General features: G+C 38.2%; 1 protein-coding gene and 1 pseudogene across 1 annotated transcript; one reads left to right on the forward strand and one right to left on the reverse strand.

Moving 5' to 3' along the window:
• Nucleotides 1-16,582: 16,582 nt before the first annotated feature.
• Nucleotides 16,583-47,659, reverse strand: LOC130887796 (solute carrier family 7 member 13-like). The gene is made up of 4 exons (XM_057790393.1): nucleotides 46,993-47,659; nucleotides 35,916-36,047; nucleotides 31,266-31,627; nucleotides 16,583-16,837 (listed from the first exon to the last, which is right to left on the reverse strand). Exons 1-4 carry the CDS (start codon nucleotides 47,657-47,659, stop codon nucleotides 16,583-16,585), a joined length of 1,416 nt encoding a protein of 471 aa, XP_057646376.1.
• Nucleotides 47,660-57,738: 10,079 nt separating this feature from the next.
• On the forward strand, nucleotides 57,739-58,757 carry LOC130888087 (NAD-dependent protein deacylase sirtuin-5, mitochondrial-like; annotated as a pseudogene).
• The last annotated feature ends 13,332 nt before the right edge of the window (nucleotides 58,758-72,089 follow it).

Raw genomic sequence — 72,089 nt, forward strand, 5'->3', positions numbered from 1 at the left:
GACCCTTCTGTTTCTATTATGTGGAACACTTTGAGGAGTATAGGTATTAGCTCTTCCTGGAAGTTCTGGTAGAATTCTACACTAAAGCCATCTGGCCCTGCACTTTTTTTGGGGGGGGGGATTGATGACAGCTTCTCTTTCCTTGCAGTTTTTAGGTCTATGTAAATTGCTCACGTGGTCTTGATTTAATTTTGGTATATAGCATCCATCTAAAAAAATGTCAATTTCTTTTACATTTTCCAAATTGCGGAGTACAGGTTTTTGTAGTAAGACCTAATAATTTTCTGAATTTCCTCAGTGTTTGTTTTGTCTTCTTTTTTGTTTGTTTGTTTCTGATTTTGTTAATCTGGGTGTTCTCTCTCTACCTTTTGATTAGTTTGGATAAGGGTTTGTCTATATTCTTGGCTTTCTCAAAGAACCAGCTCTTTGCTTCATTGATCCTTTGTATGGTTTTCTTTATTTCTGTTTTGTTTGTTTCATCCTTCAATTTGATTTATTTCCTGTCTTCTACTTTTCCTGGGTGAGTCTGCTTATATTTGCTCTAGAGTTTTCAGGTGTGCTGTTAAGTCACTAATGTGAGCTTTCTCTGTATCTTTTATGTGGGCACTTTGTGATGATAATTTTCCTGTTAGCACTGCCTTCATAGTGCCCCATACATTTGGATATGTTGTGCCTTAAATTTCACTGAATTCAAGGAAGTATTTAATTTCTTTCTTGATTTCTTCTTTGACCCAGAGGTGGTTTGATTGTTCACTGTTCAATTTACATGAGTTTTTAGGCTTTCTGAGAGTAGTGTTGTTAAATTCTAACTTTAAACCATGGTGATCTGATAAGACACAGGGGGTTACTCCAATTTTTTGTATCTATAGAGGTTTGTTTTATTACCAAGTATGTGATCAATTTTAGAGAAAGTTCCACGAGGTGCTGAGAAGGTAAATTCATTTGTGTTTGGGTGGAATGTTCTATATTAATAATATATGATATTATTATATGATGCATATAATTTATAAAATATATGATATTATATAATATAACATATAAATATATAATATTGTCATATTATATATAATATATAAAATAATATAAATAATATAATAAATGGACTGTTAAGTCCTTTTGATTCATAATGTCTGTTAGTTCTCTTATTTCTCTGTTAAGTTTCTGTCTGGTTAACCTGTCCATTGGTGAAGGTGGAGTGTGGAAGTCTCCTACACTTAGTGTGTGGGGTTTGATGTGTGATTTAAGTTTTAATACTGTTTCTTTTACATACGAGGTTGCTTCTGTATTAGGGGCATAGACGTGCAGGATTGAGAGTGCATATTGATGGATTGTTCCTGTTATGAGTATAAAATGTCCTTCTTCATCTCTTCTGATTGATTTTAGTTTAATATCTATTTTATTCAATATTAGGCTAGCTACACCTGCTTGTTTCTTTGATCCATTTGATTGAAAACTTTTTCCAAACCTTTTACTCTAAGGTAGTGTCTGTCTTTGAGGTTGGGGCATGTGTCTTGTATGTAGCAGAAAGTTGAATTTTGTTTTCATATCCATTCTCTGTGCCTGTGTCTTTTTATAAGTGCATTGTGCCCATTGATATTCAGTGATATTAATGATCAGTAGTGGTTTATTTCAGTCATTTTTCAGTAGTAGTGTTTGTGTGTTTCCCTTCTTTGTGTTATGCTGGTTGGGGGTTATTAGGTGTCTGGTTTTTTTTTGGGGGGGTGGGGTGTAGTTAGCTTCCTTTGTTTGGGGTTTCCTTCTAGTACTTTCTGTAGGGCTGGGTTGTGGATATGTATTGTTTAAATCTGTTTTTGTCATGGAATATCTTGGTCTCTCCATCAGTGATGACTGAATGCTTTGATCACTATAGTAGTTTGGGCATGCATCCATGGTCTCTAGAGTCTACAGCTCATCTGCCCAGGAATTTCTGGCTTTCAGGATTTCCATTGAGAACTTGGGTGTAATTCTGATAGGCTTACGTTTATATGTTACTTGACCTTTTTCCTTTGCAGGTCTTAATATTATTTCTTTATTCTGTATGTTTTATGTTTTGGTTTTTAAATGGCAAGGAGAGGTTTTCTTTTGATCCAGTCTATTTGGTGTTCTGTAAGGTTCTTGTACCTTCATAGTGATAGCCTTCTTTAGCTTGGGAAAGTTTTCTTCTATGATTGTGTTGAAAATATTTTATGTGCCTTTGAGCTGAATTTCTTCTCCTTCCTCTACTACTATTATTATTATGTTCAGTCTTTTCATATGTCCCAGATTTCCTGAATGTTTTGTATTAAGAATTTGTTGTATTTAAAATTTTCTTTGTTAAATAAGTCTATGTCCTCTATAGTATATTCAACACCTGAGATTCTTTCTTCTGTCTCTTTATTTTGTTGGTTATAACTGTCCCTGTAGTTCCTGTTTATTTGCCCAGATTTTCCATGTCCAAAATTTCCTTGGTTTTTGTTTTCTTTATTACCTCTTTTTCAGACTTCAAGTCTTGAACTGTTTGCTTCACCTGTTTGATTGTTTTTTTTCTTGGAGATCTTTGAGGGATTTATTAATTTCTTCTATTTTTTTTTTTGTTTTCTCCTCCATTTCTTTAAGGGAAATTTTCATTTCCTCTTTAAAGGTCTTGATTACTTTCATAGAGTAACATTTAAAGTCATTTTCTTCTATTCACGGATAGGATGATGAAATCTTTCTATTTTCTGACCACTGAGTTCTGGTGTAACTGATGTAGGAGTTCCATCCATCTATGTGTTGCTTTCATTGGTTAATAGAGTACTGTTTTAAGTCTATGACAGGGAAGAACAGAACTAGGTGGGGAAAGCTAGGCTGTATGCTGGGAAGAAGGGCAGAGTGCGGAAGGTGCCATGGAGCTGCCACCAGAGTAAGACACACTGAAACTTAGCTGGTAAGCCACTGCCACATGGAGATAAACAGATTAATAGAAATGGGTTAAATTAAGATGTAAGAGTTAGCCAACAAGAAGCTAGAGCTAATGGACCAAACAGTTATTTAATTAATGCAATTTCTGTGATTATTTTGGTTCTAAGCTAGCTGGGCAGTGGGGAAACAAACAAGCAGCCTGCTCTTACAGTGTTACCATGTTGCTTTTTAAGTTGTTGAATGAATTCTTGCACCTGGTGCCTAATCATCTCTTCCTTCAAATGAAGTCAGCTATGTTTGTGTCTTGCTCCAATCCTTTCTGTGCTGAGTGTTTGGAAGTTTTTCTTGTTCTGTTCTGTACTGTCAATGTCTGTCTCAGAAGCCTCTGAGGTCTCTATATGCCTGCTCTCTTGGTCTTCTCACCTGTTTTGTTCTCTTGGTGCTCTCTGTTAGTCCCCTCAGTGTTGTAGCAACTCTTGGTCCCTTCAATATTGTAGCAAGCTCTAAGATCTTAGGCAGAGTGTCACTAGTAGCTTTGGAGGTCCGGTGGATGGGTTTAGATTTTTGGGGGAGTCTACCCACAGGAAAATCCTTGCTGGCTGGCTAGAAAAACCACAGGAGTTGAGGGAGAGGCCTGGGATTTTGCTGTGGAGGTCTTAGAGAGTGAGGTGTTTCTCCATGTGGCTGTTAACACACATCTTAACTTTTCTCAGTATAGGAGCAAGCTGAGTTTCAGAGTTCCACCAAGGTTGCAGGAGGATAGGTGGGTTTGGGGACTGTGTGTGTCTAGTCATTTGGTCAGGCTTCTGGATGAGGTTGGGTTTGGGGGAGCCTATGCACAGACTACTCCCTGCTGGCTGGCTAGAGAAGCCTAGGGAGTTCAGGTAGGGACCTGAAGTTAGGGTCTACTGTGGACGCAGCTAGAGCCAAGTCCAAGTGAAAGACGTCAGGATTAATGGAACACACACTTTGGATGTTGCAGAATCAGAAGCCTTTATTGTACATCACCAAGGGAATTTATACCTTACCCAGACAGGTGGGTCAGCAGGATGGAGACCTCATCGCAGGATCCTTGGGTTAGGGCCAAGGCAATGCGTACTCAGGAAGCAGGGTTGGTAAACAACTCTGAGAGCATGGAACTTGCAAGTTTCTCAGAAACCCAGAACAACAATGGCAAGAAAGGTCTCCAACAGGGGAGGTGAATAGGAAGGCCAGGACTGCATTAGGTCCCAACATCTCCCCCCTAATTATTTTATAAAAGGAAGCTCCTCCTGTCTTAGGTCATCTAAGGAGAGCAGTCCCTTGCCTGTCCTTGGGAGGCCTCTTCCCTGTCTTAGACGGGCCCTCCCCTGTAGAAGTTGCTTATCTATGGATGTATCCTCAAAGTTTTTGCATTTGTAGCCAGACTTGTGGCACATCTGGATTCCCAGATGATAGACTTAAAAGAACTTGCTGAGTGACCATGTTTTGTGATCTCATGGATTGTATAAGTTTACACAGAATCCAGAGACAAATGCTCATGGCTACAAAACCCAGAGTAGCAAGTGAGAGATTCCAACCATTGCTGGACCCAGCCTCCCAACTAGGCCATAGCATTCCACCACCCCTTGTCTGAATCAAAAAGCACCCGAGTATTATTTCAAAGATTTGATGTGACAATTGCAAAGTAAAATTAAGGGAAGTAGAATTCCAGGGACCCTGCAAATATGCATTAAATTATTTTACAATTTCAGAAGCATTGGTCACAACAGAGGATGTAACACAAGCCATATGATAAAAATGTGAGCAAGACATTTGTTGAATTATCCATAATGAGTCCACCTGCTCTTACAATAAGGCAGTTTGCTGATTTAAATTTAAAAGTCCAAATTTGATGTGAGAAATTCAAGGCATTATGTGCTTAAAGTACCTCACAAATTTGTCCTGCCAATCTGTCCTCAGTGTCCACCAAAAGAGATGTTTGGGCCATTGCCAGTCTAGCAACTGTTACAGCAGCAGCAGAGACCGTAATGACAACACCCACAGGAACTGTTATTCCAAAATCACATTTTTCTCGATATAGAGTCACTTCTGCTCGAATGGCCTCCTCTCAGACTGACAAAGGAATGATGACTAGTACACAAACTAACAGGGCAGCCAAGGAGCTTCCATCCCAGCAACTGCTCAGGCTGCAATCTCTGGAAGAACAATCAATAACAACATTTCCCTCCCCAAAAGTACTAAGTCAGCATGCCCATGGCCATACCAATATGTTAATACTATCTCTTAACAAATCTGAACTTTGGCTGATACACTCTCCACAAAGCAAAGTTCCTTGCATATCAAAGTTGGCTGCTGTAGGCCAGCAACAGGTAGCTGAGGTAGGTCCATGATCATGTGTCCTTATTCATGGACTACCAAATATTTCTTAGTCCCACAACGTTGCTAGATGTAGAATTTGGAGTAAAATCAGCCATGGAAGCATTACTAAGTGATGTAAAAATGAAGAATTTTAACAGTGATTTTGTACCTTAACAAAACATAATGTATCCTGAAGAGAAAAAGTGACGTTAACAGGAGCTTGTTCTAACAATTGATGGAATAAAAAGATGGATATAAAGAACTAGTCTGGCTCACTGGCACTAATACTGGGGGAGGGAGGGTTCCTTACCAGGCTCCATACAATTTCCTCAGCTTAGTGAGACTCACCAGGTTGCTGACCATCATCATTCCATCCATAGCTTCATTACTACTTCCTTTGAAGGTGCTATCCACCAGTCATGTATTGTTCTGGGATCCAAATAGGTTTGTCCTCACCTGGGGGAAAAACATATACAGCCACCCTCACCCTAGCCAACAGAGGTGTGGGCTCCTTCCACTGTCCTGGAATAAGATCTTTCCATCATACCCATCCCAAGGACTTAGAAATTTTTCTTCCAATTTCTAACCATGGCTGATTGGCACTCACAATCCACAGTTAATAAATTTAAAATAGGTAAGGAAGAAGCCAATTGTGTACTGGGAAAGTGAATATACTCCCCCTATTTATTTTTGTGAAATACTGTTTTAGAACCATATGCATTCTTTCCACTATAGCTTTTCCAGTGGGGTTGTATGGAATACCTGTAATATGTTTAATATCATTATCTACACAAAAGGTTCGAAATTTCCCACTAGTATTTGCAGGACCATTTTCTGTTTTAGTACCATTAGGTAAGCCCATATAAGCAAAAGCCAGCAGGCCATGAGCTATTCCATCCTTAATTTTCTCCCCACTATGCAACAAAGCAAAAGCTACTTTTAGAGCAAGTATCTACCGAAACGTGCATGTATTTCAGTTTTCTAGCCGAAGGTAGGTGGGTTACATCCATCTGCCAAATGTCATTCGGTTAAAGTCCACAGGACTTAACTCCTGCAATGGGTGCATTATAAAAAGGGGCACAAGTGGAACATTGGTGGTAATTTGTAAGGCAGTAGCTTTAGCGCAACCAGTATGGTGCTGCAGGGACTGAGCATTAAGGTGATACTTCTTATTAAGTTTAGAAACCTTTTCTTTGGGGCTGGCAAGTAATATTCAGGTATGTGCATCTGCAAGCTGATTGCCCTCAGCCAGGGTTCCAAATAATTGTGTATGACCTCTAATATGACTCATAAAAAGAGGACCACAATAAATGTTGCAAATAGCATAATTGTTGTTGTATATGGGACACAGGGGAAATACAAGGAGCAGTCTCCAAGGGAGCAATAATTTGAGACAAGTAAATACTTTCAGTATATAAATTAATCAGCTTATCAGAAAACATTTGCAATGCTAGAATACAGGCTGTTATTTTAGCTGCCTGAGTAGAGACATTGCCAACAGGTGTTTGGGATATTAGATATTGAGAAACTACCACATTCTCTTTTGGGGATACATCCATAAAAACTGTTCGAGCTCCTAGCGGGGACCTAGGTTTTACTACCCATGGAAAAATAACAGGATGATTCTTAAAGAAATTTAACAATGAATGCTGGGGATAATGATTATCAATAATTGCACCAGTTGCTAATAAATATAAAAAGTACAATCATCATTATATTGCTGTAAGTGTAACAATTGATCTTTATCATAAGGGAGTACAATTTTGTCTGGAAATTTGCCAAATGTATAATCATTCTCCTAGCTTTCCAGAGCAACTGCAGGACTAAATCATAATATGACATAATAACACGGGAAGAATCAGGCATATGTACCCGCATAATAGGTCCAGTTTGCCAAAAAACTCCAGTTGGTGCAAAATGAGATGTTAACACTAATAATTGTATGGGCTTACCATAATCTACCCTTTGTAAATGTACCTGTTCTATACTTCTCATAAGCAATTTTAGAGCTCCTTTGGCTTCATAAGTAAGCATTCAGGAGGTATGAGGGGTAAGTATCCTGGATCAAATATCATATAACAGTTTAAGAGCTCCAGACGTAATAGATAAAGGATGTATCCAATACGCATCACTCAAAAAGTGTTGTCAATCATGTAAGATCTTAAGATGAGCACAACCAAACTGCAACTTCTGTGGTTTAATTCCTCCTTTTTGCAAAATGTGTCCAAAATGAAAATATAGGGGCATGGCTTGAAACTTTTCTGGTGCAATAATCAATACAGAAGCTGCTAGGGCTTGTTGCATATCAGCGAATGCATCATGCACTTCTGCTAAACATTTAATATCATCCAATAAAATATCATCCATATAATGAATCATATAAAGATCATAATATGTCTGTCTAATGGGATGTAATGCTGCTGCAACCTAAGATTGGCATATAGTGGGGCTATTTGACATGATCTGAAGTAAATGACCCAATGGAAGAATAATGGAGGTTCTTTAAAATTAATAGAGGGTATGCTGAAAGGAAATTGAAAGCAATCATCAGGATGCTAAGGAATAGTAAAGAAACAATCCTTTAGATCAACTACAATAAGATGCCAATCTTTGGGAATACCTATGGGAGAGGGGAGCCCTTGCTGCAGTGGCCCCATAATTTGCATGGTTCTATTTACTGCATGAAGGTCCTGAAGCAACCTCAATTTACCAGATTTTTTCTTTATTACAAACATAGGAGTATTCCAGGGGGACATGTATGGCACTATATGCCCAGCAAATAATTGTTCTTGTACTACAGTATGGGTGGCCCATAATTTTTCTTCAGTTAGGGGTCACTTTTCCACCCATATGGGATCATCTGACAACCATGTGATAGATATGGGTGTGGGCGGTGGGACAGTGACCCATACTAAAAATGTCCCAGCCCAGTATAGTCCCCTGGAAGGTGAGTAACCTGGTCATCAAGTGTTAAAGGTGATGTCTGGCCCTGATGCAAAGTGACTAGGCCCTGGCCAGCTCACCATCCCACAGCTTTCCTCAAGGAGGTGGCTTTTCCTGAGGACACCTTTATAGGTTCTTCCTTTTACCACTGTTCCTTGTTGCTCTAACAATCCTTTTATCTGAAATTGCAATTCTTTTTTGCTGCCAGTGAAGAAAACATGTTTTTGCAAACTAGAGAAAACATGTTTTTGTGAACTAGTCATGACCCCACCCTGCCTGTTGACTAGATCGTTAGGTGTTTTCCAACAGCTGGCAGGTGCCTGACACAGCAACCATTTATCCTGCCTTTGACATAACCAATCATAGTAAATGCCCTTAAAATGAGCCAATCTCTGTGTTTGACAAAAAACCCACTGTACCCCCTCCTTGAGTATGTGGGTTTTTGCCTTTAAAAGTAGCCTCTAATAGCTAGCCGGGGCTTCTCTCCCTCGCATGACTGAGGAGCCCTTTTGCGCAAATGACAATAAACTTCCTTTTGCTTTTGCATCAACTGGACTAGTGAGTGGTTTCATGGGGCAACCCTCCTGAGGAGTTAGCATCCCATAGTTGGAGAGTCTAACATTTGGGGGCTCATCCGGGATCAGGTATGCCCCCAGACCCATTATCAGGACCTGGTTGGAGGTATGAGTGAGCTCACCGTTTTATTGTCTTGTATGTGTCTATGTCTTATATGTTGTTTTTGTAGTCTGTCCACTTCGTATTTGTACCTGTACAGGACTTGTATTAGAACTGGACTAGCAGGGGAGGCAGAAGTGCTCTGAGACCCCTGGTTCCTCTCTGGAGTATGCTCCAAGAGTTGTCTGGGGAAGGAGAGAGACCTCTCTCTCCTCCCCAGGGAGTCTGATTTTAGTCAGCCAACTTCCTCTTGGTTTGTTACTTCCAATTTTAGATCAATTTGTTGTGGCGCAGCTTGGGATTTTTATTGTGTCTGTGTGTCTGGTTTTTGTCTGTTATTTTGTTCAGATTGAGATATCACTAGTTATGGGACATCGAGTTACCACCCCTTTGACTTTAACTTTAGACCATTGGACTCAGCCCAGAACCAGCCAGTCGAGGTCTGAAAGAAGAAATGGAAAATTTTCTGCTCCTCAGAATGGCCCACCTTCAAGGTTGGCTGGATAAGGAATAGAACTTTTAATCTCAATACTATCTTGCAGATTAAAAAAAACATTTTCCAGACAGGACCCATGTATACCCAAACCAAGTGCCCTACATCGTTACTTGGGAAAGTCTCTTCCAGGATTCCCCATCTTGGGTTAAGCCATTTCTCCCTCCATCAGGGGCACAAGCCCCAAAACTGGCCCCCTGGCCATCCTCAAAGCCCCTCACACCTCTTCCCTTGGTGCCATATTCCCTCTCTTCCCTTCTTCCCTTGAATGAACCTCCAAAACAGAAACTCAAGACTCTGGCTGTCCTCCCAAATGACCAGGAAGATTTATTACTCCTAGATTCTCCTCTTCCCTATCTCCAACCCTTGCAACCTCCTCCCCAGGGAGTTCAGCCACCAGCATAGGGCCCCCGAGAACCTTAATCCCCATCCCCTGATTCTACAGAGATGGAAGCCTCAGAACTGGCCCCTCCTCCTCCTTCCAGCTAACTGCACCTCAGGAGGGAGCAGGGAGTATCATTGTCAGAAGGCATTTGGACGTCGCAGGCTTTCCCCCTCCATTCTGTGGCAGGGCATCTCCAATACTGATCATTCTCAGCCTCTGACCTTTACAATTGGAAGACCCATAACCCTTCCTTTTCCCAGGACCCCCAGGCACTGACAGGGCTGATCGAGTCCATCTTACTCACACATCAGCCTACCTGGGATGATTGCCAACAACTTTTACAGGTTCTCCTCACTACCGAGGAGAAGCAGCAAGTCTTCTTTGAGGCTCACAAGTACGTCCTTGGAGCAGATGGCAGACCCACCCAGCTGCCAAATGAGATTGAGGATGCCTTCCCCCTCACCTGACCAGACTGGAATTACAACACCATGGCTGGTAGGGAGCAACTTTGTTTCTATCACCAAATTCTCCTAGCGGGTCTCAAATAGACAGGAAGATGCCCCACCAATTTGGCCTAGGTACGTGCAATAGTTCAGGGTATGGAGGAGACTCCTGCATGGTTTCTAGAGCATCTGAAGGAAGCATACCATATTATACCCCCTTTGACCCACTGGCCACTGATCACCAATCAGACATGATTATGTCCTTCATAGGGCAGTCTGCACCAGATATCAGTAGTAAGCTCCAATGACTGGAAGGGTTTCAGGGGTATACTCCCCATGATTTAGTCAAAGAGGCAGAAAGGATTTTCAATAAAATAGAGACTCTTGAATAGAAAGAGGAAAGTTGTGTAAGGAACAGGATGAGAGGGAAGACAAGACGGACAAAAAGTGTAGCCAAGAATTAACTAAGATCTTGGCCACTGTAGTACATAACTCAGGGCAAACTAGAACAGGTCAGAATAGGAACCTGGGAGACAGGAGAAAGACATGAGTGGACTGGGAGCAATGTGCCTACTGTAAGGAAAAAGGACACTGGGTTAAAGACTACCCAAAGAGACCTTGTGAACCGAGGAAGAAATCAGTTCCCATTCTGTCAAGGCCAGGAGTCCCCCTCAAGCCCCAGATAACTCTTGATGTAGGGAGACAACTAACAACCTTTTTAGTGGACACTGGAGCCCAATACTCTGTCCTAACCCAGATAAAGGGGCCGTTAAGCTTCAAAAGCTCCTGAGTCCAGGGAGCCACTGGGGAAAACCTGTATCAGTGGACTACCAAGAGGAAAACCTATCTACCTAGGCACTGGACAGGAATGACACACCCATACCCCACCCATACCCCTATTGGGTAGAGCCCTACTGTCAAAAGTTGGAGCCCATAATCATTTTCACAAGGAAGAGGCCACAATTACTGGCTCGGATATACAGACCCTCCAGGTGCTAACCTTATGCCTGGGGGATGAACACCAGCTGCATGAAAAGCCCTCAGCTGACACCCCTTCCCTGGATCCCATATGGTTAAAAAATTTTCCCCAAGCATAGGCAGAAACACCTGGAATAGGACTGGCTGTTAACCAACTGCCACTGGTCATAGACCTAAAACCTTCTGCCACTCCTGTCTCTATCTGGCAATATTCCATGAGCAAGGAGGTTAGAGAGGACATATAGGCCCCAAAGTTCAGGTCATGGTAGAAACAATGAACAGGACAAACAAAGAGAGTTTAACTAAATTAGCAATGGAGATTGGCACTAGAGACTGGGTACAGCTCCTTCCCCTAGCCCTGTTCCGAGTTTGGAACACGCCTTCCCGGCATGGGCTCATACAAGATCCTATATGGAGGGCCTTCCCCCAATCCCCCCTCCCGCTTTGGACTTGATCACTCCTGCAATTGACTCTTGTGAGTGCTCCCGACTTGCAGGCATGGCTGAGGGTGTTCCAGATCATACAAGTTCGGTCTGGAAGCCCCTTGCAGTGGCCTACCAAACGGAGGGTACAGAGACTCCTCACCCCCATATTGGCAACTCCATCTATGTCTGGGGGCAGCAATCTAACACCCTCGAGCCCCGCTAGAAGGGTCCTTACACCATGCTGCTAACCACCCCAACTGCACTTAAAGTGGACAGTATTGCCGCCTGGGTTCATGCATCCCACGTCAAGAGGGCACCACCAGAGGACAACAGAACCCAGAAGGATCAAGCTGGATGGAAGCTTCAGCACACTCAAAATCCACTCAAGCTAATACTTTTACAAACTGTGTTATAACTTTGAGTCTCCTAGCCTTGGTTAAAGGAAACCCACATGCCCCTCCACAGCTCACCTGGCAAGTCTCCTCCGAGACTGGGGAGGTCATTTGGCCCCTCACAAATGTAGAAATCCATGGGACCTGATGGCCTGCCCTCACACCTGACTTCTGTCAGCTGGCTGCAGGATTAGATAACTGGGACATACCCATGTATTATGCTAATAACCTACCCTTCAATACAGGAGGAAAAATTAATGCAGCTGAGGAATTCGGATGTAGTATTCCCCAGAGGAGATGCTGACTGGCCTAGCAGGATTTCTATGTCTGTTTCCAAGATGGTAGAAATTGGGCCATGGCTCAGGGATGCGGGGGCCTTAACCATTTTTACTGTGCTGCCTGGGGATGTAAGACTGTCAGGAGCCATTTTTCCCCAAAAAAATTATTATAGGGATCATCGCCCTGAGGAGTTTGCAGAGGGCTCCACTTCCCAATTGTATTGAGAATTGTTTTATTGGCAGAGCCTATCCCGCACCCAATTAACTGTCAATAGAGAGCTAGCTGTTAGCTGAACCCGCCTCACACTCTAATTATCCAGAGAACTAGGTGTGTCAACCTGTGAACTCCTGGCCGAGGAATCGTGACCTGACCGATCATAACCTCTTGGCCTACGTGACCCGCGTGGACCATGAGGCAAGATCCCTGCCCCCATCCCAAGCCAAACTCCTCATCCAGAGGCTATATAAGCTGCAACCATGACTCTAGTAAACGGATGCTTTGACAAGAACTCTGCTTGGCCTTCTTCCTGTCTCCCGCCCATGTCTTTTCAGGTAGTGTCTCTCTGTGACCCTGGAATTACTGGACCTGCCAGGTGGGTTACGCCTCTAGACTAAGTAACCCACCAAGGCGGTCGACATAAGACCACAGGAGATGTGTACTGGTGACCTACGTCCTCCTGGGACTGGATCCAAGCACACAGAAACTATACCAAGCTGTCCGGCTGCTTAATTGATGATACGGGAAAACTCCCGGGGGCCTGTGGGGAAAAATCAACTTGCCTACCCCTCAATATCACCTTCACTCAGAAGGGGAGACAAAAATACCAAAACTGAATAAAAGGAAGAACCTGGGACATTAGATGGTATCTTTTGGGTACTGACCAGGTAGCCACTTATAAGATCAACCTCAAAATAGAGTCACCCCCTAGTAAACAGGTGGGGCCAAATATAGTATTGTCCAGCCAGGGTGGTCCCTTGGCTGGCCAGCCAGGCAACCAAGAACCAGCATCTGAGACTCCCATTCCAACCCCTACCACAGCTTTAGACGTCACCTCCTCCCCCGAATTTCCCCCTACTGGGAAAAGACTGCTCAACCTAATTACAGGAGCATACTCGGTCGTCAACCAAACTAGCCTCAACTTGACCAGTTCTTGTTGGCTCTGCCTGGCCTTCAGCCCCCCTTATTATAAGGGTATTGCTGTCTCGGGAGCCTATAATAACACCAATGATGCAAACCAATGTCTTTGGGACACACACCATCAGTAACTTTGGCTGAGGTCTTGGGACAAGGAATCTGCCTAGGACACCTGCCCAAGTCCGATCAAGGGCTCTGTAACACCACCATACCAACCGAAGGAACAGAGGCTAATTTTTACCTGGTCCCTAGCCATGGAATATGGTGGATCTGCAATAAGGAACTCACCACCTGCTGCTGTATTTTGAGATCTGCATTTTGGTTACAGCCATCTTAAGCTGACAAATTAAGGAAAATAGTTACCTCTATCCCCTCTGTAGTGTCTAGGAAATCAACCTGGTATCTTTTTTTTTTTTTTTTTTTTTTTTTTTGGTTTTTCGAGACAGGGTTTCTCTGTGGTTTTGGAGCCTGTCCTGGAACTAGCTCTTGGAGAGCAGGCTGGTCTCAAACTCACAGAGATCCACCTGCCTATGCCTCCCGAGTGCTGGGATCTGGTATCTTATCTCCTAGCAGAGACCTGCAGGCACCAGGCTCCGGAACCTATTAGCATTTCCATGGTTAGTCAACAATTACAGACCCTCAGTATTTACTTATCAGCTAGGGATGTCTCCGGACCTGAGTTCCAGCAGACCTGAGCTTCCTGATACCCTTCCCTTCCCCCTCACACCTCTCCCCCCGCCCTTTGCCCGTTTGCTATATAACAGCTTCTGGGGAAATAATAAACGGAACGGCTTGATCAGAAATCCTGTCTTGCGGTCATTTCTCGTGTCTCTTGTCTCCTTTCATTCCTCTCCACTAGGTTTATCGGGGACCCCCGTTGGTATCCCGCCGGTCGGGATACCCTGCATCTCTACTCAGATCCTTAACACTACCAAAGATTTTTGTGTCGTGGTGCAACTGGTACCTCGGGTGTTCTATCATCCGACTAACACCATGGAAGATTTCTATGACAAGTGTTCCACACGCTTTCGGAGAGAGCCTTAACCCTGGCAATCTTACTGGGATTTGGGGTTGCCACTGGGGTCGGTACGGGAACAGCAGCCCTGATCCAGGGCCCCAAATATTATAATGAGCTATGGGTTGCCATTGATGAAGATATACGAGCCTTAGAACAGTCCATCTCTAAATTAGATGTTGTGTTACAAAATAAGAGGGCATTAGATTTACTCTTCCTAAAGGAAGGAGATCTATGCACAGCCCTAGGTAAAGAATGTTGTTTCTATGTCGACCATTCAGGAGTCATCAAGGACTCCATGACAAAATTAAGAAATAGGCTAGATAAGCCAAAGGGACTGGGAGGCCCAGCAATGCTGGTTTGAAGGATGGTTTGACAGATCACCCTGGTTAACCACCCTCATTTCAACAATTATGGGACCCTAATCATTCTCCTCCTGGTTCTCACTTGGTCTCTGCATTCTCAATAGACACGGAAATCACCCGAGCCTTCCTGCTCACCCAACAATACCAGGCACTAAAAGGGGACCTCTGATATTCCAGGATTGGAATATTCCCAAAATAAGAGGAGGGAATGAAGAAAACATGTTTTTATGAACTAGTCATGACCCCACCCTGCCTGTTGACTAGAATGTTAGGTGTTTTCCAACAGCCGGCAGGTGCTTCCCTGTCCTTCACCTGATCCAGCAACTGCCCATCCCGCCTGTGACATAACCAATCATAGTAAATGCCCTTAAAACGAGGCAATCCCTGCATTTGACAAACAACCCACTGTACTCCCTACCTGAGTATGTGGTTTTTTTGCATTTAAAAGCAGCCTCTAATAGCTAGTCAGGGCTTCTCTCCCTCACCTCTCTGAGGAGCCCTATTGCGCAAACGAGAATAAACTTCTTCTTGCTTTTGCATCAACAGGACTAATGAGTGGTTTCTTGGGGTGTCCCTCCTGAGGAATTAGCATTCCAGAGTTGGGGTCTAACACTAGCAGTTATCTTGATTTCCCAATATGTCCCTGCCTGCCTGGGACGACCCTGTCTGCTTACCCTGCTTTCTCGGACCTTGGTGGGACTTCCACTTGCCGTGCCAGTGCAGCTAGAGACAAGTCCTAGTGAAGGACATCAGGATTTGTGAAACATGCACCCTGAATGTTGCAGAATAAGAAGCCTTTATTGTACATCACCAAGGGATGGAGACCTCATCACCAGATCCACAGATTAGGGCCAAGGCAATGCATACTCAGAAAGCAGAATTGGTAAACAAATCTGAGATCATGAAACTTGCAAGTTTCTTAGAAACCCAGAACAACAAGGACAAAAAAGGTCACCAACAGGGGAGGTGAGTAGGAAGGGCAGGACTCCATTAGGTCCCAAAAGGGAACAAGAGGATGGGCAGGAGGGTAACTGTAGTTGATATGTAAAAGGAATTTTAAAAAAAGAGAAAAAATAAATAAACAAAAAAGTCAAAATTATAAATATATGAAAGTATTTATCAAATAATTTAGATATGATTTATTTATTGAGTCATTGACAGAATAATTTTCAGTCTTCATAGAGATGAAGAATGAATAAAGAACACATATGATTTTTAAACAGTTTGAATATTGTGTACATGTATTTATACTTAAAGTATTTTTGACCTGCAAAGCAGTAGTGGAAAAGATATTGAATTAAGTTCTCAATAATACACAAGTTCTTAAATAATAAACATTTTTATATTTTGTATCACTTATTTGCGTATTTAATTTTTTAACCATTGAAATTAGTGAGTGAAATGCCATAGCTGTGATTACATATGTGTTATTATCATTTTATTATACTTAAATATCTAAACATATTGAATATATATGATATATAAACTGATATAGATAAATTTTAATATCAATATATCACAATGTGTATCAAGTGATAGGTTACATTTTGATATAGATAAATGATACATTGTATATTATAAAATAAAAGAATTTAGCATTGCAGTGTCATTTAATTTTGTGTTTGCAGACTTTGTGCTCCCTTCTGTCTTTGTTCTACATAAAGTAGGTGAATCTTTGAGGAAATATTGACTCTGCCTCATAGATGATGTACAAGAGATGTGGAATTTTGTGTTTAAAATTATATGCATTTATAAATAAAGGATTATATAAACAATTGCATCAATTCATAGAAAATTTACTTGTCAAAATTTACTCTTTTCAGAAATCGCTGTAGTCAGTTTTTCTTTGTAGAAAAGCATGTATCATGATCTTCAGCTGGGGAAACATTGAATAGTAATTGTAAATAACATGTGATTTTATCAAAAGCACCAGCATATTTCTTTAGAAGAAGATGAATCCAGTAGAGTGGAAGTCCACTGCAAAAAATTGTGACCTCATAGAAACGATCTAATGTTGGAGACTTAATAATTGGTGTTAGGAGTAGAAACAAGCTTAAAACTATTGATCCAAATACAAGTGGCAGCCACACCTAAAAGTAAAAAGAAAGTCAAAATTAGCAGTGACTATGTTATCAAATTTACTATGACAAACAAAAATATACTTTGATTGTTCTTAGGTCTGAGACTTTTATGTTACTAATTTCAATCTTTAGTATAAATAAAACATTTTAGTGACCAATAAGTTAGATTTTTTCATAATAAAAATCAATGCCCAAATGGGTCATACCACAAAATTAGAAACTGTTGACCCAGGAAATATTTGTCAATTATTCAGTTTGCAACCAGAAACAATGTTCATTCAACTCCTTCCTTTCATCTCCATACTATACCCCACAGCCCTGTTAGCCTTAGAGGAGGTCCCTGATTTTAGGGACCCCATGTAAGATAGTACCCACCATCAACTAAATCCCTGTAAATCTGCCCAACAATCTCAGAATATTTCCAAATCCCTGTGCTCCATATAAGAGCCTACAACTTCTAAAGAATACTTCAGCTTTACAAGAGACCAGGCTGGATCTAGCATACCAGGGAACACACCAAGCTGTGCCTGTGAATGCTCCCTAAAGCCCACTCAACTATTCCAGAACTCTGGGGCTCTATATCTTGGCTTACAACTTTAGAAGAAAATGTCAACTCTACCTAGGGTCACACTAGATCTGAGGATCCCAAGATCCCAAAACCTTTGTAGGGACTCCCTATTGTCTAGTCACCAAATCCCTTGAATATTTAGGCTAGAAGACCAGAGAAGATACAAGGGAAAAAAAATGATACCAATCCAACAAAGACACATGCAGTAATCAACACCTAGACTTATAATTAGACCAAATACAAATGCTAAATGCCAGTATATGAACAAAATCCATAACAGAAAGTGCAATGTGGTGCCACCAGGGTTAAGCTATCCTACAACAGCCAAATCTGAAAAATTCAACACATCTAAAACACAAGAAATTGACCATAAAACTGACTTCATGAAGAGGATAGAGGTCCTTGAAGAAGAAGTAAAAAAATACTTTAAAGAAATCAAGGAAAAAACAAGCAAAAAATGAATAATATCAATAAATCCCTAAGAGAAAGCCAAGAAAAAAGAAAAACCGATGAATAAAAATTGTTAAAGACCTGAAAATGAAAGTAATAAAGAAAATACAAATTGAGGGACTCTTGGAAATGATTCCAATTTGGGTAAGCTAAAAGAAATTACAGATGAAAACATCACCAACATAATAAAAAAAAGGGTGAAAGAGAGAATCTCAGGTATTGAAAATGAGAGAGTGGAAATGTATCAGTCTAAGAAAATGTTAAATCTAAAAAGTTCCTAACATAAAACATTTAAGAACTCTGGGGCACTATGAAAAAACAAAATCATAGAAGAAAGAGAAAAAAAACTCAAAAATCCACAGAATATATTTAACAAAATCATAAATGATTCTCAACCTAAAGAAGGACATGCCTATAAAGGTATAAAAGTTTACAGAACACCAAATAGAGTAAATCAGAAAAGAAAATACTCTCATGAAATAATAACCAAAACACTAAATATACAGAAAAACAACAGCAAAAAGAATATTAAAAGTGACAAGGGAAGCCGGGCGGTGGTGGCGCATGCCTTTAATCCCAGCACTCGGGAGGCAGAGGCAGGCATATCTCTGTGAGTTCGAGGACAGCCTGGTCTACAAGAGCTAGTTCCAGGACAGGAACCAAAAGCTACGGAGAAACCCTGTCTCGAAAAATCCAAAAAAAAAAATGTGGCAAGGGAAAGTGTCAACAAATAAAGGCACACCTATTAGAATCACACTCAATTTCTCAACAGAGACTCTAATATCCAGATGGACCTTGACTAATGTCTTGTAAAATCTAACAGATCATGGTTGCCAGTCCAGATTATATCCAGCAAAAGTATAAAGCAAAACAGATGGAGAATAAGAGACATTTCATGATAAAGTCAAATAAAAATATCTACCCACAAATCTAGGCCTACAGAAAACACTATTAGGAGAATTCCAGCCCTAGGAAGTTAATTATACTGACAAAAACACAGGCAATAGATAATCTCACACTAATAAAACCCAAAGAGAGGAAACACACACACACACACACACACACACATGCTAGCACTAACACTACCAACAACAAAATAACAAGAATTAATAATTAGTTCTTGATATCCCTCAATATTGATGGACTATATTGACCAATAAAATGACACAGACTAACAAAATGGATACCAAAACAGGATTCATCATTTGCTGAAGATAAGAAACATACCTCATTGTCTAGGATGGATTTAACCTCAGTAAAGAGTTCATAAAGGATTTTCCCATCAAATAAACCTAAGAATCAAACTGGTGTAGCTATGCTAATAACTATGCAAAATTGACTTCCAGAAAAAAATAATCAAAAGAGACAGAGAAGGGCATCACTTCACTTTCACCAATGGACAAGTTATCTAGACAAAAACCAGACAGATATTGGAACTAACAGATATTATGACTCAAATGGACATAACAGACCTCTACAGAACATTTCACCAAAACACATACACACAAACCATTCTCCGCACCTCATGGAACATTCTGAAAACTGACATTCTGAAAACTATCACAAAGAAAGTCTTATCGGATACAAAAATATTTTTTAAATAGTATGTAACTTATTAGAGAGCCATGGATTAAAGTTGGATTTCAACAATAACAAAAAACCTACAAATTCACCGAAACTGAATAACTCTTTTCTGGGTTACCACTGGGTCAAAGAGTAAATAAAAAAAAGAAAATAAAAAGAAGTTAAAAACTTCCTAGAATTCAATAAAAATGAATAGAAAACATCCAAACTTATGGGACACCATGGAAAGTGGTGCTAAGGGAAAGTTCATAGCACTAAGTACCTTCATGAAGAATTAGGAGAGATCTCACACTAGCAACTTAACAGGGCACCTGAAAAAGCACTAGAACGTAAAGAAGCAAATAGACCCAAGAGAAATACAAAGCAGGAAATAATCAGACTGAGGACTGAAATCAAAAAACTAGAAACAAAGAGACCAATACAAAATATCTATGAAACAAAGAATTGTTCTTTAACAAAATATACAAAATGCACAAACCCTTGTCTAAATAAACTATAAAGCAGAGAAAGAATATTAAAAAAACAACAAAATCAGAAACAAAAATGGTACATAACAACAGATACTGAGGAAATCCAGAAAATCTATAATTCACAATCCACAAAATTAGAAAATCTAAAAGAAAAAAAAATGTCTTGATAAATACTATTTACCAAAGTTAAATCAAACAATATCGATAGACCAGTAACCCCTAAGGAAATAGAAGCTAAAATCTCCCAACCAAAAAGAAAAAAAATAGCCCATGGCCTGATAATTTTAAATATCAATACCCTTTCAATTACTACACAAAAAAGGAACAGAGGAACAGAAAGAACATTGCCAAATTCTTTCTTTGAAGTCACAGACACCATGATACTGAAACCACACAAATTCTCAATAAAGAGTATAATTACAAACCAACTTTATTTATGAATATTAATGTAAAAATACTCAATAAAATATTCACAAACCAAATCCAAGAACACATCAAAAGATGAACAAATGAACTTCATCCAGAGATGTAGGGTTTACGTCCAACATATGAAAATCAGTCAATGTAATCTACCATATAATCAAAATGAAAGAAAAAAATACCTAATCATCTCATTAGATGCTGAAAAATCCAACAATATTTTATAATAAAAGTCTTGAAGGGATCAGGGATAGAAAGGACATAATTAAAATTATAAAAGCAATACACAGCTAACCAATTGCCCAAATCAAATTAAATGGAAAGAAACTCAAAGCAATTTCTCTAAATTCAGGAACAAGACAAGATTGTCTACTCTCTTTATATCTATTCAATATAGTACTCAGTGTTCTAGCTAGAGCAATAAGAAACTGAAAGAGAGGGGGTGGGGTGAGTTTGGGACCTGACTGGCGGCTGCAGAAGCAGCCCTGGACAGGGAATTCTGAAGTTCCTCATCCCCCACCCTATACTCCCTGGGTTCCCTGCAGGGGCTCTACAACCTGCATACTGCCTCTCTCTTCTTGTCCCACCCAGTTTGCATCCAGAACCCTTCTTCCTTCTGCCCCCTTTCCTCTTTGGGCACATAACACCATCCAGCTCAGTCTGTCTGGCGCTGGGGGCAAATCCTCAGGGCAAGTAGGCAGACGAGACTTCCTTTGTCTCTCCAGCCTGCCTGCATCAAGCAAGGTAAGGCCTTTGTTTACAAACTACCCAACCTGCACGGAGATCTGATCTAGGCACCAGGAGAGACAGCAGCGGGGTGAGTTTGTGACCTGACTGGCGGCAGCGGAAGCAGCCCTGGACAGGGAACTCTGAAGTTCCTCATCCCCCACCCTATACTCCCTGGGCTCCCTGCAGGGGCTCTACACCCTGCATACTGCCTCTCTCTTCTTGTCACACCCAGCTTGCATCCAGAACCCTTCTTCCTTCTGCCCCCTTTCCTCTTTGGGCACATAACACCATCCAGCTCAGTCTGTCTGGCGCTGGGGGCAAATCATCAGGGCAAGTAGGCAGGCGAGACTTCCTTTGTCTCTCCAGCCTGCCTGCATCAAGCAAGGTAAGGCCTTTGTTTACAAACTACCCAACCTGCACGGAGATCTGATCTAGGCACCAGGAGAGACAGCAGCGGGGTGAGTTTGTGACCTGACTGGCGGCAGCGGAAGCAGCCCTGGACAGGGAACTCTGAAGTTCCTCATCCCCCACCCTATACTCCCTGGGCTCCCTGCAGGGGCTCTACACCCTGCATACTGCCTCTCTCTTCTTGTCCCACCCAGCTTGCATCCAGAACCCTTCTTCCTTCTGCCCCCTTTCCTCTTTGGGCACATAACACCATCTAGCTCAGTCTGTCTGGCACTGGGGGCAAATCCTCAGGGCAAGTAGGCAGGCGAGACTTCCTTTGGTTCACTGGCCTGCCTGCACCAAGCAAGGTAAGGCCTTTGTTTACGAACTACCCAACCTGCACGGAGATCTGATCTTGGCACCAGGAGAGCCATCAGTGGGAGAGCTAATCTTGGTACCAGGAGAGCCGTCTTTGGGCACGGAGATCTGATATTGGTACCAGGAGAGACATCACTGGAGCACCAGGAGAGCTAACACTGCAGGGTGCCATCATTGGGAAAGTACATCAGTAGGCAAGGAGACCTGATCCGGTAAAAGAAGATCCATAGGGGAGCATTTGGAGAAAGAGATGGGCAGGCGCCAATGCAAGAATTCACCCAACAATCTGAAAAACTATATGAAACCACCAGAACCCAGCGACCTCACAACAGGAGGACATGAACACCTTAATCATGAAGAAGTAGATAAAATTGACTTTATGAAAGTGATTGATGCCCTTAAACAGAATGTAAAAAATGCCCTTATAGAAATGGATGAGAAGTATAACAGAAAGTTTGAAGAATTGAGTAAATCAGTGAATGATACCGTAGGAAACCAAGGAAAAACAATCAAACAAATAATGGAAACAGTTCAAGACTTAAAAACTGAAATGGAGGCAAAGAAGAAAACACAAACAGAAGGCCAGCTGGACAGGGAAAATCTAGGTAAACGAATAGAGACTACAGAAACAAGCATAACCAACAGAATACAAGAGATAGAAGAATGAATCTCAGCTTCTGAAGATACCATAGAGAAAATAAACACGCTGATCAAAGAAAACAACAAAACCAACAAATTCTCATCACAAAACAATCAGGAAATATGGGACACAATAAAAAGACCAAACCTAAGAATAATAGGAATAGAAGAAGGAGAAGAAGCGCAGCTCAACGGTCCAGAAAATATATTTAATAAAATTATAGAAGAAAACTTTCCCAACCTAAAGAAAGATATACCTATGAAGGTTCAAGAAGCATACAGAACACCGAATAGGCTGGATCAAAAAAAAACATCCTCTCGCCATATAATAATCAAAACACAAAGCATACAGAATAAACAAAGAATACTAAGAGCAGCAAAGGAAAAAGGCCAAGTTACTTATAAAGGTAAACCTATCAGACTTACACCTGACTTCTCTATGGAAACCATGAAAGCCAGAAGGTCCTGGATAGATGTACTGCAGAAAATAAGAGTCCATGGATGCGAGCCCAGACTACTATACCCAGCCAAGCTTACATTCAGTATAAATGGAGAAAACAAAATTTTCCAGGATAAAAACATTTAAACAATATGTAGCCACAGATCCAGCCTTACAGAAAGTAATTGCAGGAAAATCACATCCCAAGGAGTCCAACAATGCCCACAATAACTCAGACATCTAATGACCCTTCACCAGCACAACTTGAAGAAGGGAAACACACAAACCCTACTACGAAAAGAAAGAAAGAGAAAGAAAGAAAGAAAGAAAGAAAGAAAGAAAGAAAGAAAGAAAGAAAGAAAGAAAGAAAGAAAAAAAAGGAAAAATGAACGGAGTTAACAACCACTGGTCATTAATATCACTTAATATCAATGGACTCAACTCACCTATAAAGAGGCACAGGCTGAGAGATTGGATACGAAAACAGGATCCAACATTCTGCTGTTTACAAGAAACACACCTCAATTACAAAGATAGACATCTACTCAGAGTAAAGGGCTGGGAAGAGGTTTATCAAGCAAATGGACCTAAGAAACAAGCAGGTGTGGCCATACTAATTTCTTTTTTTTTTTTTGGTTTTGTTTTTTTTGAGACAGGGTTTCTCTGTGGTATTGGAGCCTGTCCTGGAACTAGCTCTTGTAGACCAGGCTGGTCTCGAACTCATAGAGATCCGCCTGCCTCTGCCTCCCGAGTGCTGGGATTAAAGGCATGCGCCACCACCGCCCGGCGCCATACTAATTTCTAACAAAGTTGACTTCAAACTAAAATCAATCGAAAGAGATGGAGACGGACATTTTTTACTCATAACAGGAATAATTTATCAGGATGAAGTTTCAATCCTGAATATCTATGCCCCTAATATAAAAGCACCCACTTATGTAAAAGAAACATTGCTAAAACTCAAGGCAGTCATCAAACCACACACACTAATAGTAGGAGATTTAAACACTCCTCTCTCACCAATGGACAGGTCAATCAGACAGAAACCTAACAGAGAAATAAGAGAATTAATGGAGGTAATGAATCAAATGGACTTAACAGACATCTATAGAACATTCCACCCAAATAGGAAAGAATATACCTTCTTCTCTGCAGCTCATGGAACCTTCTCGAAAATAGACCACATACTCGGTAACAAAGCAAACTTACACAGTTACAAAAAAATATCAGTAACCACCTGTGTCTTATCAGATCACCATGGATTAAAGTTAGAATTCAACAACAATGCTATCTCAAGAAAGACTACGAACTCATGGAAACTGGACAGTCAACTACTGAACAACACCTGGATCAAGGAAGAAATAAAGAAAGAAATTAAAGTCTTCCTTGAAGACAATGAAAATAAAGAAACAACATACTCAAACCTATGGGACACTATGAAAGCAGTCCTGAGAGGAAAGTTCATAGCACTAACTGCCCACTTAAAGAAAACAGAGAAAGCACACATTGGAGACTTAACAGCCCACCTGAAAGCTCTAGGAAAAAAAGAAGCAGACTCACCTAGAAGGGGTAGAAGACTGGAAATAATCAAACTGAGGGCTGAAATCAACAAAATAGAGACACAGAAAACAATTGAAAGAATCAATAAATCAAAAAGCTGGTTCCTGGAGAAAATCAACAAGATTGATAAACCCCTATCCAAACTAATCAAACGGCAGAGAGAGAATTTGCAAATTAATAAGATCAGAAATGAAAAGGGAGACATAACCACAGACACAGAGGAAATTCAGAGAATCATTAGATCTTACTACAAAAGCCTGTATGCCACAAAACTGGAAAATGTAAAAGAAATGGACACTTTTTTAGATAAATACCATATACCAAAGTTAAACCAGGACCAGGTGAACAACCTAAATAGACCTGTTAGTCGTGAAGAATTAGAAGCAGTTATCAAAAACCTCCCTTCCAAAAAAAGTCCAGGACCAGATGGTTTCAATGCGGAATTCTACCAGAACTTCCAAGAAGACCTAATACCTATACTCCTTAAGGTATTTCACAATATAGAAACAGAAGAGTCATTGCCAAATTCCTTTTATTAAGCTACAGTAACTCTGATACAAAAACCACACAAAGACCCAACCAAGAAAGAAAATTGCAGGCCAATCTCGCTCATGAACATCGATGCAAAAATCCTCAACAAAATTCTGGCAAACCGAATCCAAGAACACATTAGAAAAATTATCCATTATGATGAAGTAGGCTTCATACCAGAGATGCAGGGCTGGTTTAACATACGCAAATCTATCAATGTGATCCATCATATAAATAAACTGAAAGAAAAAAACCATATGATCGTTTCATTAGACGCTGAAAAAGCATTTGACAAAATTCAACATCCCTTTATGATAAAAGTCTTGGAGAGATTAGTGATACAAGGGTAATACCTAAATTTAATTAAAGCTATATACAGCAAGCCGACAGCTAATATCAAATTAAATGGAGAGAAACTTAAAGCCATCCCACTAAAATCAGGAACACGCCAAGGCTGTCCACTCTCTCCATACCTCTTCAATATAGTTCTCGAAGTTTTAGCAATAGCAATAAGACAACAAAAGGGGATAAAGGGGATTCAAATTGGAAAGGAAGAAGTTAAACTTGCATTATTTGCAGATGATATGATAGTGTACATGAGCGACCCCAAAAACTCCACCAAAGAACTCCTACAGCTGATAAACGCCTTTAGTAATGTGGCAGGATACAAGATCAACTCCAAAAAATCAGTCGCCCTCTTATACACAAAGGATATGGAAGCAGAGAGGGAAATAAGAGAATCATCACCTTTCACGATAGCCACAAAAAGCATAAACTATCTTGGGGTAACTCTAACCAAGGAAGTGAAAGATCTATTTGACAAGAACTTTAAGGCATTGAAGAAAGAAATTGAAGAGGATACCAGAAAATGGAAGGATCTCCCTTGCTCCTGGATTGGGAGGATCAACATAGTAAAAATGGCAATTCTACCAAGGGCAATTTATAGATTCAATGCAATCCCCATTAAAATCCCATCAAAATTCTTCACAGATCTTGAAAGGACAATAATCAACTTTATATGGAGAAAAAAAAACCCAGGATAGCCAAAACAATCTTATATAATAAAGGAACTTCTGGAGGCATTACCATCCCTGACTTCAAATCCTATTACAGAGCTACAGTAATGAAAACAGCATGGTACTGGCATAAAAACAGAGCAGTCGACCAATGGAATCGTATAGAAGACCCGGATTTTAACCCACAAACCTATGAACAACTGATTTTCGATAAAGGAGCTAAAAGTATACAATGGAAGAAAGAAAGCATCTTCAACAAATGGTGCTGGCACAATGGGATGTCAACCTGTAGAAGAATGAAAATAGACCCATATCTATCACCATGCACAAAACTCAAGTCCAAATGGATCAAAGTCCTCAATATCAATCTGAACACACTGAACCTGATAGAAGAGAAAATGGGAAGTACCCTACAACATATGGGCACAGGAGATCACTTCCTATGTATAACCCCAGCAGCACAGACACTAAGGGCAACATTGAATAAATGGGACCTCCTGAAACTGATAAGCTTCTGTAAAGCAAAGGACACTGTCATTAAGACAAAAAGGCAGCCTACTGACTGGGAGAAGATCTTCACCAACCCTGCTACAGACAAAGGTCTGATCTCCAAAATATATAAAGAACTCAAGAAACTAGACTTTAAAAGGATAATTAACCCAATTAAAAAATGGGGCACTGAACTGAATAGAGAATTCTCATCAGAAGAAGTTCAAATGGCCAAAAGATACTTAAGGTCATGCTCAACCTCCTTAGCGATCAGAGAAATGCAAATCAAAACAACTTTGAGATATCATCTTACACCTGTCAGAATGGCTAAAATCAAAAACACCAAGGATAGCCTTTGCTGGAGAGGTTGTGGAGAAAGGGGTACCCTCATCCATTGCTGGTGGGACTGCAAACTTGTGCAACCACTTTGGAAATCAGTGTGGCGGTTTCTCAGAAAAATTGGGATCAACCTACCCCTGGACCCAGCAATAGCACTCTTGGGAATATACCCAAGAGATGCCCTAGCATATGACAAAAGCATTTGTCCAACTATGTTCATAGCAGCATTATTTGTAATAGCCAGAACCTGGAAGCAACCTAGATGCCCTTCAATAGAAGAATGGATGAAGAAAGTGTGGAATATATATACATTAGAGTACTACTCTGCGGTAAAAAACAATGACTTCTCGAATTTTGCATGCAAATGGATGGAAATAGAAAATACGATCCTGAGTGAGGTAACCCAGACCCAAAAAGAAGATCATGGGATGTACTCACTCATAATTGGTTTCTAGCCATGGATAGGGGCCACTGAGTCTATAATTTGTGATCCTAAAGAAGCTAAACAAGAGGGTAAACCCAAGGAAAAACATATAGATATCCTCCCAGCTATGGGAAATAGACAAGATTGATGGGCAAAAAATGGGAATCTTGGGGGGTGGGGCGGGATGGGGATGAGGGGAGATGGGGAGAGAAAAGTGTGAAGGAGAGGATGAGGGGAACTGGGGGAATCGGGGTGATTGGGGGTAAAGGAAGGTTGGATGGGGGAGCTGGGAAACTCATACCTTAGTTAAGGGAGCCACCTAAGGGTTGGCAAGAGACTTGAACCTGGAATGGCTACCAGAAGCCCAGGGCAATGTCCCCAGTTAGCTCATTGGGGCACCTGAGGATAGGGAACCTGAAATGAACCTATCCTATAATCATACTGATGAATATCTTGCATATCGCCATAGAACCTTCATCTAGCGATGGATGGAGATAGAGACAGAGACCCACACTGGAGCACCGGACTGAGCTCCCAAGGTTATAATGAGGAGCAGAAGGAGAGAGAACATGAACAAGGAAGTAAGGACCATGAGGGGTGCACCCAACCACTGAGACAGGGGGGCCGATCTATTGGGAGCTCACCAAGGCCAGCTGGACTGCTACTGAAAAAAACATGGGATAAAACCGGACTCTCTTAATGTGGTGGACAATGAGAGCTGACGAGAGGTCAAGGAGAATGGCACAGGAACTTTCATCTGGCGATGGATCGAGAGAGAGACAGAGACCCAATTTGGATCAACCGTCTGAGCTCTTAAGGTCCAAATGAGGAGCAGAAGGAGGGAGAACATGAGCAAGGAAATCAGGACCACGAGGGGTGCACCCACCCACTGTGACAGTGGAACTGATCTATTGGGAGCTCTCCAAGGCCAGCTGGACTGGGACTGAATAAGCATGGGTTGAAACTGGACTCTCTGAACAAGGCGGACAATGAAGGCTGATGAGAAGCCAAGGACAATGGCACTAGGTTTCGATCCTAATACATGAACTGGCTTTGTGGGAGCGTAGCCTGTTTGGATGCTCACCTTCCTGGACCTAGATAGAAGTGGGAGGACCTTGGTCTTCATGTAGAGCAGGGAATTTGGACTGCTCTTCAGTATCGAGAGGGAGGGCGAGTGGACTAGGGGGAGGAGAAGTGGAGTGGGGATAGGGGGAGGGAAGCGGGGGGAGGGGGCAATATGTGGGAGGAGGGGGAGGGAAATGGGAAACGGGGAGCAGTTGGAAATTTTAAGTAAAAAAGAATAAAAAAAAAGAAACTTAAAGAGAACATAAAATGGAAAAAAAGAAGTCAAAGTATCACTATTTGCAGATGACATGATAGTATATATAAGTGATTTTTAAAATTCTATGAAGGAGCTCCTACAGCTGATCCTGTCACTTTAGTGAACTGGCTGTATATGAAATTAATGCAAAATAATCGGTAGCTCTCTTATATACAAATGTTAAATGGGGTAAAATATAAAACAGGGAATAAACATCCTTCACAAAAGCCAATAATGATATAAAATATTTTATGACAGTTATAAACAAGCAAGCTAAAAATCTGTAGGGCAAAAACTTCAAGTCTTTGAAGAAAGAAATTGGAGAAGATATAATATGGAAAGATCTTCCATGCTCATGGATCCATAAGATTAACATAGTAAAAATGGTCATCTTACTAAAAGCAATCTAAACATTCAATACAATCCCCATTGAAATTCCAATACAGTTTTACAAACTTTGAAAGAATAATACTCAAATTTATTTGGAAAACCAAAAATCCTATAACAACTAAATCAATATTGTACAATAAAAAAACTTCCAAAGTTATTACTATCCCTGATTTCCAGTTGTACTACAGAGATACAGTAATAAAAACAATATTGGCATAAAAACAGACAATAGGAACATTGGGATAAAACCAAAGATACAGACATCTATGCACACAAGATTTTCAGCAAAGACACCAAAATGGATACAATGGAAGAAAAAAAGCATTTTTAACAAATAGTGCTAGTCTAACTGGGTGTTGATATATACAGGAATGCAAATAGGTCTGTATCTATCACCCTGTGCAAAATTCTAGTCCAAGTGGATCAGAGAACTTAACATAAATCCAGATATATTGGACCTAATAGAAAAAAGTGGGAAATAGCTTTAAATGCATTGTCACCGGAGATAACAACTTGAACAGGACCCTAATATCACAGCACTGAGATAAACTTCATAAATGTCACTTCATGAAATGGAAATGTTTTTGAAAGGCAAAGGACACTGATAATAGGACAAAATGGCAGCCTGAAGAATGAAAAAAGATCTTCAACAAACCTATATCCCATCAAACCAAGGTCTGGTTTCCAAAATATATAAAGAAATCAAGAAACTAGACATCAACAAAACAAACAATACAATTAAAAATGCAGTACTGATCTAAACAGAGAACTCTGAACAGAATCTTAAATGGCACAGCAACATTCAAGGAGTTTTCAACATTCTTAGCTATCAGTTTGATATAAACAAAAATGACACTGAGATTCTATTTTACACCTGTCAGACTGTAAGATCAAAAGCACAAGGACCAGCTCATGTTACAGAGGATGTGGCGCAAGGAGAAAGCACCTCCATTTCTGGTGGGAGTGCAAATTTGTACAGCCAATTTGGAAGTCAGTGTGAGGGTTTCTTGGAAAAATGAAAACCAATCTACCACAAGACCCAACTATACCACTCTTGGGACTATACCCAAAGTATGCTCAATCTTATTACAAGGACTCTTGCTCAAGTATGTTCATCACAGTTTTATTTGTAATAACCAAAACGTGGAAGCAATCTAGATGTCCTTTAATTGAGGAATGGATAAAGAAAATATGGTACATTTACTCAGCTGTTAAAAACAATGACATCAGGAAATTTAAGGGCAAATGGATTGAACTTCAAGGAGGTATTTTAAGATCTCTTTGGAGAGACGGAAGAAAAGAAACTTTAGATTAACTGTGACTTGTTGGAGATGGAAACATGAAAAATCAAACTGGGGATGGTGACCAAGGGGGAGAATATTGAAAGAGACTACGGAAAGGGGGGTGGGAAATTTCAGTGCAAGATAAAAACCTGGCACGAGGGAATCTTTCCAGAATCTACCACATATGACCACAGCTAAGACTTCAAGGGGAGGGAGCAGGAAACCAACCCAGTCACATAATCTTCAACCTACAGTGTGTCTAACCTATGGGTAGTTCTGGGGAAAGTGTGGTCTACAGGTTGAGCAAATGGCCCATCTAGCCTAAAATCTATAACAGGAGAGTAATACCATGCCAAACACTTCCAGGAGCACCAGGAACTACAGGCTGGATATCCCAAAACCTTATTATAGAACCAATAATCTGTCAATGTAATGATTCCTCACAATATTATGCAATGCTCAGATTGATGTCTAGCCCAATTGTCATCAGAGGGGCTTCATCCAGCAACTGATGGAAACAGATGAAGACCCATAGCATTAGGCAGAGAATCCTGCAGAAGAGTGAGAGAAAAGATTGTAGGAGCCAGAAGGGACAAGGATATCACAAAATCATTACAGAATCAACTAGCCTGGTCTTATAGGGGCACTCAGAGACTGAATCAACAACCAGGGACCCTGCATGGGAATGACCTATGCCCTCTGTAGATATCATAGTTGTGTGGATTGATTCTCTTGGCCTCCTTACAGTGGGAACAAGGGATATCTCAGACTCTTTTGCTGGTTTTTAGAAGCAACTTACTGCAACTTGATATGCCATGTTTTATGGATATTCATGAGAGACCTGTTCTTTTCTAAACAGAAACAGAGAAGGTGTAGATTGGAGGATGGGCACAGAGGAGGATTTATGGAAGGAACTAGGAGGAGAGGAGGCTGTAACTGGGATTTTAAATTAATTGATTAATTAAAAACATTTTCTTTCATTATTCTTTATATAAATTTAATGTTCATACTTTGATTTACCTTATAAGGCCTAGGTAGGTCTGGGTCCTTGTACCTCAGTTTAAGTAAAGCTATCATATTTAGTCCATTTCCAATAAAGTATGTTAGTCCTAAATATTTTATCACATGGCTTAAATTCGAAGGTATTATTGCCAAAGAAGATAATATGATAATTTGAGTGATAGCTACAACTGGGCAGTGGTGGTCATTAAGCATCGAGTAAATTAAAGGAAGCTGTCCTTCTTGGCTTGCAGAGTAGAAAACCCTTGAGGCTGAAAGTACTCCACAGCCAGTGGTGTTCAGTATAGAAATTGAGATGGCCAAAGAAACGACCCATTGCATGGAAGGTGACACTCTGTTCATCCATGTGACCGCAACAGAATCTACAAAAATTAAACAGAAATTCGAGAATGAAAGATAATTTGCTTATTAAGAACACAGTGATAACCCTATGTTCTTTCCTTCATGATCAATGAAACTTGGGTGCTTCTACCAAAAGAGGGAGTTACTTTACTCATTCTTGTTTCAGATTAACCCTTGTGATTTCATTTGATAAGTAAAAGGCATTAAAAATCTTTATGTCCCAGCATTCAGTCCACTCCCTGATATTGCAGAATTCTTGCCCTCTTAATTGTTAAACTGGATACCTGATAAATTGAGAATATTAGATAGTTTGTGAGGAGATGAAGCCATGACTATGTACAACATTCTCTGTAAAGCATGTGTTCTATGATTCACTGTATTAATCACTAGTCTTCTTATTGTGACCAAATAATGATAAAAACAAACTTAAGAAGACTCTATTTTAGCTTACAGTTTTTTAGTACATAGTGCATCATATCAGACAAGGTTTGATGGAAAAATTATGAGGCATTTGATCACAATGAATCTTTAGTCAGAAAGTAGACATAAAGGAATCTGATCTGTTAAATTAAAAAATGACTCAGTTTCTTCAGCAAGGATCTGCATCTGAAAGTTTCTATAGATTTCAGAGTAATTTCATGATCTGGAGTCCAAATAATCAAACAGTTAAGCATATAGGGGACATTTGACATTCAAATAGTGTCACTCAGCTGCTTCACTGTTACATCAGGTGCAGAAACTGAGCAAACATTATTTATCTGTCAGACTGTTCACACCTCATGACCTCATGTGGAAGTCACTTGAAGCATCATTTATTTTCTGGCTGAATTTATTTTGCTAAGGGCATCTTGCTATTCCTTTCTCCTATCTAATGAATAATGGGAATCAATTATCCACTTCCATTATATCCATGATTTTCATATTTTTGTCAAGTTTCCTATTTTTTCAAACACAAATATTTGCACTAATACAATAATGCAAGTATTCTAGAATTTTCTAATTAAAGGATAGTGAGCCCCTTAAATTTAAGAGCTCAGTATATTTTAAGCTTCAGGGCAGATGATTTCCAAGCTGCAGTAGTCTCCAGAGTATTTACAGTCCCTGTGAAAGATAGAAGCAATTTTCTGGACCCACCATAAAAGTTTATCCTATAGATTTGTGGATTAAACAAATGGACAACTTTTGTCATAAAATTTTTGGATAATTGATAGGAACACCATGGGTAATTAAAACAGTGACTAAAATATTCATAAATTATAATTTATAAGTGGAAAGATTTTTTCCCAATGGAAATAAAATATGTTTATGTATAAATGGATGTTTCCTGTCCTGGAGCTGCTTGGTCCCAAATACCCAGAAGCCATTTCACAAATTACCTCAGGGTTATATTACTTATGATAGGCTTGTTTCTAGCTAACTCATATGCTTAAATTAATCCATAATTCTTATCAGTGTTTAGCCATGTGGCCTGGTACCTTTTCTCAGTACAGCATTCTCATCTTGCTTCTCTGCATTTTCCAGTAATTCTCCTACTCTGCCATTTTTCTTCCCAGAATTATCCTTATCTGGCTTTTGTTTTCAATCACTTCCTGCCCAGCTATCAGTCAATCAACTTTTACTTAACAATGAGCATAATGCACAGCTTTTTCCCCTTTTATCTAATTAATGATTTTAACCTTAACTTAGTAAACTTGTATACAACAAAAACAGTTGGTAAGCAAAAATTATGCTAACAAGAGTCAGTCTATTTGTATTTTACAAAACTAGAGAAAATATTATTTCATCCTGGTAAACCTAAAATTTCACATCTAATTTATCTTTTGTTATAACTAAGAAAAATGTAAATATGAATATCTGGTCTTTAACTCCATTAAAGTCTATAGAAGGGTTACAAAGTTAACTTCTGACAGGGACCTTAAGCTGCCTGTACAGTCATTCAAAATTCCTCTACAACATTGGATCATCGAAGTCTAGCTTCCAGGCTTAGCATATCTGACAGGCTTTGTTGGGAGCAGGGAATTTTGAAGGACTGTTCTATATTCTCTTGACACAATTTGGCAGTTACCTTTCTTGCATGCTTTTGGTCCAGTTTTTACAGTAACTGTAAGCAATTGTGGCAAGGGTAGTTTCTTTGCCCACATGATATCTTTTACCATAAAGAAAAAAAAACAACATATGAAGTTTCTTCAAAGCCAATTATTCTCTTTGAAGTAGTTGGTGCCACCAGGAGCAGATGAGTCTCAATATCAATAAAAGTCTAAGCTCTTAAAGCAATTTAAATCACATATTCTGTAGGTTTTTGAAGTGTTTAAAGGCTGTCTATCTATCTGAAATATATTTCTGTATGACTTTGGAAACCTAATTAATATGACTATAAGTTTGTTATTATAGTTGACTAATAATCTGCAGCTTTGGAAATTGGCACTATCCCATTCCTTAGCTTCCTGAGATGAGAATCTAGCTTAATGGTGAAGGCAAAGGCTGGAGCCATGTTTATCACTCCAACACTTCAATGTGTCTAAGTCCACAGTGCCACTAAGTAGCAAAACACCCACTGCTCAAAAACCACATTTAAGTACTCAGTAGCAGGGTTTCTTAAAAGAGCCATGCAGTTTTTGCCAAAAGCACTAAATCAGGAAGCCATCTCCTAATGGAGTTGTGCCTCTGCTTGTCACTTAGAAACTAGAGCCTATATAAGAAAAAGTGGTTACTAAGAAGACTTTTTTGTATATTTAGAATCCTTTTTTAATGCTTTTACAGACTTTGTATGGAAATTCTTGCCCAACTTGGGCACCATATATAAATGGACATTTCCTCTCTTGGAGTCACTTGGTTACAAATATCCAGCAGTAACTTCCTGCATTACTACACAGAGACTTATATTACTTATAATTAACAAGAAGAAGACTTACTACTAGTTATTTCTTACACTTAAATTAACCCATAATAATGTTTGGTCACATGGCTTGGTACTTTTTCTCAGTACAATCTTTCTCATGTTTCTTCTCTGTATTTCCAGTGACTCTCAGGCTCTGCCCTTCCTCTTCGCAGAGTTATCTTAATTTTTGGAACTCAAACTCAATCTCTACCTGCCCAGAAATAAGCCAATGATCTTGTATTTAACAATGAGCATAATCCACAGCACTTAACTAATATGGATATCTGATATTAGGAAAATAGCAATAAATTTGTTATCTGACTTTATCTTATGTGGTTAAAAAATTATCCACCCTGTATATATAAATACTGATTATAGAGCTGTGAGATGGTGGTGAATCTCTTTAATCCTAGAATTTAGGAGGCAGAGACAGGTAGATTCTATGGGTTCAAAGATAGACTGGTTCGCAGAGCAAGTTCTAGAACAGGTTCCAAAGCTACAGAGAAAACTTGTCTCAGAAAACCAAAAAGAATTAAAAATAAAGATTATAAGCTATTGTTAAAATTTATTGTTACAGTTATATGACTTTTTTAGTAATTTTTTGTAGCTGGGCCCTAATGTTTTCCTTGGGGGAGAGCATGAGAAGGCTTGACATCAGTAGACACAGTCACTGAAAGTACAGTGAAAGGAATAGGGCAAACTCATTTATTTTACAATGGGAAAAAAAAAACTTATGTATCATTTCATCACCCAGGCCTTCCTATCCATTGACATCATGGTGGTCAGCTCTCATTGGCTAGGCAAGATAAGGACCTCTGACAGCACCTGTTTCTAGGCCTTCAGGAAATATCCCATGATTACCCCTTGTTGGGTAGACATGATCAGCGTCTTTGACAACACCAGGTAGCTTCCAGACTCGTTCTTCTCAGCTTGGCATGGAAGATCTTAACTTCTTACACTTGTCCATTCCTATTTGAATCTCAATTAGTTCTACCCCTCCTTCCATCACAAGTGTTTATACATCTAGAGTTATTCACCTATATTTTCAAAGTTACAATTGTTAAACTGTGCTTCTAAAGGTTATCTTTTAACTAAATCCAAAAGGTATTCACTTAATTCTGATTTTGAATATGGTCTTCCATTCTATTTCAAGATTTTATGTGATCTTCAAGCTCTCCATACTGAGATAGTCATAAATTCTAAAAAGCCCTTTTGTGCATGAGGTATAGAATTTAAAATAAATCCAACTAGACTGCAAGAGAGGATTGTGAGGATAAGAGTACCCAGGAGGCGTGTGGAAGGCAGAAGGTGTCTGTTTTGTACCTAAGAGCGAGTTATTTAGAGGCTGTAGTATTTGTGTGCAAGAGAACTAAAAGCTCATCACACGATTAAAGATATTTGTATTTGTGATTGTTTATACCCAGACATACCTGCAGCAATGATTTCCTGAGGTGTCAAAACTGCCAGGTAGGATACATTAGTCAATATGTAAATCATAGCTATAATAAGCAGACCAAAAATCAATGATTTGGGAATTGTTTCAGAGGGATTTTCTACTTCTCCTGAAAAACACAAGTAAAATCATTAGAAAAGTTGCATACTGGGAAATGTATTCTTCTCTGCATGAAAAAGAAAAGAAGGCCTGGCCATGGTGGTGCATGTCTTTAATCCCAGCACTTAGGAGGCAGAGGAAGGTGGATCTCTGTGAGTTTAAGGACAGCCTGATCTAGAAGATCTAGTGCCAGGACAGCCAGAGCATCAGAGCAGTTACCCAGAGAAACCCTGTCTGGAAAACAAAAACAAAACAAAAAAAAAAAGTGACACTTCTTTAACTTTCTTAAATTAATTCTGCTCCTATGCAGACAAATTTTGTTTGAATGCTGACATTTTCTATGATCCTAATTTAAAAATAATAGTTTTTAAAATATAATGTAAATATTCTTCATCAAATTATATCATGGAAAAGTGACATTCAATTTTATAAGCAAGGAGTAGTCAGTATAAACAATATAAACTTATCTCTTCTGCATTGTTCGCAAAAGTTTAAACAAAATTATGTGAGGTCAGAATTTGGAGAACTGCCTTTCTCTATTTTGGGTAACAATGGTGCATAACAAATTCCCAACTATGAAGGCTGTAAGTGACATTAATATGGCAATAATCAGTTTCATTTCATGTGACATAAGTATTATTATACAGGTTTCCTTTTCTTTTTTCCCTTCAACAGATATGCTGTCAAGTGAGATAATCACTGTTTAAAATTTATAATCAAGCATAAATCCTGACACATGTGGACTTCACAGGAGCCCTGTGTGTCCTCTTCAGGTAGCACTAATTCTTATTGTTGTGACACAAGCTTAGGTCTACTGAGAACAGAATAGAGGCCTGCTTTCATTGCCCAGTGATAAAATGATTACCCACAAAAATGTGTAATTCTTCCAACATTTCTAAGGATCTATGGTGAGAAGCAGCTAATTTAATGGAGGGTTTCTTTCAGCATTCAGAAATGTCATTTGACAAGCCAATCTAGAAGCATTTTTGGAAACTCATTAGAATTTCAACAGCAAGTACTCGTGAAACTTTAATCTTAGGCAATATTCTGCCTACCAAAAAATTCTTGTTAGGGCTATTGAAAATCCAAAATTTCACTAAAAGTAGTGGACATAGATGATAGATAAATATACAGACAGATTGACAAACACACAGAGAGACAGAGAGACAAAGAGATGATAGATGATAGATAGATATAGATAGATAGATAGATAGATAGATAGATAGATAGATAGATTATAAATAGATAGATAGACAATAGATAGATTATACAAAAATATATAATTCATACTAAATAAAGCTAACAATGACTTAAATTGAGATACAATGTTACATCAAAATCATCACCAACATAAATAAGCACAATATGTCTTCTCCAAAAATTAATCCTCCCAATTTATATGGAACATAGATATGAAACAAGACAATGATTTCAAAGTAAAAATAATAAATGTTATCAATAAACTCAATAAAGATATTAATTAATTCTGAAATGAACACTACAAGAATGTGAATAAACTGATGATTGCATTAAGAAAAAATTCAGCATTTAAAAATAGAATAGAGAGAATTTCTGAACAAAACTCAAACAAAAATTAAACTTGATGTGACATATTTTAACAAGTCAAAGCAACAACAACAACATCCTTTCTGTGTACCAAAAAGCATACTGAAGCAATGGAAGAATTCCAATTCACAATATCATCAAAAAGATTAAGAATCATTCTAAGCAAGAAAGTGAAAGAAATCTACAATGAAAACTAAATCTCTGAAGAAGAGAAACCCTAGAATATTGGGCAATCTTCCATGCTCAAGGATTAGTAGAATTAATATTGTGGAAGCAAGCATTCTATCAAAAGAAATAAAGAGACTCAATTCAAATTCAATCAAAATACCCATCATCCACGTTATTTTTGATAGATATTGAAAAGAAATCTTAGAATTCAGGTGGACCCAGAATAGCTAAGTCAATCAGTAGTAATTACAATGCTGGAAGGATTATTATTCTACATTTCAAGACTTATTACAGATATGTAATAATAAAACCAGGATGCAACTGACAAAAAAACAGACATATAGATCAATGAAACAAAATAAAAGGTTTGACAAGGCCATATATAGCTACAACCATCTCATATTTGACAAAAGATCTGAAAGCTTTTGAAGGAAGGATAGCTTCTTCTACAAGTGGTGTTTGGAAAACTGGTTGTCCACCTGTAGGAAGAATAATATTGTTCCTATTTAAATAAATTATTTAAATAAAAATTTTTATTTATTTATTTATTTAAATAGATTATTTAAATTATTTAAATAAAATTGTCCCTATTTAAAAAGTTACTGCAAGTGTATCAAAGACATCAATGTAAATCCTGAAATGTTGAACTTTTTAGAAGGAAATCCTATATGATTTATAGTAAAATAGAAAAATTCTATTAAACAATAAAGAAATAGGAAATTAACAAATTTTCAGGTACATGGGTGGAATTATAAAATGTCACCCTTATAAACTAAACTAAATCTGTAAAGACAAACATTGCATGATCTTCATCATTTTATTTACATTACTCATATTTTAAATGAATTGGTGGAATAAAGCCAGATTCTTGGCCAAAGTATTTAAAACATGGTCTCTCTACCATCTCTCAATAAAGTCCTTGTTCCGCTCTAAAACTCAGAAGCTGAACTGTCAGTGTCCACATTTTTCTCAGCATTACTCTTTTCAATATACTCATTAGCACAGTTCATTACATTCTGCTTTTGAAATCCTGTAGCATTTTTAGCTCAACAGACTAAATGCCTTTATATTCTTACAAAAAATTATATAGGCTTAAAATGCACGTGGTCAGGCTTATTACAGAGATGATGAAAGTTATGATGCCAACTCCTGTCTCATTACTTTTATAATTGATGTAATAAAATATCCTTACAACTTATAAAATAATTGCTTTATTTTAAGAGAGATTTCCAGATTACAGAGCATCATTATTATTGGGAAGTCACAGCAACAGGAAATCAAGTTAGCTTTAGACATTATATCAATATTCAAGAAGTATAGACAGTTAAATGCATGTGTCTTCATTAGGGTTTCTATTGCTGTGAAAAAACACCATAGTCACAGCAAGTTTTATAAAAGAAAATATTTAATTGGGGCTAACTTAGAGTTGAGAGATGTAGTCCATTATGTCATGTCATGAAGCATGGCTGCATGCAGTCAAACACGATGCTGGAAAAGTAGCTGAGAGTTCTAAATCTGGATAAGCAGGCAGCAGTGAAAATCACCACACCTGTCTTGAGCTCACAACCCCAATGACACTTCCTCCAACAAGACCACACCTACTCCAAGGCCAAATCTCATAATAGGGCCAAACCCTAAGGGGGCCATTTTCATCGAAATCACCACAGCATGAATGTTAGTAATCACCTTACTCTATTCACTGTCAAGCATTCCAGAATATCCTGCTCAGGAAGTTCAGCCTGCCACAATGTATAGGGATTCCATACAAACCAATATGATCAAGATAAACTCTCATAGAAAAGGACGAAGACCTCCTAAGTCATTCTTTGTACAATGGCAACAATTAAATTAATGATTTTATAATTCTTTCATGATCCTATACCCTCTACATTGGTAGTCTATCCCACACAAAATCATACCCTTGTACTTCTTGAATTTTATTGTTCTTCATCCATATTTTTACTTCTTGTTTCATAGATATTACCATTAGGTATAGATTTTAAGTAATTTATTTGTAACTGTTGCAGAATGTATTTTCTTGTTTTCTTTCATTAGTTTACCTATTAGTTTTTATTTCCTGAATTTTACTGAAATACAGATAATTTAAAAGAATAAGTTTGTGTTTATAATTTCATTGTTCTATTTATATTTCTGAGATTGTATTCAGCATTTATTGAATAACTGAATTGATAGTTGCATAAATTATTATTTTTATGTGGCTAAAGTTTTAATATTCAATGTGGTAATTGACTTACGTGGCATAATTCCTGCATGTTTTATAAAACTTTAGTTTTCCAAATGGTGTAAGATTATGATGAGATGAAAATATAGATATAATAGATTTGTAAAACTATATACATTGTTTGTTAAAAAGAAAATTTTCAGGTGTCCTAAAAATTATGTGTAATGAAATATATTTAGGAAACTAAATAAATTTGTGTCTTTTTGTATCAAAAATCTCTGTCTTTTTAACTATACCTCCAAAAAGTTAAGTCATAAAAAATAAATGTAGCCAGGCGGTGGTGGTGCATGCCTTTAATGCCAGCACTTAGAAGGCAGAGGCAGGTGGATCTCTGTGAGTTCGAGACCAGCCTGGTCTACAAGAGCTAGTTCCATGACAGGCTCCAAAACCACAGAGAAACCCTGTCTCAAAAAAGCAAAAAAAAAAGATGTAATTGGCAATCAATCCATGAATTATCACAAAATTGATAGAATACTGTCCTCAGTCTACCCAGTGTGGTCACAAATCAGTGTAAAATCACAATGCAGACAGCTCCAAAATGAGGAAATATAAATGGTTAAAAACTAGAGAGAAGATGCTAAGTGTAATGGATTAATTGAAAAATGCTGCAGATCCCAAGTAGCTGCAGGTCCCCCAGCAGGGGCAGGCAGCAGTCCCCAGAGTAGCCAGTCCCAGACAGGGATGGTGCATGAGACCATGCCACATGTCTCCGAAGAGACTATACAGAATGAGGTTGGATATTTATTTAGTGGGATATGGAAAGGAAAGGGAGAAGGGGAGAAGGGCAGAGAGGCAGAGAGAGACAGAGAGAGAGGAGAGAGAAAGGACAAAGAAAGAGAAGGGAGAGATAGAAGCTGTTGGAGGATGGAGTGGGCATGGCTTGTCTTTTAAAGAGACAGCACAGATCATTACTTTTCCATTTCTTTTTTATAATAAAAATGTGAGAGGTCAGGCACCACAGGTTAAGGGAATTGGGGCAGCAAATTCGCAATACTGCTTTCTGCTTTTTGAGGGCATCATCTTTGGGGAAGAACCTGAGAAAACTGGATGCTGGTCACATCCTGGCATAGCTGATCTGTTTGTTCCTGTCCAGTGTTTGTGGTATGGAAATGTCTGGTGTCACTTACACGTGTTTAAGGTATTGGGAGAACAGAGGACAAAGTTAAGTTTAGGGGAAAAAAATTAGGACCAGGGAATTGAGAGGGGTGTATCTGACCTGTTGTTTAAGGTGGATCCTTCAATTTGGATCCCTGGAACTCATAAGAATTCTTTGGGCTTGTGAAAACAGAAGTTTTAAACATATATATTGTATAAACAGTAGCATATTTATATCAGAATGGCTGTGACAGATCTTTTTACACAATGAAAAGTATTTTTAAGACTATGGAAGGCAGCGTGACAGAGAAAGTTGATAACTTGTATTTGTCCTCACACCTTTATTACTTGCAAGTCTTGTATTTGTATTTGACTAAAATTTGTTTGGTGAGGTTGTTCTTTTAAACTGACAAACCTCTCAGCTGTCAAACTGAATCAGAGATCTTTGAGAATGATAAAATTTTACTTGAGAATGATAAAATTTTAATTGAGTTATTGATTAAAAACAACAGAGAACTTACTTGGTTGGCATGGAGGACTCCATAGAGTCCTCCATGATTGTTAAAGGTCGTATTTGCCTTTTGCTGTTTAGCATAGGGCCTGCCAGGCTCCAGCAGGTCATGTAGGCTAAGAAATCTCTAAGAAGACAAGCCTACTTTGACCTGAGCAGCTAGGCTGTTGATACCAGCAATTCTGTGTAGTCTGGAGATCTTCAGTTTAGATGAAAGGCAGTTTCACCCAGTGGTCAGCACTTAGCAGTTAAAGCAGATTGCAGATGGATGTTGTTCTGTGCCCATTTGTCTTCTGTCTTCTTTGGAGGAAGTAGAGTGTTGCTGCTATAAGCCAAACTCTTTCTTTTTGTTATGAAAAGTTTTTTGATTATTAAATACTTAAACGTCATATTCCCTAGATATCTGAGCAGTTGAGGGATGTTTATTAGGTACAGCTACAATACAGAATTGACTTGGAGAGCTGGGTCCAAGCTTAACTGTACTGGCTCTTAACTTAACAGGTAAAATTTACACTTGTAAAAAGAGAAAAAGAAGAAAAAATGCTGGCAATAGAAGGTTTATGGAAGAACTAACAATAGTATAGAACATCTTAATATATTTTAAATGAGGGTTGAATTAAATATAAAGTATTTTTGTAAGAGACATAAAAGTACGTACCAGTTTAAAACATGAGACTTATTTTTTGTAGTCTGGAATGAGATGCAATGAACAGACAATTGTAACACTTAACAGTAAACAAAAGTGCATGTTTAAGTTAGATGTATGAACACACACACACAGACAGTGAATAGGAATTGGGTGAAGGGGATGCTCTTGGTGGACAATACCAAAAGTATGTCATTACACAAAACACACATGCAAGAGATTCAACTACAAGAATTTAGAGACAAAAACATAAGTAAACCTGGGGACCAGGCAGGGTATACTTCAGTAAAGATGGCAGAACTTGGTCACCTAATCTGGCTCTCAGTTAAAATGGTGGTGAAATCACCTGACCTCAGCCAAACTGGCAGCAGTCACATGTTGTATGAAAAAGCCCCTAAGTTAAGATGGCAGTGAACTCACCTGACCTCAGTTAAGACGGTGGTAAAGTAGTCTGACCTCAGTCAAAATGGCAGCAGTCACATGTTATATGGAAAAGCAGGGAATTTAATAAGAGAGTCCTAGAGGTGTGATCTGTCCTGTGACTGAGCTGCCATGCCACAAGCTGCAGAGGCGAGCAAAAAGCTGGAAGTGAAAACAGCCATCTTGTGGACCTGACCAACCTTTTTGGCAGCAGTAGTGGCAGACAGTTTGAGGAAACTCCTTTCATCTGCCTGTGCACTGACAGTAGTTATTTAGAAAGCTCCTGTAAAAGTAGAGCCAGCCGGACACCAGCAGAGTGGGGTAGGCCATGAAGAAGTATGGCATTAAGGCTTGTGATTTTATGCCTTCTGAAAGGCACCCATCCCATGTAGGATGAACCTGTATGGCTTGCTACCCATAGCTGAAACCGTGAAAAATCACAAAACAATGACACACAAGGTACACAGTGAGACATCTCTCGACTGTGGGTGGGGTGTGAATCAGTGCTACTGGACCAAGGGGAGGGCATCCCCTGGCCATGAGTGGGATGGTAAGGCCTGGCTGGATCTGATCAAGATTATTTGGAACCCAGAAAGGCAAGAGACCACTCCAAGCAGCCTTTCATGGTGAGGGGAAAAAAGAAAAAGAAAAGAAAAGAAAAAAGAGAAAGAAGAATCTTAGGGACCTTGGGCCCCCAGTCATGGGTGGATCAGCCCCATGCCATTCCAAACACAATTTTAGCAAAGGGAAGCAATCCAGAGATGAATATCAGCTGACCAGAATGGGGGAAACTCACCAATTGTAGCTGGTGGTGTGCATAGAAATCACACCGTAGAAATCATCTTCAGGCATATGGAACACATGGATGTTGTGCAAAAAATAATACCTGGTTCTGGATCCCAACCCTGGGAGAGGAGCTTGGGGCAGGGGAGCATCCTGAGTCTCATGGCACCAATGTAATGAATTAATTTAAAAATGTGCAAATCCTGAGTAGCCACAATGGGCAGAGACCATGCCACAGGTCCTCAAGCAGGGGCGGGCAGTTGGCCCCAGAGCAGCCAGTCCCAGACAGGGACAGCACACGAGACCATGCCACAGGTCTCTGAAGGCAGCTGGTCCCAGGTGATGGACAAGAGATGGATAGGCATGCCATGCAGAATGAGGTTGGATATTTATTTGATGGGTTATGAGAGGGATATGAGAAAATGCAATGCTCTTGGATAGGTAGGATCAGCAGAATAAAATGGTGATTCTATAAATAGAAATATACATATTCAGTGCAATCCCCATCAAAATCTCAACACAATCCTTTGAAGACCTTGAAAGAACAACTTCATATTTAAAAAAAAAAAAAAAAAACCAGGATATTCAAAACTCCTAAAAATTACTTAGCCCAAGAAAAAGTGGGAAGCAGTTTTCACAGAACTATGTGCAAATTCCCAAATATTTATTATAAATGTTTGTTTACCTTTAAATGGGGATATAATATAGAGATCGATATTTTGCATTGGCATAGATCTTAGTATATTGATACAAATTTAAGGCCAATTTTGTTATATGTATATTTTGCTTTTGATTAAGGTATTATGTTTGTACAGCTCATTTAAAAATGTAATGTATAATTAAGAAATACAGGTTAATAGATAATCATCTATAAAAGTCAAGCTTGTCATGTTAGATTTTGTAGATGTTCAGATATATTTCAGATGAATAGTTATTCTTCAAACCTTTCAAAGACTATAGAATATGGCATTTAAAATGTTTTAAGAACTTAAGCTTTTCATGACAATGAGACACATCTGCTTCTGGAAGTACCAATAACTTGAAGTGGAAGATGGGCATTGAAGTGGCTCCTTATGGAGTTTGTTACCCATTTGGGAAAATAATTGGTCTTGAATGGACTGCTTAATGGTATGCTGTGTGAACTGGAGATACTTGACCCACAGAGAAATGACTGGTAAACTTGCCTAAAGGTGAGACAGTCCTTTGGGTTTCCTGTTTCATGAAAGAATCTGACAGACAATCTGCAGGACACAGAAGAAAGTGACTGAAAAACTGCCAATATAAGTGGAACTGTCTCTGTCTGAAATTTCATGCTTCATGAAAGGTCTGCTGGATAATATTGGCCTGTAGACTGAATATGGATGCTCCCATGATACTGAAGAACTTTGGGTGATTGTTCAGGCAGTGAGATGTCTCTGTCAATTCTAGAGTTTTGGAAGTTGTTTACAATGCAATTTCTGTTGACTTAGGTAATATTATATAATTCTGGAGTCTTTGATGAAGTTGAAGAATAAATAGTTGTAGTTTTCTTTAGTTATGATAAAAGATAGAGTAGAAACAAATATTGTGACTGTAATTCTTGCTCAATGTCTGTCTTGTTATATTTCATTTTATTACATTAAAGTTAAATCCTTCCTTCTTATTTAGACAGAAAAGGGAAGATGATGTGGGAAATCCTTCTGTATATGTGTTGATTTTATTGGTTAATGAATAAAGAAACTGCTTTGAGCCTGTAGCACGGCAGAACAGAAATAGGTGAGGAAAACTAAACTGAATTCTTGGAGAAAGAAGGCAGAGTCAGGGAGATGCCATGTAGCTTCCACCAGGAACAGACAAGACAGAACCTTGCCAATAAGTCACAGCCAGATGGCAATGCACAGATTTTAAAAAATGGGTTAAATTAAGATGTAAGAGCTAACCAATAAGAAGTAAGAGCCAATAGGCCAAGCAATGATTTAATAAATATAGATTCTGTGTGGTGATTTTGAAGCTGAGCAGCTGGAAATAAACAAGCAACCACCTACTACAAGAGGGAAGAGAGAAAGTTCACCAAAATATTGAAAATATAACTGCCATATCATATCCCATCATATTTCTGAATGTATGTCATAAGGAAACAAACATGGCATACAAAATGGACTTGATTAGGCCTTTATTACAGAATTTCCAGCTCTCAACATATGAAAGCAGCTGTGGCACCTACCACACACACACACACACACACACACACACACACACATATATATATATATACACACAGAGAGAGAAAAAAAGACAGAACGACAAAGACAGAGACAGTGAAACAAATAGAGACAGGAAGACTGAAAATAGAACAGATATCGTGAAAGACTGGACAATTAGTAAGGATGGAAGAGTGGAGCAGGTAAAGAGAGTGGAAGGTGAATAGACAGCATAAATATGTGACATATGAATGAATAAAATTACAGTGAAACTCATTAACTTGTAGGATTAACACTAAAAATATAATAAAATATTTTAATAATATATATGACTGATAGAAGCCTTTCATTTATGGAGAAGTTTAGTAATCAGAAACTATAGTATTTCAAGAAAACAAAATTCTAAGTTTCAGGAAAATTTTGCAATTATTTCATGCATAAAACCTATAGAGGTGTTACAACTAGTTCAGCAAAATAAATGTTTCTTATTCAATAATTTTTGAAAAGATATTTGTAAGTCTTAGAGTCAATATTCTTTCTTAATATTTTATGTTTTATACTTTTGCAATGTGAATGAAATAAAGTAAATTATTTCTATCTAAACTTTTGTTTAAAGGGAGTTTCATACACCTCTATTCCCAAATTCTTTCAAACATCAAATTATGAAATGTGACAAAATTGTACATAGAGAAGGATCTAATATTATGTTTATCTTTCATATGGAAAATTTCAGAAAGACTTTAAAGTTCATGAAAAGAAAGTGCATCAGAAAAGTCACTGCCACAGAAAGCTAATAATACCATGGAATGAACTGTAAGAAAAACAATGCAGGATGAATTAGCAAAGGCATTTCAATGATTTTGCTATTATTGGAGATATAAGAAAAAAAGTGGTATTTTCACATACAAGATTATGGATAATGAAAAAAACTCAAATCAAATGGTTGTACATCTGAATAGGTGAAAGGAATTGGGCAGAAGTTGTGGAATATACCAAAAAACCTCAAACATGTGATATATTTTCATTGAAAATATGAATTATATAATTATTACTTAACAGAAAATGCCTCAAAATACTGAGTCAATTGAAGAATAAAATCTGAAGGGACAGATAATCTTGGTTTTTCTTAAAGCTGTAAAAGAAACACGAGGAATTATATAAGAAACATAACACAAACTAAAGTAAATTTTGCATATGCAGTTTGAACAAATTTTATAGAGACCATTAATTGGAGAATATGTGAAAATTATATTACAAGCACTAAACAATAACATTTATTTTTCAATAAAAATTTTTGATGAGTGTTTATTTATTTTGCTGTAAGTTTTTAATAAATGGAGTTACCTGCTATGGTGACCAGGAGTGATGATCCCATGTATGCATAAAATGCTTGAAGAATGGCTTCTACAATCTCTGAGGCAACAGGAAGATCAGCATCCAAAGCGTTCTCAAACCTGGACACATTCTCTCTTTTCCCAGTCACTAACAGCACAATCCCAGTTAGAATAATGAGACAAAGAACACCCATCTTCAACAAATTGCTGATGCTATTAAACCAAAATACATTAGTTAGCCCTCGAGTATTGAGAATTCCAATTGACCACAAAATAGCCAAAGCCAGACATTTCTTTGGTAGTTCTGGTGCTGGGCAGCCAACATAGAAAGGTTGTAATAGATAACTGGCCATTAGTAAGCTTTGAGCACCCAGTCCTAGGGAATAACCAAAAAGTTTAATCCAAAGACTACAGAAAGCAAAAGAAGATCCAAGAGATCTTTTCAGGAAATAATAAGGTGCTGAGCTCACAGGGAAGGTTGTCCCCAGCTCTGCAAGACAGAGAGCACACATCATGTTCAATAAGGCACAAACTGCCCAAATGCTCAGACAAACAGGGATGTTCAATGAGGAGAATTTTAACACCCCTTTAGGAGCAACAAAAATCCCTGCTCCTATCACGGAACTAAATAAGAACATGTATCCATGGAAGAATCCTATTGCCCTTAAAAGTTGCATGGTTTTGTCTTTTTTAGTTTTTAAAATTCTGAGCAACTAACATTAAATCACACTGAAGTTGCTCCCCCAGCTCTTTCAGAGCTCTCTCAAATAGGGCATTCTTAAAATGAGCAACTTCATCCTTACACAATATTTTTATTTCTGAGTTTAACATGGATTTGCAAATAATTAACTTGTGCAATATACTAGGATTTGATGGATTCTTTCTAGAACCACAGTTAAGATATGTCATGTGTAAATAATTTTTTAAAGTTAGAATCCTAATTAAGACAGCATTTTGAAGTGATTCATTAACTCTTTCTGGGTGATGTTGGCACATGCTTTTATTCCCAGCACTTGGGAGGCAAAAGCAGGTGGATCTCTTTGAGTCTGAAGCCAGCCTGGTCTACAAGAGATAGTTCCAGGACAAATACCAAAACTACACAGAGAAACCCTGTCTTGAAAAAACAAAAAAATATATATTAACAAAGATTTTTATTTTGTAAATTAATGTTATTTATCTACATTAAGATTGTGAACCTTAAAACTATAATTGTTGAAGGAAACCTTTTTTAGTACCAGAAATAAACTTTAAACCATAAACCCAGTGCATGGAGAAACTGAAGAAAAACTGAAAGAAAAAATGAAGAACTTTCTTGATCATTTTTATAATGTATTCTTACATAATCTAAATCAGTATAACAGTCTCTATTAGTACAAAAACTGTAATTAAAGAAGAGAAAAATAAAATTAGTTTTGTAGGGAAAAGGTTTTCAATTAATTTTTATTATAGTTTCCATTGTGACTTAGTTTCTTCATGTGGTTAAAGCTTAACAAAGCTAGCAATGGTGTGAATAGACATACATCTTTTAGTCAAAGTTTTGTTAGAATGAATAGATGAATAACACATATTATATACCTCTCATCTTTGAGAAATACTTACAACATATTTATACCTTCTGTGACTTGACTTTAAGGTTTTAGTTTTTGTCCCCGTCATTATTTCTATAATGTATCCTATCTAAAATAATTTAACTCTTTTACTAGAAATATAACCTTAAATTCATATGTTTTACAACATTTTACTGACTCATTTATCCTGAGGGAGAGAGTTGAAATCTCAGCAAGTACTTTAGAGACCTCACTGAGCTTGAATGAGAAAAAAATAATAATAAATGAGAACCAGAATGGAGGGGGTGTTGAACAGGAGTTAAATTTGTAAATAACTGTGAGCAATCAATTGACAAAGTTTAGTACCTGTGGACCAGGTATCTGAACCAAAGTCATGCCACTACCATGAGACATTAACAAGTAAATATACCATTTGTTGTGAGGGACTTTAAACAAAATAAATCTCCCTTGATACCTTTATGCATGCATAACAGCTTTCCTATGACTGCACAGGTGAACTACCTCTATTCCATATTTTCTACCCTGTATACCCTAGTTTCTCCAGAAAAATTTGAGGTCTTATGTAATTTGTGACCAGATTGCATGTAAGTCAAAACATTAAGTTGATACTAAGGTGAGGGTCCAATAACTATCTCTGTCTAACTCCTCTTTTAATGAAGAATGTTAGTATTTTAGAACCAAACTGTAATTATTTTAATCAAGAATAACTGGAGTTATGACAAAAATAGTTGTTCAGCTGAAAAGATACTGTATAATATTACCTTAATAAAGGAAGTTTGAATCCAAATCACACACATGGTTTAATGTAATAAATTAATATTACCTATGTACATACTGTTCAATTTTTAGGTCCTGTGAGTTTCCATGTCAATGTTATAGGAAACATAGGCAAAATTTATTACTTATACAGTATGTGGAGTTATTTTTTATAACCAATATTACATTTTGATGTTTATATCAGCTAACATAATTTACCTATGATGCTGAAATAATTATTGAAAGATTTTAGACTGAGGGTTCCTTTTATTTTTATGACCATTCCATTAGCTATTATTATCATAGATACCTTTATTAATGAGATTAAATGATATTAACCTCTATTGGAAATAGTTTGCCTCTTACCTGTTCTCAAGTGCAAATTCCTTTTTCCTTTTTGAATCTATTGACCTGTGTTATCAGATATTCTTTATTAGGACTGGCAGCTCCCCAATAATCACATGGAGACTTATTATTATCTATAGAAGCTCATTCAAAAGCTTAAACTTGTTTCTAACTAGTTTCCATATCAAATAAACATATTTCTCTTAATTTACTCAGTCTAGTGGCTCTATTATCTCATCCCAATAGTTTAGATCCTGCTTGGCTTGTATCTCCTAATGTTTTTCCTTCTTCTCAGCATCCTCTCTGTTTTCTCTCAGAAATCCTGTTTTGGTATTTTCTGTAAAGCTTTTTATTAAACCAATAAGTGCGGCATATATTCAGAGTGTTTAAAAAGATTACTTATCAACATTTCTCCATTTTGTATAAATTGAAATGAAAAATTTTAACTCTAGCAGAGTAAAATTATGTACAATAAAAAAACATCACTAGTTACTGTCTAGATAGAAAGGAAAGGTAATAATTTTAACAAATGAACTATATACAATAGGAAGAATTATAAAGTAAGATTTACATTCACAATGTCCAGCCCATTTGTATTTGGCATATTGGAGAAAATACTCTAGTATCTATCTTATCTTTAGGAATTTAAAGTTTTATACCTATACTATTTTTTATTATAACTTATATTGCCATCTTAAAACTATCTCTTTAAATCTCAAAATATTTTTAGATGAAGGATTTAAGATTTTATGTCTCTAGACTTTATTAAATTTATATCTCTTATGTAAGTTTTTTCTGAATTTCATAACAAGGAAAACTAAAATTTTAACCATCTAATCTTCAATCTCCATCTATATAAAATATTATTTGAAAAAGCAAGAAGTACAAAATAAACAACTTCCAAAAATATAGAAATTACAGGCCTAGAATATTTGACAGACTTTTCTGTGATGCAGGAAAATTTCGAAACACCAACTTGCCTTATCTTTGCAAAGTTTAGCAGTAGCTTTTTTTGGTGTACCATTTGTTTAAAATGGATGACATAGTGTCAGCAGTCAAGCAAGGACAGTTTATTACTTAATGGTTAACTTTTGTCACAAAAAAGCAAACACTGAATAGAAACTTTTTGATGTTCATCAACCTCTCTGAAGTAAATTCCTACTGCCAGGAGTAGACATGTCTCATTGTCATGAAAAGTTTCATATTATTAAACTGTTTAAATGTCATGTTCTGTATGTCTTTGAAGTGTTTCCTGATTCTCTATTTAAAATATATGTCTTCTTTACTATAAAAACATATTTGATTATTATAGATGACTAATTGCTAACTTGTACTACTTAATATTCTAAAAAGGTTTGAAAGAGTAAAACTTCATATAACCTTATAAAATAAGCTATGTATGTACAATAACTTAAACAATAGTATAAACATAAACATATATAATAACAAAATTTAACCTTAAATTTGTGTGTGTATATATATAGTAAATATATACATACAAATAGCCATGCCAATGTAAAATATTTGAGAATAATGCTCATTTAGAAGTAGATTCACCTTCAGACAGGTTGCTCCAGAACACATCCACTTGACCCTGTAATTTCAAGTCCCACTCAGCCCTCAAACACACCCAGCCCCTGAAACCTCAGTGGCTCCCAGAGTACAGACAGCAATCACACAGAGCAGACCAAAAGAGGATACCTGAGACATAGGCAGTGACTGTACCAATCAGTCCAAGACAGAATCCCTAAGACACAGACAAGGACTGCAATGATTGGGACAAGAGCAAAAGACACTGCCTTTGTCAGTAGAAGGAAGAGATGGGTAGACACCAATGCAAGACTATATTCAACAACCTAAAGAGCAGTAGGGCACCACCAGAGCCTAGGAGTTCTAAAATAGAAAAACTTAAACATCCCAACTCATAAGAAGTAGAAAAAAAACCAATTTTATGAATATGATAGAGATCCTTATAGGAGAAGTGAAAAAAAAATTTAAAGAAATTGAGGAAAACAACAAATAAAAAATTAGAATAAATTTATAAATCCCTCAAATAAAGTCAAGAAAGCAAAAATAAAATAATCAGACAGGGGAAGAAAATAGTTTAAGACTTCAAAATTGTAATAGAGGCAATAAAGAAAACAAAAACTGAGGAAATCCTAAAAATTGAAAATCTATGTAAACAAACAGGAACTACAGATGAGGATGTAACCATAGACCATGAAAACACCAAATCTAAGAATAATAGGGACAGAAAAAGGAGATGAATACTAGCTCAAAGGCACATAAAATGTATTCAAAAAAATCACAGAATAAAACTCTCCCACATAAAGAATGAATTACCTATAAATATATGAGAATCTTACAGAACACCAAAAAAGTTCCCTCACCTCATAGTAATCAAAACACAAAATATAAAACACAAAATAAAAAAGAATACTAAATGCTGCAAAGGAAAAAGGCCAAGTAACATATAAAGGCATACTCATTAGAATAATACCCAATGTCTCAATGAAGACTCAGAAAACTAGAAGGTTCTAAACAGATATTAAGCAGACACTAAGAGACCATGGATGCCAACCAAGACTACTATACTCTCCAAAATGTTCAATCACCATTGATGGAGAAAACAAGATATTCCATGAAAAGCCAGGTTTAAACAAAACAATGCCTTTTCACAAACCAAGGCCCACAGAAAGCACTAGACAGAAAATCCATCCCAAGAAAGTTAGCTATAACCCATGAAAGCATGGGCAGTAGATAATCTTACACCAAGAAATCCTAAAGAAGGGAAACACACACACACACACGCACATACACCACACACACACACACACACACACACACACACACACTACTTCCAAAAAATAAAACCATAATTAACAGTTATTGATGGAGGAAGGTCATTGGTTAAAAATAAAGAAACTGCTTGGCCCTCATAGGTTAGAACATAGGTGGGTGGAGTAGGCAGAACAGAATACTGAGAGGAGGAGGAAGTGAGCTCAGATGCAGGGCAGCTCCTCTGAGAGACAGACACCATGCTCCCCTCTCCAGGGCAGACTCCATAGCTCTCCTCTCTGGGGCAGACACGATGAAGCAAGCCGCCAGGTCAGACATGCTAAATCTTTCCCGGTAAGACTGGTGCTACACAGATTATTAGAGATGGGTTGATCGGGATATGAGAATTAGCCAGTAAGGGCTAGAGCTAATGGGCCAAGCAGTGTTTAAAAGAATACAGTTTCCGTGTAATTATTTCGAGTATAAAGCTAGCCATGCAGGTGGCCAGGAGCCGGGCAGGACGAAAAGCAGGCCCGAAGTTCCACACTACAAGTTATTAGTATTTAATATCCTTTAATATTAATGGACTCATCTCATCTATAAAACAACATGGGCTAACAATGAGAATGAAAGCAAGAGCCATCATTCTGCTACATACAAAAAACAAACCTCAACTTCAATGACAGATATTTCCTCGGTGTAAAGGGTTTAAAAAAGATTCAAATGGGATTAAAAAGAAATTTGCTTTAGTTATCCTAATATCCTAATATCTAACAAAATAGACTTCAAACTGAAGCTTATCAAAAGAGATGAAGAAGGACATTTTGTATTCATCACAGGAAAAATCTATCAAAATGAAGTACCAATCTTGAACACTAATGTCCAAAATAAAAAAAGGAACCCACATTTGTTAAATAATCATTACCAAACATAAACCACAAATAAAACCCTACACATTCAGAGCAGGAGATTTTAACACCCCCTTCTCATCAATGAACAGGTCTGCCAGGCTTAAATTAACAGAGAAACAGGGAACTAACAGGTGTTATGGCTCAAATGGAATTAACAGACATCTATAAAACCTTCTACACAAACACAAAAGAATAAACCTCAGCACTTCAGAAAACCTCTAAAACTGACCACATACTCTATCACAAAGCAAATCTCAACAGATACAAAAATAATTGGAATAAATCCCTGTATTTTATCAGATCATCATGGCTTTATTTAATTTAACAACAATGCAAATTTTGAACAGCTTAATATCTCATAGAAACTGAATAATACTCAACTGACTCAACTTGACCTATGGGTGAAGGAAGAAATGAAGGAAGAAATTAAAGACTTCCTAGAATTCAATGAAAATAAAGTTACAACATATCCAAACCTGTGGGACATTATGAAAACAGTACCAAGAGGAAATTTCATAACACTAAATGCCTCCATAAAGAAGTTGAAGAAATTTCACACTAGTGAATTAGCAGAGCACTAGAAAGCTCTAGAACAAAAAGAAGCAAACTCAACCACATGTTGATGCACCAATGTGGGCTGACTACATCTGAGAGAGCTTAAGAAGATATTCTAGACCAAAAAAAAAAAAAAAAGAGTTTAGCATAGGCTCTTTTCCTGGGGGGTTGTGAACAACATATTACAAACGGCTTAATGGCATGACATAGACATGCTGCATACCAAGAACAGGTATGTACAGGTTACTGAGGCAGTTAACATTCTTTGGCCATGTTGAACTGGGCAGAGTCAAAAGGCAAAACAGCCTTAATCATATCCGTGGTGCTTAGCATTTTAAAAAACAGTCCTGGTCAGAAAAGGATTACAAATACACAATAAAGACAGATGTAAAAAAAAAAAAAGATCTCTAAATGGGGTTGCAATGTTGAATATATGTAGGTATGAGAGAAAGAAGAAAAAGAGTATAGAAAAATTAAAGAAAGTCTTTAAAGAGACAGAGTACAGACAGTCATAAATTAAAGGAGCAAAAAAAAGCCACATAAAGATGGAATATAAAAAGAGAGTTGGGATTATATGTATATATATATACTTGTGTTTTATTTGAATTTTTTGACTGTGAATGAGCTAAGTATAGAGAGACATTTCATTGTCTAGGCTGCTAAACTAAACTAACATATATATTTTAAAGATATCTTGACTTTAAAATTTAAGTCTAAGGATATGCAGTTTGGAAAAGAAGTTCTGCTTTTGTTTCCATGTAGGATGAGAACCTGTGAGTTACTTTCAGACTACTGTGGTTTGATGTACCAAGATCCCCTCAAAAGTCTCTGTGAATCACGAAATTACTTCACCCAACAAAAAGTAGAAAACAGTTTGGAGAAAACTATGCCCAAATTACAAAATGTTGTTTATAAATGTTTGTTTACATGTTTGTTTGCATTTAAAGAGGAATATGATATAGATATAAATAATTTGCATTGTTATGGATCTTGGTTTATTGATACAAATTTAAGGTCATTTTTATTATGTGTATTTCTGCTTTTGATTAAGGTATTTTATTTGTTCAGTTCATCTAAAAATGTAAAGCATGTTTAAGAAATACAGGTTAATAGATCTATAACAGTCAAGTTTGTAGTCCTTTAGTTTTGTTTCTAGAAGTAGAGAGATATATTTCTGATGGATAGGTATTCTTCAAACCTTTCAAAGACTAAAAGAATATGGCATTTTAAATGTTTTAAGAACTTAGGACCTTTAATGACAATGAGACACATCTGCTCCTGGAAGCAACAATCTACTTCAAGAGGATGATGGACATCCAATAGGCTTTTTCTGGAATTGGTTAGCTATTTGGGCAAAAAAAAAAAAAAACTGCTCTTGTGTATACTGCTTGATGGTATCCTTCATAAACTGGACATACAGGACCCACAGAAAAATGACTACTGAAGTTGTCTAAAGAAGGTGAGACAGTCCTTCAGGGTTTCTGTTTTATGAAAGAATTATTATGTAGGACACAGAAGAAAGTGACTGAAAAAGTGCCAATATAGAGAGAACTGTCTGAAATTTTCTGCTTTATGGAAAAGTCTGCAAATACTAGGGGCAAGTAGGTTAAAGATTGATGCTCCAATGTTATAGACGAACTTTGAATGACTGTCTAGGCAGTGAGATGTCTCTGTCAAATTTAGAGTTGTGGAAGTTTCTTACAATGAAGTTCCTTTTTTAATTTATTTATTAAAAACTTCCACCTCCTCCCACCCTCCCATTTCTCTCTCCCTCTCCCTCCCTCTCCCCTTCCCACTCATCCCACTCTCCCTCCCCCTTCCTCTCCAGTCCTTAGAGAAGTTAGGGCGCCCTGCTCGTGGGAAGTCCAAGGCCATGCCCCCTCCATCCAGGTCTAGGAAGGTGAGCATCCAAACAGACTAGGCTCCCAAGAAGCCAGTACATGAAGTAGAATTAAAACTCGGTGTCATTATCACTGGCTTCTCAGTCCGCCATCACTGTCAGCCACATTCAGAGAATTCAGTTTGATCACATGCTCGTTCAGTACCAGTTCAGCTGGCCTTGGTGAGCTCCCATTAGATCAGTCCCACCGTCTCCGTGGGTGGATGCAACCCTTGCGGTCCTGACTTCCTTGTTCATGTTCTCCCTCCTTCTGCTTTTCATCTGGGCCTTGGGAGCTCAGTCCAGTGCTCCAATGTAGGTCTCTGTCTACATCTCCATCCATCGCCAGATGAAGGTTCTATGGTGATATGCAAGATATTCATCAGTGTGGCTATGGGAGAAGGCCAGTACTGGCACCCTCTCCTCTGCTGCTTAAGGATCTAGCTGGGGAAATCCCTTGGACACCTGAAAAACCCTCTAGAGTCAAGTCTCTTGTCAACCCTAAAATGGCTCCCTTAATTAAGATATCTTCTTCCCTGCTCCCATATCCATCCTTCCTCCATCTCAACCATCCCATTCCCCCAAGCTCTCCCCATCCTCCCCTTCTCCATTCTCTCTCCCCATCTCCCCTCCCCCATGTTCCCAACTTTTGCCCGGTAATCTTGTCTACTTCCAATATCCAAGAGGATAAATACATGTTTTTCTTTGGGTTCACCTTCTTATTTAGCTTCTCGAAGATCATGAATTATGGGCTCAATGTTCTTTGTTTATGGCTAGAATGCATTTCCTTTTAACTTAAATAATATATCCTTCTGGGGTCTGGAAGGACATGAAGAATAGATAATTATAGTTTCTCTTAGTTCTGATAAAAGATAAAATAGATATAAATATTATAACTCTAATTCTTCCTTGATACCTATTTTGTTATATGTAATCTTGCTATGTTAAAGTTAAAACCTTTCTTTTTATATAAACAGAAAAGATGAGGCTATATGGGATTCCCCTCTATATACTGTAAATATTATTGGTTAATAAAGAAATTGCTTTGGGCCTATGGTGGCACAAAAAAAAAGGGCAAGGCAGGAAATCCAAACAGATAGAGGAAGAGAGAGTAGACAGAGTCAAAGAGACACCATGTAGCTGCCAAAGGAAACAGATGTTGGAACTTTACCCACCACAGCCATGTGGTGGTACACAAACAAATGCACTAATTTAAGGTATGAGTTAGCCAGGAATATGCCTAAGCTAATAGGCCAAAGGTGTCTTAATTAATTTATTTTCTGTGTGAATATTTCTCGTCTGGGCAGCCAGAAAATGAACAAAGAGCTTCTGACAACAAGATGTATTTGCTAGAAAATAATCAAATTCAGGGTTGAAATCAATAAATATAAATAAGGAGAACAAAATAAGGACTCAATAAAACAAATAGATGGTTCTTTGAGAAAATCAACAAGATAAACAAACCCTTACCCAAACTAACAAAAGAGCAGAACATGACTATCCAAATTAACAAAATCAGAAATAAAAAGGGAGATATAACCACAGGCACTGTGGAAATTCAGGCAATCTTCAGTTGATATTTCATAAACTTATCCTGCACAAAATTGGTAAATTTAATAAAAATGGACAACTTTCTTGATACTTTACATATACCAAAATTAAATCAAGACCAGATGAACAATTTAAATAGACCTATAACCCTTAAGGCAATAGAAAGCAGTGACTAAAAGTGTGGCAACAAAAAGAAAAGTCCAAAGACTGATGGTTTCAGTGCAGATTTCTACCAGAAATCAAAGAACAGCTACTTCCAATTCTTCTAAAATTGTTCCACACAATAAAAAAGAAGGAAAATTGACAAATTCTTTTAATGAGGCTACAGTTACCCTTTACATAAATATGCAACAGGCTCTGTCCCCACCACCTTCTGCAGCCTGCTGGAGAAGCAGTACTTCAAAGAAACCCTGATGCAACCGCTCCAGATCGTTCCCGGCCGATTCATTTCCCAGCTGTGTTGTGAACTGAAGCCTCCAGCCTCCCCGCAAAGCAAGATCTGCCTCATCATGGCTCATCCAAGTTCAAATATGGCAGATTATCATCTCAGGGGCTGGCGTTAGTGCGGAGAGTGGGGTTCCAACCTTCAGAGGAGCAGGAGGTTATTGGAGAAAATGGCAAGCCCAGGACCTGGCGACTCCGCAGGCCTTTGCCCGCAACCCATCACAGGTGTGGGAGTTCTACCACTACCGGAGGGAGGTCATGAAGAGCAAGGAACCCAATCCCGGGCACCTGGCCATTGCCCAGTGTGAAGCCCGGCTACGTGACCAGGGCCGACGGGTTGTAGTCATCACTCAGAACATCGATGAGCTGCATCGCAAGGCTGGCACCAAGAACCTGCTGGAAATCCACGGGACCTTGTTTAAAACTCGGTGCACCTCATGCGGCAATGTCGCTGAGAACTACAAGAGTCCGATTTGTCCAGCGTTAGCAGGAAAAGGGGCTCCAGAACCAGAGACCCAGGACGCCAGAATCCCAGCTGACAAACTTCCCCGGTGTGAGGAGGCCGGATGTGGTGGCTTGCTGCGACCTCAGGTGGTGTGGTTTGGAGAAAACCTGGATCCTGCTGTTCTGGAGGAGGTGGACAGAGAGCTTGCCCTCTGTGACCTGTGTCTAGTGGTGGGAACATTCTCTGTGGTCTACGCAGCCGCCATGTTTGCCCCTCAGGTGGCTTCCAGGGGAGTCCCAGTGGCCGAGTTTAACACGGAAACCACCCCAGCCACCAACAGATTCAGGTTTCATTTCCAGGACCCTGTGGGACAACACTTCCTGAAGCCCTTGCTCCTCATGAAAATGAAAGGGTTTCTTAATTGTCCTGTGGAAAAAGGAAAAGATTGTGTAGCGCATAACCAGGGCATTAACAGGAGAAGAGGTTTTGTGGATGACAAGCTGAACTTTGGAAATCCTAAAAATACCCTTTGAGCCCCTAGAGGACAATCTGTGAAAGGATTGGGCTTCGAAACACCAAGGGCAAATGAGGCTGATGGGTTGTCAAGTTCTTCCATCTTATTTGATTTCAACTGAAATATGAGTATTTTGGATTTGCTGTTCTTGGTCAGTTACTGGGAGGGAAAAATTGTACTTAAATTGCTTGAGAAGAAGGTAATTATCCTGTTTATTTGCATCTTGGGCAAAGATAGAAATAGAGAATTAAAACCCTAAAAGTTAAACCCTAAAAAAAAATGCAACAAAGAAAAAGAACTACAGAACAATCTCCCTCATAAACATTAATGCTGAAATACTAAATAGAATACTGTCAAACCAATTCCAAGAACACTTCAAAAAATCATTCAACATGAGAAAGAGATGCAGGGAATTCATCGCTGAGATGCAGGGATTGTTGAACATATGATAATTTTTCAATGTAATCTAACATACAAACACACTGAAAGCAAAAAATCACATGATCTTCTCATTAGATGCCAAAAAGCCTTTGACAAAAATCCAAAACCCCTTCATATTAAAGTTTTTGGAGAAATAAGGGATAAAAGGAATATATCTAAACATGATTTTAAAAAACTTACAACAAGCCAACAACCAACATAAAATTAAATGGAGAGGAACTCAAAGTGATTCCACTAAAATAAGAAACAAAAAAAGGCTGTCAATCTTTTCAATATAGTACTTTAAGTTCTAGCTTGAGCAATAAGACAGCAAAAGGAGATCAAGATGATAGAAGTTGTAAAGGAAGAAGTCAAGTTATTGCTCTTCACAGATGATATGATAGTATACATAAGTGACCATAAAATTAAACCAGGCAACTCCTACCACTTATAAACACCTTCAGTAATGTGGTAGGATACAAGATTACCTAAAATAAATCAGTATCCCTACTGTATACAAATGATAAATGTGCCAAGAAAGAAATCATAGAAACATCAACTCTTACAATAGCCACATTTATCTTGGGATATCACTAACCAAACAAATGAATGGCCAATATAACTAGAACTTTAAGTCTTGCTAGAAACAAACTGGAAAAGATTTTAGACAATGGAAAGAACTTCCATGCTGATAGATAGGTAGGATCAACCTAATAAAAATTACAATCTTGCCAAAAGCAATCTATAAATTCAGTGCAATCCACATAAAAATTCCAACACTATTCTTCACAGGGTTTGAAAGAACAATATTCAATTTCATATGGAAAATAATAAACCAGAATAGCTAAAACAATCTTGTTCAGTAAAGGAATTTCTGTAGGCATCATCATCTCTGACTTCAAACTCTACTATGGAGCTATAGTTAAAAAAATTGTATTGGTATAAAAATAGACACATGGACTAATGGAATCAAATCACAGACCCTGACATTAATCTACACATCATGAGCACCTAATTTTTGAGAAAGAAGCCAAAGTGCCAAAATTGAAAAAGAAAAACATCTTTAACCAGTGGTGCTAGTCTAACTGGATGTCAACATGCAGAAGATTGCAAACAGATCTGTATCTATTGCCATGCACAAAACTGAAATCCATAGAGCTCAAGACCTCAATATAAATCCAGTTACATTGAACCTGATAGAAGAAAAACAGGAAAATCACATTGTAAACATTGGCAGAGGTGATGGCTTCCTAAATAAAACACCAGTAGCATGGACACTGAGAGGAACAATCAATAAATGGGACTCCCTGAAACTGAAAAGTTTCTGTAAGGCAAAGATATAGGAAATAAGACAAAATGACAGCCTACAGAGTGGAAAAAGTTCTTCACACACCACACACCTAATAGAGGGCTAATTTCCAAAATATATAAAGAACTCAAAAAACTAGATATGAAAATACAAAATAATACAAGTAAAAACAAGGATACAGAGCTAAACAATAAATTCTCAGCAGAAGAATCCCAAATGGTTGAAAGGTATTTAAGGAACTGCTCAGCATCCTTAATTATTGGGAAAACACAACTCAAAGCAAAACTGAGACGCCATTTTTCACCTGTCAGTATGGCTAAGATCAAAAATATTGAGGACTCCTTATGTTGGAGAGGATATGGAATTCAGGAGAACACTCCTCCACCGCTAGTAAGAGTGCAAATTTTTACAGCCAATTTGAAAATTAGTATGGCAGTTTCTCAGAAAATTGTGAAACAATCTACCTCAAGACACAGCAATGCCACACCTGGTCGTATGCCTGAAGGATACTCAATTATATCACAAGGATATTTGTTCAACAATGTTCACAAAAGCATTATTCATAATTCCCAGAACCTGGAAACAACCTTGAGGCCACTCAACTGAAGAATGGATAAAGAAAATGTGGTATATTTACACAATGAAATATTACTCAGCAATGACATAATGAAATTTTCAGGCAAATGGATGGAACTAGAAAAAATCCTCAGTGAGGTATTGCAACTCATAAAAACCAGTATGATATGTACTTACTCATGTATCTCTATTAATATTAAGCAAATAATAACCAGTCTACAATCCACAGCTCCAGAGAATTTAGGTAACAATGAAGACCCTAAGAGGGACACATGGATCTCCCTGGGTAGCGATTAGATTAGATCTCTTGGGTAAACTGAGGGTGATTGTGGCAGTAAGTGGGATGGGATGAGAAATGAGAACATGAGGGAATGGGATGTTAGAGGAAGGAGATGGACAAATTGGGTTAGCAATGAAAGAGAGATCTTGATAGAGAAGCTACTATAGGTTTAGGCAGAAACTTAGTGCTTGGGGAATACCCAAGAATCCACAAGGATGACTCCATCTAAGATTGCTAACAATAATGGAGAGGGTGCCTGAATGGCCTTCCACTGTAGTCATAGTGGTGAATACAGCAACTCTCATTTAGAGCATAGAATCTTCATTCAATAACTGATGGACCTAGATGCAGAGATCCACAACCAAGCTCTAGGCCAAGTTCTGGGAATCCAATAAACTAGAGGGAAGAGGAAATATATGTGCAAGGGATGTCAAGATCATATGGAGAAATTACAGAGACAGCTGAACCAAGCTCATGAAAACTCATTAACTCTAGACCAAAAGCTGTGAATCTTCCAAAGGACTGATCTATGACTTCAATATTTGGGAGAGAGTAATGAAGCCTGGACTATCTGAAAGGCCACTGGCAATAGGACCAGAATCTATTACTGGTGTGGGAAGTCCTTCTGTATATTTGTTGCTTTTATTGGTTAATAAATAAAGATGTTTTCAGCCAGTGGCTTAGAAGAATAGAACTATATGGTAAAGCTAAGCTGAATGCTTGGAGAAAGAAGACAGAGACAAAGAGAAGCCATGGAGCTGCTGCTGAAGACAGACACACTGGAACCTTGATGGTAGATCATGATCCTCGTGGCAAAATATAAAATAATGGAAATGGTTTAATTTAGATATAGGCACTACCTAGCAATATGCTAAAGCTCTTGGCCAAACAGTATTGCAAATAATATATTGTCTGAGTGATTATTTTGTGGTCTGGGTATCCAGGAATGAATAAGCAGTCTCCAACAACAATTAGTAGACAGGCATGGGGCAAGAAAAAAAGTTTCTAGACCCACAAAATATGGGATCCAAGCACAGCTTATTGGAAACTGCATTTTTTCAGATAGGTTCTGTTTACAAGGGAGGTTCAGAAACAACTGTGTGGCTTCTTTAAAAACTTGTGACTTCCTGGTTCACCAGGATGAACAGCTCTGACTCTTGGGAGGTCTGGCTACAGAACATTTAAATATGATCTGTGCATAGCGTCTTAAAATTGCTTAATGGTGACACTGACCCACTTTGACCTCGAATCTGGGTTGGAATGAAAGGCTGTCAGCAGAAGCAAACTTGGCTCTGCCATGTAGGACTGGGCAGAGAATGCAAGCCGGACTGCAGAATTGGACCTAGCCACACCTGGTTAGCATTTAAAGAAAAAAAAGTGGTCCTGGTCATAGAAGGATTACAGAGATGTAACAAAGATAGATTCAGATGAAAAAGACCTCTAAATGGATAACACTGTTAGATAAATGTATATAGCCTTGAGAGAAAGAGGAAAAAGAAGAATAAAAAGTATATGGTTTTTAAAAACCAAAATAAAGTCTTTAAAGAGAAAGAGTACAGGCAATCATAGATTAATACAGAAAAAACAGGCCACATAAAGACGGAATATACACAGAGAGTATACATTATGTATATTATTGTATTTTCTTTAAATTTTTACTGTGAAGGAGTTAAGTATAGAAAGACATTTCATTGTATGGGCTGCTAAGCTAAACCAACATATATATTTTAAATGTATCTTGATTTCAAAATTTGGGTCTAAGGATTAGTTGCTTTGGAAAAGAGGTTCTTCTTCTGCTTCCACAGAGGATGGGAACCTGTAGATTCCTTTCAGACTAATGTGGTTTGATAAAACAAGAGCCCCCTGAAATGTCAAGATAACACCCCCCAAAATTACTTCACCCAGCAAACAGCAGGAAGCAGTTTGGAGAGAACTATGCCCTAATTCCAAAATATTGTTTATAAATGTTTGTTTACATTTAAAGGGGGATATGCTATAGATATGAATAATTTGCATTAGTACAGATCTTGGTTTATGGATACAAATTAAAGTTGATTTTTTTATATGTATATTTCTGCTCTTGATTAAGGTATTATGTTTGTACAACTCATTTATAAATGTAAAGCATGGTTAAGAAATGCAGATTATAATCATCTATAATAGTCAAGCTTCTATTCATACTAGTTAGGTTTTTTATATGTACAGAGATATATTTCAGATGGATACTTATTCTTCTAACCTTTCAAAGACTAACAGAATATGGCATTTAAAACGTTTTGAGAACTTAGGACTTTTCATGACAATGAGAGACATCTACTTCTGTCAGCATCAGTTTATTTCAAGAGGACAATGGGCATCATATAGGCTCCTCATGGTGTTTGTTAGCCTTTGGGGCCAGAAACTGCTCTTGTGTGAACTGTTTGACTGGACACACAGGACCCACAGAAAAATCACTGCTGAAGTTGCTTAAAGAAGGTAAGACAGTTCTTCATGGTTCCTGCTTCATGAAAAAGACTGACATGTTTTGCAGGGCACAGAAGAAAGCAATTGATGAACTTTGTCATTTTAAGGCATGAGAGGTCTTCAGATTTCCAGCTTCATGGAAAAGTCTGACAGATATTATTGACCTGTAGGCTAAATATGGTTCCTGCAATGTTATAGAAGAACTGTGGGTGACTGTTCAGGTAGCAAGGTGTCTTTTTCAATTCTAGAGGATTAGAAGTTGCTTACAATGCACTTCCTATTTACTTAGGTAATATTATATCCTTCTGGAGTCTTTGCTGGAGTTTAAGAATAGATAGTTATAGTTTTCCTTAGTTATGATAAAAGATAAAGTAGATACAAATATTGTAACTGTAACTCTTGCCTGATACCTGTTTTATTATATGCAATTTTACTATGTTAAAGTTAAAACCTTCCCTTTATTTAAACAGAAAAGTGGAAATGGTGTTGGAAATCCCTCTGTATATGTGATGATTTTATTGGTTAATGAATAAAGCTTTTTCAGTCAGTGGCTTAGCAGAATAGAGCTAGGCATAAAAACTAAACTAAATGCTGGAAGAAAAAAGGTGGCATTGAAAAAAAGCCGTGTAGCCACTACCAGAGACAGATGTACTGGAAACTTGTTAGTAGGCCTTGAGCCTCATGGTAAAATATAAAATAATGGAAATTGGTTAATTTAATATATAAGAGCTAGCTAACAATACATTTAAGCTATTGGCCAAACAGTATTGCAAATAACATATTTTCTGAGTGACTATTTCATGGTCTGGGTACCTGGGAACCAACAAAGAGCCTCCAACAACATATATCCCTGGTATATGAGCTACCCTGTCGGAGTTCATTCCATATGGTGGGATGCCATACTCAGTCTTATTCTAGAGGTAAGGGGCTTGGTCTTAACCTAACATAATATGACAGACAGTTTTCACACACAATGGGAGACTTTATACTTTGGGAGAAGTGGCTCACTGCTCCTTTTACTACAAATTGGCACCCAACGTGATGGACTAAATCCACTTAAATACCGGAGAGGGCTTTTAAAAAAGTGAGAGAGAGTTTAACACAGCTTTTTGCTGTTTGCTAGGACGTGCCATAGAGAGATTTCCTGATTCAGCAATAGAAGCAGAAAAAAAGGCATGCCATTTTAAAATGCAGCTTCCTGGGTTGTGGTGCCAGTGTGAACTCCAGCCTTAAAACATTTTAGTGTCTTTTATCAGACTGGATGGTTTTGTGCCTGCTCGGGTTCAGGAAGAAAGTACTCTGAGGCCATGCCAATGGCTCAGCGCTCCCCACCTGGGCAGGAGGTGGGATAAGGTCTACTAGGCGTGCACAAGGAGGAGAGCATGGCAGATTCACGCTGCCATAAACAGAGATGTTTCCAGGCTGTGCAGTGGTCTGCCTGGAAGATTTTAATGTAACTCATATAAAAAGCTCATTCTGAGAGCTAAATTGCTAAGTGTGGCTCCTACCAGAGGTGAAAGAAAAAAAAGGCCGTGTAGTTTTAGGACACCAGCTTTCTGGGCTATGCTCCTAGCGTGACCTCTGTCTCTTGTGGAAGACAGAGAATTTGGATGGGGTTTTGTGAGTAAAACGCTTGCTTGCTTGATAGCAATGTGGACTTGCCGTGTGCCTGGAACTGTGCGTGGCTCAAGGGCACCAAATGGCTAAGGTAGAAGCAGCTCAGGCTTTGCTCTGCCTTGCTGAACTGTGCTGACCTCAAGCAGGAACAATTGTAATTATCATAACAATAGTGTAGTTAAGGTTTAGACTGGGCAGGAAATAGGTGGTACTGTATTACATCTACATGGTGCAACATAAGTTTCAAAGAAGTGCTTACCATTTTAAGAAGTGCTCCTGGATAGTAAAGAATTACAGATTCACCATAGCACAGATTCAGACATAAAAGACCTCTAAATGGGTCACAGATTTAGATGAGTGTACGGTAGGCTTGGGAGAGAGAAGAAAAACAATATAGAGAATAAAGTTAATACCTTAAAAAGGGGTAAAGTCTTTAAAGAGACAGAGTACAGATAGTTATAGATTAAAAGAAATAAATAAAAATAAGCCACGTAAAAATGGAAAATTCACAGAGTCAGGATTATGTACATTGTGTTTTCTTTAAATTTTTTGACTGTGAAGGAGCTAAATATAGCGAGACATTTCATTGTGTGGGCTGCTAAGCTGATCCAACATGTATGTTCTAAATGTATCATGACTTCCAAATTTGGGTCCAAGGAAATGATGCTTTGGAGAGGGTCTTCTTTTGTTTTCACAGAGGATGAGACCCTGTGGATTGCTTCTATCCCAATATGGTATGATAGACCACGCCCTCCTGAAAGGTGGCTGTAAACACCCTCAAAAAATTACTTCATTCAACTACCGACTGAGATGAACTTGACACACGGGTTATACCATGAAAGACCTGAATAACAGCACCCCCATTCAGCAACAAGAAGTTTGGGGAGAAATAACTGCGCCCATATTCCCAAATACATTTAAAGGGAGAAATGATATAGATAAAAATGATTTACAATGGTATAAATTTTATTCTATTGATATAAATTTAAGGTCAATTTTGTTACATGCATATGTATTTCTGACCTTGACTAAGGTATTGTGATTGTGTAGTTCATTTAAAAATGTAATGTATAATTAGGAAATATTGGTTACTAATGGATAATCATTAATAATAGTAAAGCATGTAGTCATGTTAGTTAGATTTTCTAGATATATAGAGATATATCTCAGTTAGATAGGCATTCTTCATATCTTTCAAAGACTGCAGAATGTGGCATTTAGAATGTTTTAATAACTTAGAGTTTTTCATGACAATGAGACATGTCTGCTCCTGGCAGCACCCATCTACTTCAAGAAGAAGATGGGCATTGAAGAGTTGGTTAGCCATTTGTGCAAGAAACTGCTCTTGCCTGACTGTCACATAAACTGGACACAAAGAACCTGCAGAGAGAGGACTGCTGAACTTGCCTAAAGGTGAGATGATCTTTCAGGGTTCCTGCTTCATGAAAGAGTCTATGAGACATTCTGCAGACACAGCAAAAAGTGACTGAACTGCCTTTGAAATTTCTTGCTTCATGGAAATGTCTGCTGGATACTGTGGGCCTGAAGGCTGAAGATGGATGCCCCAACGGTACAGAGGAACTTTGGGTGACTGTACAGGCAGCAAGATGTCTCTGTCATTTCTAGAGTTTTGTAACTTGCTTATTTCTTGTTTGATTAGGTAATATTATATCCTTCTGGAGTCTTTAATTGAGTTGAAGAATGGTTAGTTATAGTTTTCCTTAGCTTTAATAAAAGATGAAAAAGATATAAATATTGTAACTGTAATTCTTGTTTGATAACTATTTTGTTATATGTAAATTTACTATGTTAAAGTGAAAGCCTTTCTTTTTTGTTTAAGCAGAAAAAGGGGAAATGATGTAGGATGGTCATCTGTCTATGTGTTACTTTCATTGGTTAATAAAAAAACTGTCTTGGCCTTTTGATAGGCTAGCCCTTAGGTGGGTGGAGAAGACAGAACAGAATGTTGGGAGGAAGAAGCAGAGTCAGGCAGACACCATGCTTCTCCTACCCAGGATGGACAGCGGTTAGAATCATGCCAGTAAGCTACAGTCAAGTGATGATACACAGTAATAGAAAAGAGTTAATCAAGATATGAGAGTTAGCCAATAAGAGGCTAGAACTAATGGGCTGGGCAGTGTTTAAATGAATACAGTTTCCATGTAATTATTTCAAGTGTAAACTAGCCAGAGAGCCATGCCATGGGAAGTGACTCACCACTCCTTTTACTACAGAATGTAAAATAAAATTTAAAAATTAAATTAGTAAAAACATGAAAACATTAGTATACTCAGAAATCTAAACACTTATCCCACCATTCCTATACAATATTCCCCCTTTTACTTTCAGAAAGATATCCCTGAATTTGATCTCCTTTGTTTAGATTTTTCTCTGACCATGAACAGTAACAATTTGTAGCCAACTCCAATATAAATGATAAATATCTATTTAATGATGAAAAATTATCACCATGCCTTTTGGGGATGTTGGTGTAATGTTTTCTAATGTACTTTCTGTTTAGGAGGACAGTGACATCTTTAGGGAACCATGAGTAAATTAAGATAATGGGCAAGTCATGGGGGTGCTAGCTGTTGCCTACTCTGGCTGTAATGGGATAATGCAAGGCTTCTCTGATGTTCCGGTGGAACAGTCTGTGAGGCTAACCCATCTTAGCACAAGTGACCTTACTTAAAGCTGTTCTGGATGAAGAACTCTGAAGAAAATGGAATAGAGGCACTTTGAGAGGCTAGATCATGTGGGTGGGCCAACCATTTTCATTGGTGTCTGGTCCCCTTGCTCTGAAAACACACAAACATTTAAAGGTAGAGGACAAATGCATATTAACACAAATATGGAATGCATGGTGTACACAAGTCAGTTAAAGATGAATTTTTGGTTCTATGTTTGAGTAGGTTAAAGAGATATGTTAACTTTATAAGTCTGATTGGACTGTATAAACAAACTGTAATATAAATCTCTATCCATGCCATATCAAAGGGTGACACATAATAATAAGTCATGGGGACTCTGTAGCCAAAAAGATTTATCATCTTTCATCTCATCTCTAAGATTTTCGCATGGAAAGGGATCAGCTTACACATCACCTCTACTGCAGTCTTTCTTGACTTTCTCTCTCACGTCTGTAGCCAAGATCTTCAGGGGATCAAATAGGATCTCTATTAACCCCGAAGGAATCCACAACCTTTGACTTTCTTTGTAAACAAGTGTATGGCCTTTTCCTCACTCCACTTTTAAACTTCCATCTTAAAGTTAAGACATTCCTAAATTATAAAGGTTGGTTTAATTCAATAGTCTTTTCCACATTTCAACATCTTTCAGCTGCTGTCTGCTCATGAGTATACAAAAATTCAGAATTAACAAAGCACCATATAAGATCACAACTCCCTGTGTTGTATTACTTCCCTTTTTTATATGGCTTACTTTTTTAGTTACTCATCTCTTTAAATACTTTAATATTATTAAACATTTTTTAAATGTTTGCACCCTTTCATCTTGTTTTCTTAATCCTTTGCACATTGTTAAATACATGGTAACCTGCTCAGAGTTTTTTTTTCCACTCTGAACCTTCTTTTTTTCCACTCTGAACATTCTTTATTGACTGTCTGTCACTTTTTCTGGCTGCATGAACAAAACCTTAAACCACATCCCGGTTTACTTTATGGGCACATCAAGCTGCAGGCAGTAACCAGGAGACATATTTCTGTACCACACTCTACATGAGAGACTGTGGGACTAGGAAGCCATGTTTGGTTTTGTTTATCTGTGTTTTGAACCTTTTTTAATGCCTTTTCAATTCTCGTGTTGAAATACATGTATCCATGTTGGATATCATTTGTTGTTGAACATTTTGGTCAAAGTCATTGGCTCACAAATAATGACATGAAGATATTAATTATAAAATCTCAGCTAATAGTTCAGCTTTATTTTTAACTAGCTCTTATAACTTGAATTAATACATTTCTATTAATTTACTTTCTGCTTCATGACTTTATTGTCTCACCTCCATAGTACTATCCTGCTTGCTCTGCATCCCATGACATCTCCCCTTCTTTCCAGTATCCTCTCTGCCTGGAAATTCTGCCTAGTTATTGGCTATACAGCTTTTTAATTAAACAATCAGAGTGACACATTTTGACAATATCCAAAAGATTAATCCATAACAACTCTATATATCCATAGCCAGTTTCTGTGTTCCTTCAAATAAGGGAACATAACCTGAGATGCATGTTACTTATATAATGATTCTATGGGGCAAAGAGGTCTTGTCTCCTTAATAATGGTGGTTTGAAAATCTGTTTTTTTTTTTTTTTTTTTTTTGCTTAGGATCTTTTAAAAATGTATCCTAGATAACTAGACTGTGCCAAACAGGACATCAATCTCTAACCTACATAACATTAAACAGAAAACATAATACTAGCCATCTAAGTAACTCAGATCATAGTAGAAATGAAAGCAAGAGTATCGAGGTTGGTGGGATATAAACAAAGGCAGACCACAAGAACAAGGCAAAGGACTGGAGATTCAGTAGCAAAAACATGAATCCTTTTTACTCCAGTATGTTTTTCTGTGTCTTTTAATTGGGGAATGAAACATTATTCAATCACATATTCTTTTTTTTTTTTTTTTTTTGGTTTTTTGAGACAGGGTTTCTCTGTGGTTTTGGAGCCTGTCCTGGAACTAGCTCTTGTAGACCAGGCTGGTCTCGAACTCACAGAGATCCGCCTGTCTCTGCCTCCTGAGTGCTGGGATTAAAGGCGTGAGCCACCACCGCCCGGCCCCAATCACATATTCTTAATTTTGCATTTTCTTTCTTTCTTCTTTTTTTTTAGTTTTTAGTTTTTTGAGACAGTGTTTCTTTGTGTTATTGCCCTGGCTGAACTGGAACTCATTCTGTTGACCAGGCTGACTTCAAACTTACAAAGACCCATAGGCCTCTGACTCCCAAGTCCTGTAATTAAAAGTATGAATCACTACCACTCATCTTAAGTTATTTTCTTAGACCTCATTTATTCATCTGCTCTGGTATCAGTAATTACTTATTTGTAGCAATTTATTTAGGTATGTTTATGCTTCTCTTTACACATAGAATGTGAAAATACATTATTTTAATCTGTTTGTATCATGAAATGTTTTTATTTATTTTTCAATTTTTATACATATATTATTTTTGTGTAATCTGAGTTGAAAGCACAACCTTTCAGAACTTTGAATACATCTTTAAAGGCCCTTCTGGCTTTAATTTTTTTCTGTTGGGGGAGTCAGAAGTTATTCTCATGAAACTGCCTTTGTAGGTTGCTTAATCTTTTCCTCTTGCAGTGTTAAGTACCATTTCTTTATTCTGTGTTTTTATATTTTAAATTTAGTATGCCCTGGACTTTAAAAGAAGTGTAATCTACAAGATTGCTTTCAGGAACCAAAACCATTTCCTTATATATTTAATGGCACAGCAATTATTACAGTGAGGAGGAATGAAGAATTTTGTCTTAATCAGTCTTTTACCAGAGTTTCATGTAAGAGAAAATTGTTTTACTAGCCCTCCTTCTAAGAACAGCATATGAAGCCACAATAAATATATACCCAAAGATGTATTTCTATTCTGTGAAAAGATTGCTAATTTAAAAGCCTTGGTATTACCAGTAAATTATCTTGGATATCCTAACCACATTTCACAGACATACATATTGTTCTTTGTCAGGTGCGTGAGTTACAAGGAAAACCTAGAGATATCATACAATCAAAGTTATGCATTAATGTTGAGTCGGTAGTAACTAAATGAATTGGAAGTTCAAAACATAATGGGATGGCGTAAAATGTTCCTCTAGAGAGCAGTGAGTGCCTGACTAGCAGTCAGGCCTCAAGGTCCCCGCCAGGGAGTGCGGGACCCTGCTGCTGGGGCTGCAGGGTCTGCTGTGCTCTCCTGGACCTGCCCTGCAAGCCTCCTTCTTCCCTTGGTCCCTGGCTCTTTGGGCTACCAGGTGTCCCTGTGTAGGTGCTGAGAAGTTCCATCTGGATGGGTGAGTGTGTGCTATCCTGGGGCAGACTGTCCCAGAAGAGAGCACAAACCCCCTCCTCCAGCTCCTGCTGCAGGGTTTTCTTTCCTACACACGCACCACCCCCAAGCCTGCCTTGTCTGCAAGGTCCTTTGCTGAGGATCAGCTTCCTGCTCCTACATTAAGGTTACCCACCCAGAGCAGTGAGTTCCTGAAGCAGGCAGGCCTCAAGGTCCCTGCCAGGGAGTGCGGGACCCTGCTGCTGGGGCTGCAGGGTCTGCTGTGCTCTCCTGGAACCGCCCTGCCTGCCTCCTTCTTACCTTGGTCCCTGGCTCATTGGGCTACCAGGTGTCCCTGTGTAGGTGCTGAGAAGTTCCATCTGGACAGGTGAGTGTGTGCTATCCTGGGGCGGACTGTCCCAGAAGAGAGCTCAAACCCTCTTCCCCCCAGCTCCTGCTGCAGGGCTCTCTTTTCTACACACGTGCCCCCCTCCCCCCAAGCCTGCCTTGACTGCAAGGTCCTTTGCTGAGGAACAGCTTCCTGCTCCTACACTAAGGCTACCCAACCAGAGCAGTGAGTGCCTGCCTACCGGGCAGGCCTCATCAACCCCGAAAGGGAGCACAGGCACCTCCAGCCTGTGCTGCAGGGTTGCCTGTGTTCTATTCGACCCCAACCTACCACCTGC

The sequence above is a fragment of the Chionomys nivalis genome, chromosome 16 (assembly GCF_950005125.1).
Source record: "Chionomys nivalis chromosome 16, mChiNiv1.1, whole genome shotgun sequence".
Taxonomy (NCBI): domain Eukaryota; kingdom Metazoa; phylum Chordata; class Mammalia; order Rodentia; family Cricetidae; genus Chionomys; species Chionomys nivalis.

Coding starts and splice junctions, on each gene's coding strand:
- LOC130887796 (XM_057790393.1), bottom strand. CDS start 47,659: ATGCAACTTTTAAGGGCAATAGGATTCTTCCATGGATACATGTTCTTA. Junction 36,048..46,992: donor ACTCCTGGTCACCATAGCAG/GTAACTCCATTT, acceptor TGTGTTTTTCAG/GAGAAGTAGAAAATCCCTCT. Junction 16,838..31,265: donor ACCTACCTAGGCCTTATAAG/GTAAATCAAAGT, acceptor TTTTACTTTTAG/GTGTGGCTGCCACTTGTATT.